Raw genomic sequence first — 72,089 nt, 5'->3', positions numbered from 1 at the left:
TTCCTAGAACAGGTGAAATAACCAGGCCCTTTGACAATGAAAAATTCAGGAGCAATCCGTTAGCACAGTGAACAGAGAATTTGCATTCATTGGGGTCACTGGCATCCTCATTGCCCTTTTTTCACTGTACCTTGGCAGAAATTCCAGGTTCAACAAGGCTGATGGTCAAATGTCCACTGCCCAGATATTTTCTTTCACTTATATTACATGGCAGAAGATTAAATTCACGTTGGTGCTGTTTTTTCCAGAAGTGAAAAATGTCATGAGAGAGATGTCACATAACAGCTCCTTAAATTAGCTATTACCCCTTCAAATTTCCTGTGCAATGAAGGTTCCTGGGCCAGTTGAGCAGGGTAGGGTGAATGTGTCAGATCACTCCTGAGTGTGTCAGACAATGCCTGAGTGTGTCAGATCACTCCTGAGTGTGTCAGACCACTCCTGGGTGTGTCAGACAATGCCTGAGTGTGTCAGGCCATTCCTGAGTGTGTCAGACCATTCCTGAGTGTGTCAGACCACTCCTGGGTGTGTCAGACCAGACCTGAGTGTGTCAGACCATTCCTGGGTGTGTCAGACCATTCCTGAGTGTGTCAGATCACTCCTGAGTGCTTCAGACCATTCCTGGGTGTGTCAGACCAGACCTGAGTGTGTCAGACCATTCCTGGGTGTGTCAGACCATTCCTGAGTGTGTCAGACCATTCCTGGGTGTGTCAGACCATTCCTGGGTGTGTCAGACCATTCCTGAGTGTGTCAGACCAGACCTGAGTGTGTCAGATCACTCCTGGGTGTGTCAGACCATTCCTGAGTGTGTCAGATCACTCCTGGGTGTGTCAGACCATTCCTGAGTGTGTCAGACCAGACCTGAGTGTGTCAGATCACTCCTGGGTGTGTCAGATCACACCTGAGTGTGTCAGACCATGCTGTCTCCAGTGTTTGGGCTGGTAGATGCAGAGGCCTGTTGCTGAAATCTATTATTGAATTTTCCACTTAGCACTGAAGATTTGCACCAATCCTGTTTGCTCTCCCCAAACCCCCTAGATTAGCCTGCTGCCATGAGCTCAGATGCAATATGAGGATGTAAAGCTGAGGAGGAAAGACTCAAGCACAGAAATGAGAAGCAGGTTGTCTTTTCTAATCTATTCCTAATTCTACTTTTTGTTCCTATTTGATTTGGTAAACCCCAAAGAAAGCTAAGCATGAAAAGAAGATAGATAGATAGATAGATAGACAGATAGATAGATAGATAGATAGATAGATAGATAGATAGATAGATAGATAGACCAAATAAACAAACAAATCCCACCCTGTTTGGTTATTTTCCTCACAACAAAAAATCTGAAATATTTAATTCTAAATGTTGGTGTATTATGATATTTCTTTTCTGCTCTCTCTGACTATTGACAAAAGCAATTCTGCATGTTGTTGGTTGAGAAAGTAATTTTCTTTGTCCTTCTGACAAAGGTGTTAGTCCTACAATGTTGGGTCAAAGGGTTGCACACTGACCTGTGAAGGGAAAAAAAAATCTCCCATAAAATTAATGTCTTTCAGAGTTACAATTATTTGCAATTATCTAATTCAGCATAAAAGGCAAACATGATGTCACAGGGCCTTTGATACTATAAAAGGTTCTTTTTGTGAAAGGCCTTTGACCCCTTCTAATCCACACACCAGGTATTGCTGATTTAATTGCCTGAAATGTAAATATAAATTGCTGAAGGTGTCTTTCTGTTAATTTTATTTACTGCAATTGTTTTTTTTAATACTTGTTTTTGCACTCTGAAGTGTTCTTGTAGTGTTTCTGTATTATTTTAATGAGCTCTGCATAGATACTTGTAGCTATATAGAAAAAGTCAGAACTATTGTGAATTTGCTCGCATTTGCACAGAAACACACACATGATGGAGGGAACAGTGCTGCCTTCACCACGTGCTCTGTGTGTATATATGCATGTGTGTTCTGCAGGAAAATGAATTATATCTTCCTGAATATGTCTCAGGGGTAAAATTTTTCATATTTAAAACATATGCAGGCTTCAAACTTTTAATCCCTGTTGAGAAAATGAGGTAGTTTGTGCTATTGGTACAATTCTTTCTCTTAGACCTTCTGTCCTTTCAGTCCTTTTAGTTCTTTGTCATCTTATTTAGTTTGGAGCCAATAACATCCCTGTATTTCCAGGCAAGTGTAGCTTTAAGAGAAATTGAAGCTGATTTTCTGTGACAAAAAATATAAAACTGAGGTAGTGAAATAACTAATTAGGGCTAAATGTGTAAAAGAGCAAAAAGAGAAAGAGAATCCTGAAAATCAGTGAACTAAAGTTTCTCAGATTTGTTTTTTTTCCAAGCAGTCCTGTGCAAGTTCCCCTGCAGCCTATGGGTGTATCTGCCCTCTGCTATAAAATGCAAGCTTTGCTGCTGTGAATATTTCCTCATCCACATCAGGATTTCTTGGTAATCCTGGTGAAATAAAACAAAGGGATACTTGCTGCAGAAGGCTTTGATGCCTATTAATTTTACATGGTGTTTTAGTGCTGCCAATTAATATGCATTCTTCTCACAGGAGTCTAAAAAATGAGCAGGGAGCAATAAGAATGATTTTACCACCCTAAAAAAACTGAGCACAGATTCACACTAAAATGACAATCTCTGTCTAAACAATGACAGGCATTGTCTTGCAATAACATCTGAAAATTGAGAAGTTGCTGGCCTGAGGTGAATCTCAGGGCAGTGAAGACAACCAACTTTCAAAACATTATTAGCTAACATCAATAACTCTATCTTATTAAAATCTCCAATGATAGCACACATGAAATCACCTTTGTTAATGGAATACAAATACAATTGCTGAAATCAGGCTGGCTCTTGCTTCAGAGCACATCAAGTAGGGGGTTTGGAAGAGGGGGCACTCAAATATTAACACTGGTCAATGACACAAGTGTTAGAAAAGAAAGGAACAGAAAGAAGGAAAAAGAAAGGGCTGGGGGAAGAAAGGAAAAAGAAAACTCCAATTAGAAGTATCCTGGGGTTATTAGAGATAACACTGCTCATATCCAATTAAGATGAAAACCATTTTACCAGTTTAATGTGCCACCTCTGGCAGTTTTGGTTTATTAGTTTTATCAGACTTCAGAACTGAAACTCACAGTGATATGTATGCTGTGTACTGGAGAGATAAATGCCAAGGCTTGGAGATTAATTAGTATAGAATAAGATGCTTGAAACGTCATCCCTGAACCATGGGCAAGCTACACTTTCTTGGGGGAAAATGCTCACTTTTGAGGCATTCCTTTCAAAGGGTTACTTTGGATATTGCAGCAGGAAATTGCCTGCCTGGAATAAGATATGTTAACCTGTTTTGCTGCCCGTACCTGCAGGTGTGCCAGGTGCACATCCAGCCCAGCCAAACCACCTCTCCCTGCTGGGGAGGAGATGCTGATCTCAGGCCAGCAGCTGAGAGCTGGGTGCTTTGGAGAGCAGACAATCTTAGAACTGGTGAAACTGAAAAGATCTGGAGTTCAACAGGTGAATCAGAGGGCTGTCTCCTCTAGGAGCTCTGGGGGATCAAGAAGGCAAAAAACAAAAAAATCAAGCACATAATTTCTTTAATATCTGGTGTTTCATCAGCCAAAATTATGAGAGAATATTTATGTTAAAGCTAGGAGGCAAAAGGCAACTCTCATACACAATATGAACCTGGACCCAAGAATAGAGATTAAATGGATGGAAAAAAAACACAGTTTGGTTATTGTGGAGGTGAAAACTCATGATTGCTTTCATAGTGAATAATCACCAGAATAATTGTGAAACCACCAGAGTAACATCTGTGCTGTACAGGCCTCTAAAGACTAAGAAGTTGGGGCAGCTTATTTTCACAAAACAAATTCTTCCTCTAAGACTACAAAACTCTCCTATAGCATTTCCACAACTTCCTCCTCTGGGTGGATCAAAAGTAGCTTTTATTAATCCCACTTCCTAACCAGGACAAAATTAGCAAGTTTGAATGAAATATGGAAATTTAGAACAGAAGTTTTTTTCCTTTTTTTTCTTTTTGTCTAACTGAATTTTAAGCCAGAGAAAGCACTGAAGATTGTTTGAGGTCTCGTTGACTTAAAATATGAAACTCAGCTCAGTTCTTAATTATATTCAAAACAAATGTCCAAAAATGTAATTATGTGAAAAGCAACTGAAGAAGTTGAGAAGCAAGTGGTCTTTTTCAGTGTCTGTTTGCAGGCACTATCATGCCCTTGATTCATTTAGGTTGCAAATCTCAATTTAACAACAAAAAGGGAGAGGAGTTTGTGGCAGTTCTCAGGAAATAACTGAGAAATGGGTTTTGGCTTCTTGATCAGGTGACTACTGTCAAAATTTTAATTGGCTTAGTAGAGGTGAGCTATAACAATGGGATTGCAATCTCTCAATAAATAATCAATTTAAATCAAGGCTGTTTATATTATGGAAAAACCTGCTCCTAAATATCAAGGAAGTCTCAGCACAGAGTTGACACAAGCAGTGTTTATGCACAAGCTGAACTATAAGAAACTTTACTGGGTTTCCAGCAGTGAAACCTTACATTTGATTAGAAGAAATCACAAGCAGTGATGTTTCTCTTAGACCATTGCAGCTTCAGAAGTAAACACCTTTACACAGGTGTATATGTATTTATATATGCAAACAGAGATTTATGTATTCTTACTACATTTCTTAATCCATGCCTCTATTTCATGTATTAATTCACACTCTACTTTAAACATTTCAAAAGAATTTTAAAAATCAACCACAGGACTAGAGACTGGGTACAGAGCAAGTCTAATCCCACTAGTGCCACCAATTTTCTCTATTAGCTGGAAAATGGAACCCAGAACAATAAAACTCAGGTAACATACAGTGATACAATCTAATGGCAACTATTACACAGTACTTTAAAAACATTTCCATTATGAGCATTGACACTATATATTTTATGAATTACTTTCTATGTTCTGGTGGTTGAAGCTCTTACATTTTCCACTTTTAGGTTACTACAGGTCCAAAGTTTGAGGAACATTTCCACGGGTGCATTTTCTTTCCTTGTTAGGAAAAAAACATACCAAAAGCTTATCATTTCACTGCATTTTTAATCAATTCATTTAATAACTTATATTGACCCTCTGATATCAAATTAACAAATTCTAGGGTCACTTTTATATATTCTTTAAATGTCTAATGAATTAATTGTGGGATTGAGCCCATCACACTTATTTTCCCCATCTTCAGCATTTGTTGCACTGTAGAACAGGCTGCCCCTTCTTCAGAGCCACATGAGAAAAAAAAAAGACCCTGAAAAATATCTCTGCTTGTTTAGTCACTGTGATTAATCTAGCTGAAGGTACATGAACAAAAAGAGAAGGGTCTTGAAGTCAAAAGGCCCACAGAGTAGCTGAATCTCTGATTGACTTCAAGCAATGTATCCAATTAATGTCCCCCTTCTGCTAAAATCCCTACAATAGTTTCCCTATTTCTCAATCTATTTCTCTCTGAAAGAGTTTCATGTCCACCCACATATAAGGCCCATAATTTGTGGCTAAATGGCAGCTGCAGCTCAGTGCTGGAGGCCTTTCCTCAAATTGGTCTTTAATTGGTATAATCAGGAGCTTGAATTATTGGTTCAACCAAAGGAAAAGTATTCATTCGAACCAACAGGATCGCTCTCTCTTTTTCTTTTAAATTAGCAATAAATTAATGACTTTTCAAGATGTTAAAGAGAAACTAAAACCTATGCACAAAAGATGGGATTCATTAATAAAAGCCAGTCGGTTTCATTCTCATTAAGGAGAAGAGCATTTAGGCAGTGACTTAAAGTCTTAAAAAAAAAATAGCTAGGGAGAAGGAGTACAGACTTGGGTGGGTACAATTGAAAATCAAGATAACTTGAACCGTGACCTGAAGAGATCATCAACCTAAGAGGACTTTGGGCTGGCTTCCTTTATCCCATACAGCCTCTTTTCTTTTGCAAATTCTGCTGAATTGTGACAGGTTTTTTTGTTTGGGTTTTTGGGGTTTTCTGGTTTGCTCCAAAATGTCAGGCTCCATCTTTTAATCCTTAAACATAGCTTGATAAATTAATTCCAGGAACTGAAAGCAGTTGACGGGCAGGAATTGGATCAGCCATTCCTATTATTCTGAAATGGACTCTGCCTCAAAAGCAAGTTCCTGTAAGGCCTCAGGTTGTGTCCTTCCCTCTGTTTATTTAGTGCCTGGTTTTAACCAAAGAACTCATCTTGGTCAAAGCCTTTGGTCTTTAAAAATCTTTATAAATATTCAATGTGTCAAAATCATCTGCTTTCCTCAGGAAGCCAGAGTATATAAGTTATAATCCCAGGATTTCTGAGAGCTGTATCCTTTTCTAATAACTGTGACTTGAGACAGTTAAAATTATAAATAAAGATACTTATAAAAGGCCCATCCCCTCCTCTAAAGATTTATAAGCAAGGCCACTCCTGGCCATTGATTTGGGAATGAAACATTCCCTAATAAATGCAAAGATATGGCTGTGGACAGCAGAACATTGGCCCTGATCTCCTTTGTCAACACCTACCTATGCAGAGAGATCAAAACTGAGCAAATGGGGGAACAGCAGCATTTCCCTTCTCCCCGTGATCAGCAGGGAGGGAGTAGTGCAGCTGCAAGCTCCCTCTCTGAAGGGCTCACAAGGAGGGATGAAATCCTTTTCAGACACTTTGTTCCAAGCAAAATCTCGAGTGTAGAAACACAAGAACTTTGTTTGACCGCACTGTAAACAGGCAAGACTTTACTATTCCATGTCCAGAATTTTGCAACATCTGAAGAATTAACAGACATCTACAGCATTAACATTTTCTGCCTCTTGACACAGTGCAGCTTCCCACACTTCCAGGTAGGTTTGGATCAAGGACGCAGAGTCAAGAGGAAATCCCCAGAAAAGGTTCCATGGACTCAAATTCACTTCCCCTCAAGTATCATCTCCTCCAAGCTAGCTAAACACAGGGCCAACTCAATTCCTTTAATGCATTTGATGAAAAGAAGGGAGCTGCCCTGTGCTCCAGTTTTGCAAAGGGATGGAAATCCTAAAATCCTGGAATGGAAAGGACCTTCAAAGGTCACCCAGTCCAACCCCTCTGCAGTGAGCACAGACCTCAACCTAGAGGCAGGGTTTGCTCTTCTCCTGTGCAGATGTGATCTTACTCCTGCCAAGAACTCTGTTACAGTAAGGAGAAGCTGAGACCTTGTGTCTGGAAGTCTTCAGCTGCTGTTGCTGCAGACTTCAGCAGTGAATTGGAGCTACCATGCGTTTGCTGATTATATGGGACAAAAGAAGCAAAATTACTATCTACAGCTGAGTCATGTGCTCTTTTAGCTTCCCCCTCTGGAAGAGCAATTTTTCAACCACTTCTTGCCAGGTCTCAATCAGAGCCCTTCTTAGCTGGAATTACAGCAAATAGGAAAATAACGGTGCTTACAGCATTTAATTATCATGGCTGAAATATTATTGTTGTCTCTCTTGGCCCTGACGTGGGGCTAGAATTCCTTAAGGTGACATTTCCAAGGCACAATGAAACATGTTTTACATGAGATTCCTTAAAACCCATCAATTATGCATGCTACAAAACTTGTTATTGTACTCCAAGGACATGATCCAAACACCAATTGTGGTTATTGGAGATCCACAGGACTTGGATCATATCCTAAATCAACTCTATGGCCAGCTATCAAAGTAATAGCTTTTTTCTTTTCATTTCTGACTAGGCTCTTTAAAGGTTGGATCTTTTTCCTTTACTGTCTTAAAAACACAAATAAAGTCTCTTACTTTATGAGTTTTTTCCCTTTTTTTCTACTGGGGTAAGTTAGCAAAATTTAATAATTTCTATAGTACAGAGTGATTGACTACATGCCAATCTACATGACTACATGTGTGTGCACCTGTGTAAGTCATCCCCAAATATGTTTGTAAGGTCTCAAAAAAATCCTATATTCTTACATTCCTCTTATCTTTTCATTAATTAAAAACAGGATACTCAGTACTTAAAATAAGTAAAAGCCAGGTTTTAAGAATATTAGCCATATGAGTAGCATGAAGCATCTTGATACACGTGCTTTTTACCCCCATGTTTTATTAGAAGTCTGTGTCCTGTTCAGAGTGAAGGGATGTTGTAATGTCCTTTCCTTCAGTGAAGTTTGACCAATGTGCTTCAGGTTTTCTCCACTCACATGTTACCACCAGAAAATTATTTACAAGCCTCTTATCAAAAGTTCTTTTGACACCTGAGAGAGTTGTGAGTTTTGTAGACACACCCCTTCCACATTTACCACTTTGTCATAAAAGTTAGAAAGACTGGCAAAAAATACCTCGTAAGGGAGAAGTTTAGTTAATGCAGTGGACTAGCCATTGCTATTTTTTTTTTCCCCTCCCCTTCCCCTCCCTTTTTAAATTTGAATATTTAACACCAAGAGAGAAACCCGTCCTGTTTTTCAGCTGGAATAACAGCAGTTTCTGTTTCTAACCTGGGAAGAATGTGATGGGGATTGAAAAGCACCCCTGTCCTATTGTTAGACTCCCCCAGCACTGATCCTTGCTTTTAACATCATAATGAAGGATGCTCTTTAGTGGATTATCTTGAGAAGGGATTAACTCCTTCAAGACTTCTTAGGAGGCAAGGTGTTTTGAGCCCTAAATACACACCAATTGCCTGCTTAACTTTTCATCTTATTTTGAAAACTGCCCAGCTGGAATTCAAATTCTTTTCCATAGAGCTGAATTTTCTTAGTAGCAAAGTTTGAGTCAGGGGCAGCAGATGCTAAAAATAAATACTGTTCATTTAATCGCGTGCAGCCAAATGTTTCGGATACTTTGCCGAGACAGGCATGGCAGGGTAAGACTCAATCAAAACTTTTGCTGCAAATTCAGCAAAGCTTTAAATTCTGTTTCTGTGGCTCAGGCACATGAAATAAGCCTCCATGGCCTAACCTCTCTTACAAGGCTTTTTTTTTAACAGGACAGAAAGACATAATATAGTCAGATAGATAGATATAGTACAGCCCATGACACTCATATAGATTTCATTTTTAATTTGTATTAATCTATTACTTCAATGAAGAATGGTTAGGACTGTACATGGATGTGCCTTGTGATATTTATGCTGTTGTCAGACATCCATGAACACTCACGGGAATGTGCACACATAGAGATACATACACATGTATAGGTACACACCCTGTATGTCACTCACAACCCTGTTAATGAACACATATATATACATATATATATTTGGGATTTGGCCACCCTGCCTTGGCCTTCAATATCATTATCAGCATTGTTTCATGACACATTTGCTGTAGAATACAAAATGCCTAGTTAAAAAAAAAAAAAAAAGCACGGGAAAGAGGACTAATTGCTCTATAATTTATAATCAAGTGACTTCTTCAACCTATGCTTTTTTATCTTAATAACCATTCATTTGTGTCTGCCTAATTCATTGGAAGCAAAATCTTGTATTTGTTCCCTCAGCCAACCTTGTCTCCATTATTAACCTGCTCCTTTGTTTCAGACTCTGCTTGGCAAGGAAGAAGGGAGAGTAGCCCTAAGTTTTTGTTTCTTTCTTTTTTTCTTGTTATTTTTTACTTTACTGAAAACTTGTGTTCTGCTAGGTTTGGAGAATTAAAAATCTTGCTTTTATTTATAAGGTATTTTTCAATTTCTCTAGGATTGGCTGAAGGGGTGGGGATTTGGAGAATATTGGTCACAGAAAGACAGAATAAACTTTTACTTTGGAGAAGTTTTTCCTCTTTTAAAGGAGGGAAGTTCTCAGCTTGCCTGTTTTTTCTCTCCCTGTTTTTTGTCCTTTCCTTCTACACCTTCTGTAGCTACAACATAGATAATTTGAAACCTCATAAACAAGGTTTTTCAACTGGATTACCCAGACTGGGACTTGAGAAAGAGTTTGCTAAAAGTGACCAAAGAGATAATTCTGAGGGCAAGTGAGTTTTCTCCAGTTTTAACAAATGGGGAAGACCCAGGTGCACTCTTATTGTGAGCTAAATGAAATACCCTCTTATTCATTTTTGTAATAATAACTGTATTCCACAGACTACGCTTTAATTGTAAATAATCCCCCACATTCTTTCAGTGTAAACTCTTTAAGGAGTCATGAATTTTATTTATACTCTCTCACTCTTTGAGAGTCTTTTGTTTATTTGCTGTTTAGTTCTTTGTGAAATAACACTCCCAGAAGAAAATCCCCCTCTCTGCTTAAGGAATTAGCCCAGAGACAAAAGCAGGGAATTCTTTAAGCCTTGTTTTGTGCTAAGAGAAATGTTTGACATTTCTGTGGAGAGGTGTTTAGTTTGGATTCATTAGGTCTTAGGGACTCTTTTCTCTTTTTTGGCCTTTCAGTTTCTGTCACTGTTTTTTTTCTGTGTTTGGTAGACTGAAGAGAATTTACCAATGTGTAATTAGGTTTCCTACATTTGAATAGCAAAATCCAGTTGTGTTTTAAATAGGCAAGCTAAGCATTCCCCTCAACCAGCAGGCCCAAACCTGAAACCTGCTTTGTGAGCGGACGAAAGGACGGCAGAAGGAAGAAAAAGGCTTCCCCAAGGTTACTTAAAGCTTGAAACAAACACCAATAAGGCTCCACTGGTGCAATGCCATTGCTTGTAGCAAAAGGGGAAGCTGTGGTCTTGGAAAACACAGTTTCCCTTAAAACTGGTCCTCACAATGGTAAAAACATGTGTGTCACATGTAACACGCTGCTGCTTCTTCCTCGAGTTTGTACAGCTGGGAATTTATCAGCACCAATTGGTATTGTGTATTACTTTTAATGGAATATAACATCTTTGTAAAAACCTTCCATCAAATTAGAATCATTAGCTCAGCAGAGTGTATTTAAACATTTTATTTAAAAGCAACAAAATAGTTGAGCCAAGGACAAAAATATGAGGCAAATGAACCTAAAGTTGCATAACACAAAGCTTTTATTTTGGTTATGGAACACAGGTAAGGCTGTTAGGAGGGAAATGGAACTGCAAATCTAAAACACTAATATAAAGCATGGGTTTGCAATAAGAGATTAAGAGGAAGCCAGCCACTGAGACAGCTGTTTTGACCATTTTGAACTGTTTGTGTAGGTACTAGCACTGGTCTGCTTTTCCTTTGAAAATGGCAGAAAGGAATGTGCTGGCAATTTCAAATTTTTTCTCCCCAGATTCTTATCGAGGTGGGAAAATCATCCAAACTAATCGTTCCTAAAACAGTTTCCATTTTCAAGCAGTCAGCAAATTTCTAGTGAATAAGGAATTTTCTTTAAAAATAAAATCCCAGCAGACTACAATTTGAAACCTTGTTCTTAGCCAAAGCTGTACTTGTAGGTAAAATCAGCCTGAAGTTTTCCATTGGGGCTGTGCAACATAGTGGAAAATCAGAAGGTTAAAGACCAAGCAGAATACAAAAAAAAATCAGCCCTAGAGTACACACACACACACACACACACACCCCATCTCTGGACATTAACATGGTTGTTTTACCAGATTTATCTTTGTACAGAAGCTTTACCTCATTTCTCAGTCTTCTTTAAATATAAAGGGCCTGCTAAAGGATATTTTTAATAATGGGTCCCCCTACTTATTTAACCATTTCATTCAACATTGCCCAGATTTATTGACTGTCAGGGCTTTCTTCCTTTTCTGTTTTCTCTGGGACTTCCATTCTGGGTGAGGAATGTCACTGTTGAAAAACAATGTTATTTAGCTGGCTTTTTAAAGCTACAATAGTTATGAACTCCAGATCATTCTTTATTTACTAACTGACTGCTGCCAAGTACACCCAATTCATCTGGTGGAACGACTTTGTGCAATAGCTGACAAATCTGGAATATTCTTCATTGGTAGATCTGGCAGGGACCACCTGTTGCGATGCCAAACGTGCGGTGTGAAACATATCTGGATGTTGACAGACTTCAGCTCCATTGCAGAGCATCACTGCTAGAACATAAAAGTTTGCTTTTCTGCCTTTCAAATATTCTGAACACCTGCTCCTCTCATTGTTTTCCCACTTATTATTGCTTTTTTATCTTTAATTCAAGTCGTAGTTGTGCTTTCTGGTGGATAGAAGAGCTCTCTGGAGTCTTTCCATCTACTTCAGTGATTTGGATGTTGGTCCCAGAGGTATAGGTTCACAGCCTTTTTAAAAAAGCTGTGTATTCTTTGCCTGTATGCACCAAAATGCCATTTCAGACACCACAGTTTCTCCTGTAACACAAGCAGGGCTGACCTACAGCCCACGACTCCTCTCCTTGAGGAGCAAAAGAAGCTGAAGGAAGCTGTTGAAAAATATCAGCCTGTTGCTGTGAGGCTGGGTCTCACCACAAATGTCTTCTTTTCCACTTAAAACTTTCAGCTGCGCACAAAGTGAGAGCCTGGGGTGTTTATTTAGGATTTTCAAACCTTTCACAGCTCTACAGCATTTGGCAGTGGCAGCCACAGCCAGTACAAGTGTTGTGCTGTTGTGCCATGTGCAGGCACAGCTAATCTGAGACCTTTTGAATGGATGGCTCAGATTTAATGCACATGCTCAGGTCTTCTGAGAGCAAGTGTGCAGGAATCTTCAAACAAGTGCTTCTCAAGAGGCTACAGCTTCCAAAAAAAGTAAGAGGATGACAAAAATGTAAGAGGATGTGGAGTTCTTTTCCCTTTTCCAACAAAAAATCTTAAAAGGGAGGCTCAGGAAGAGACATGACACATTCCCTGTGCCATACCCAGAGCTCCACAGAGAATTCAGAGGACTTATTGCATATGTTCCTGATGAAGGAACTACTATCATAGGAAAAAAACAACCTAAATATTGTTTGTTTATTTGCTTTCCTGTTCTAAGACAATTTGATGCTGAAAATATTTTGGTCCTGAAATAGGTCAAGGGCAATTCAATCCCATCCAATGCATTCTTTCCACTTCTGTAGGCTGTGCTCTATCTTATATGATCCTACAAGATCCTCCACTTTGGCTGGGAGAATAAGGAACAAGGGAAAATCTTAAGAATCTGGTCCTGATGATATAATGTCTTTATGCAAATAGGTGTGACATCAGTTAAAGACATGTCCTTAGTTCCTTGTACTAATTTTAAAAGAAAATATCTGAACAACAGATGATATTCAGTTCTTACACTGAAGGAGGCAGGGGTCTGCTTCAGAAGCTTCAATAAGTCTTAGATTAATTTTTCATTTCTCATTCTCATTTTTTTTTAAGAGAAGGCTGTAATAATTACTATTAAGGTGGGAAAAACCAAGATGTTACCTTTAAACATAAAAGAAATCATAGTTCCATTATTTTTTCCTGTATTTCCTGTGTCCCAACATTTCCTGTAAGGCAGTATCCCATTCATAACAGTGCTCATAGTAGAACTTTTAGAAAAGGTGCATAAAACCCTGGATAATTATGGAGTGAATTTCCTCCTTAACTCTATTAGTCAGTAGTTGGCTTCTATCCTGAAGCATAATTGTTTATATCCCTAATGTATGGTTTCATCCTGTGTAATGTAGCTGCGGATGGTCTCATTATCCATATAAGTGTTTAATAAATCCCTTTAATCCCGCTAAACTCATGCCTCAAAGATACTGTATTTTGTGGCAGTGAGTTCCACATGTTAATTAACTACTATAAAAGAATGATCCTAAGTGTAATTTTTGGATTTTTTTTTTTTTTCTTAGAAGGTTCACATAAATTCACGTTGGCACCAGTCTTTGCTGTTTCTTCTGTGTTGGTGACGATACCCCAGCCCATCAATCAACCAGTAAAAACTGGTGTTTTCCAAACAGTTAATTTTAACTGAGTATTTTAAAGTATTCACAGAAAATGTATGCCTGCTCTGTCTTCAGCAGGGATATCATCAGAGACCAGGTTTTTTCTTATCTGCTTGGTGTGCTGGAACTGAAGCACAACCTGTGAGCCCAGTTCAGGTGGGGTGTGGCTTCCCAGACGTGGCAGATGGTGCCCCAGGAGAGGAGACATCCTGTCTTTTTGAAGGGCAGCATCTCCCAGTTCCTTGGCAAGTTTTGTTTCCAATTTGGGATACAAGAGCTCAGCCCAGGAGACCATCCTGGACAGGCTTCTGCCCCGTAAAGGACATCTCCTGCATGACAAACCAGCACACCCTGTTCTGGCAGGGACCATTCACCTCCAAGGAGCAGCACAGTGCTCTCCATCCTCTGAAAGGAAATCACAGATCTTGAAATATAAATTATTTAAGGTCTATCAACATCATATACAGCAGATCTGACACCACTGGACAAATATTTAGGACACTGGCCAGGTTTTGGGAAGCAAAGTATTTCAGGGTGCTGGGCTCCAGTGCTGAGCCCTGCTCTGTCACTCTCCACCTCTCCCTCTTTTCCCAAAATACCATTTTCATTTCCAATCCAAGCCTTACCCCTCCCATGAAACTAAATTATTTGAAAGTCTAGATCTTTAAGGTAAGCTTTAAAAGGTGAAGGGTGTGATATCTAAAGCACTCAGAGGTACCAGAAAGAATATAGACTGATTTCTAAAAGAGGACTGCAGCCAGAAAAAAAGGCTAAAATAGTTTGGATATTTGCACAAAGAAGTAAAGATTCCTCAGAAGCTCCCAAAACATACAGATTGCTCCTTTATTGTTATTGAATGCAGTTTATTTATACCTTACATTGCAGCATGGGCCATAGCTTTTTTATGGGAAAGAATTAAATTTAATGTTATATTTTCTAACAATTTAAAATGCTGATCCTGCTTTTCTCCATATATCAGCTCTTATTACTCAATAAAATTTTGGGGTTCTGTTTCTTCTGAGGTGGACAACATAAAAAAAAAATCAAATATTTTATTTACAAGATGAACTAGAGAGGATCTCTGGGTACTGTTAACAAAACTTATCCCACTTTTCCATAATGAAAGTCGGATCTGAGGAGACTTTAAGTTTTCATTTGAGGATATTGTTTCCATTATCATTTGTTGTTTTTCTTTTGTTGCAAAATGGACTATTTTGTGAAGGTGGCTGTCACTTTTGAAATGGAAATCATGATGAATTATGGCCCATTTTCCTTACTATGCTTTATCAAGCTCATTAGAGATGATGCATGGTCTGAAGTTAAGAAACAAAAGACAAAAAGCAGCATAGGAAGTTTCTCTTTCTTGCAGATATTGCTCACATATGAAATTAAATCATCCTGTTGCACTTGTTGCACTTAATGGCCACCTCTTATGGGCATGTTGAACCCTCTCACTGCAGCTCGCCTGCATTTAGAACATAAAAACCCCTGCTGCAAAATTTTAAGGGCATAAGTTATCCCAAAACTTCTGTTCCTCATTGTCACTATCTCATTCTAGATTCATTTTGACAAGGAATGAATATGCCAAGAAGCTTTTTCATATTTTTACAATGTTAAATGCGGAGAAATGTGAATTTGTTCTGGAAAATAAGGGTTTGGAGAATGTATTTCCACTGAAATAACCGTGTAACAAAAGATGTTTCCTAAATCTCATAGATGGTGATGCATCTTATCCAACAAGCCAAGACTTTCATCCAAAACTAAACAGCTGTGGTGTAGTTTTCAGGCACTTAATATTTGCATAAACACATTTTTCCCCTTCCAACTTGAATTAATCTTTATATCAATAACAGAGCAAACCTCCAAACAATTGTTTGAAGGGAAGAACTCAGTAAGTCTTTTCAATATTGGAAGGAATTCTGCTTACATATTCTAAAGGAAATCACACTCCTGTGAAAGCTGGACACTATTTGAACTAGCTGGAAATGTTTGGTAGACATGCTGCCTTATATGGGCCCTGGTTCAGAAAAGCACTTAAGCACACGCTTAACTGTTATCACGTGTTAAAGTGCTTTTCTGGATAGGGATCCATTCCTAAATCTTAGGCAACAGGGCTAATCCAGCACTTCTGAAGAGGCCAGTGAAATGATGCACTTTGATTTCACTGGACCTTGTCTGACCACTCCACTCAATCAATAGCCTGATGCTAAAATATGATACTGGAAAAATGGGGAGTAACGTTAAATAGGAGTGTGGAAAGGCAAGTGTGCTGTCAAAGGAAGAATGGCTGTTACTGGCAATGTAACTTTTAATTTGAAAGGTAAAGCCCTTTTTATTACATCTAAAGTGCATTAATTGGTACAGTGCCCCACGACTATCTGTTGTAATTGTCCACAGGCTGACAAACTGACATTTAATCCAGGAAAAACAGGATTTAATTGCTAAAACATGCTGGAAATTGTAAAGCAAGAACATACATCTGGCAACATTGAGGTGGGGGTGTTTAGCAAGCCATCTTCCAGCTTGTTCCTAGAGTAGATGGGCTCAAAAAGACTCCTCTACCTGTGGCCTTCCCTTAAAGCTGCCAGGAGGAAGGAGAGAGTGTGTTGCACTTTTCTGCTAATTTAGGTTGCATTCACATTTTCCAAGCTCTGCTTGAAAATGAAGTGAGGGTATTGTTCTGTGCAGTTACTGCCGTGGTTTTTATTTGAATTGTACATGTGCCTTTGTAGACCTCTGGAAATGAAACATCTCAAAGTTGATGAAAATGGGGGAAAGGCCCTTGTTTGCATTGGACTTGTTAAATGTGCAAAACCAGTGTGGTCATCTCGATAGTTAAATAATGGGAGGAATTGTGTGAGGAGGGAGCCAAGAAATTTTTTTTTCTCTACTCCCACATTTAATGCAGAATCACCACGAGCCTTCAAATCCATTATGCTGCCTTGGTTTTGTCTAGACTGTGGGGTTAAGGCTTTGCAGTGCAGCCCACAGCCTGACAACACCCAGCCCTGCTTGCCAGCCCTCCCCACACCAACACTCAGGGCTCCTTCCTATAGAAACCAAGGTCCTCAGGGAGAAAGAGCCTGGCTTTTGCCCCAGCACAGATTTGGGATGCTGCCAGGGCATGCACCCGGAACCTGGATGCTGGGAAGTATCTGCAAATCTCACAATTCAGATACACCCTTAGCTCCTCGACCTGTAAAATGGGCACCCCGCCTCTCATCAGAGGTCAGCAGCTCTCATCACCTGTCAGAAGCATTGAGAGGTTTATTTAATTAATGTTTTTAATGCTGATTCAAGATGCCAGATGCTACAGTGCTGAGCTCTCTCTGTGTAGCTACATCAATAGCTAAGGAGGAGGGAAGGCACTAAAAACACGCAAAGCATTCTTAGCTCCTTGCTGATGCAAATTGCTGCAGGTAATTAAGAAAAGCACTACAAAAGAAAGCAGTAGAAGTGAAAGCTTAAACATGAAGAAATAATGACTTTTTTAGAATTTAAGTGAAAAATTAATCAACTAATAAAAAGAACTTAGCATATTATAAGCTAACTCATTCTTCTGTAATTGAAACATGTGGGTTCACCTCTAAATTGCTATGAGAAATAACCAATAATATTTCAATGGTTTTATTTCTTCAGACCTATCATGGGGTATAATCATCTTTGCATATGAAGAGTGGAACTTGCTAAATACAGATTTGGAGAATCAAGCTATCAAAGTGCCTCCTTACTCTGCTGAGAAGCAGATTTTGTCTGGGCTGGGAGGCGTCACCTGAAATGTTCAGAGCCAGAAGCTCTGCCAGCATCAGGACTCAGCTTTTCCTATTGATTGTTGCACAGCATCCTACAGACACATTTTGTAGACATAAGGGATCCCATGAGGACATACATATATATAATGTAGATAGTAAAAAATCAACAAGGAAGCACAGTGTCAGGTGAATGTCTTGCAGCACGGCATCAATGCCTCCAACTTCTCTCAAGCCCTGCTCAGCCTTCCCCTCATCACAGTGTCAGGCCTTCTTCACACAGACCAGTAAATCACCATTTTTCTCTGTAATTCTCCACTCAGGCATAGCCCTGTGCAGACTTGTGACATGTCCTAATTGTGCTGAGCGATATCACACCTTAATGACTGGCAATAACCTTTGTTTTATGTCCAGGCTGTTAATCCCTTTATAAGGGCCGTAGCAGCTGTCAGATGAGGTCAGGCATGAGTTCTGATTTTCCACTGCTGCTTTTTGAGCAATAGTTTTTAAAACTCTTGGGCAATTCTCTTTTAGCAAACAGCAAAGTCCAGATATTTCCCCACTATCACTCCATCACATAGCTGTAGAGGTAAGTAAAGAAGGAGTGTGTTTTCAGATACTAATTTAGCTTGTATAATTACACAGGATATGTTCATTACAAATCTATACACACTATAGGAATAAGGCCAGAAGGGGCTTTAAGAAGTTGTTTGTCCTGAGCAGTGCTTTGAAGCAGAAGCAGATCTGAAACATCCCTTACAAAGTTTGTTCAAGTAATTTTTATAAACCGTCAATACCCAGGGAAGCTGTGGAAAATGCAAATGTGCTCCAGTGCCATCAGAAAGCTTTAGAACTGGAATCCTCCTCTTGAAAATTGAAGACATTCCTAATTTCTTGTCCAATTCTTAGTGGACATGAATAATTGATCCCCTTCCTCTTTATAACAAACGTTTAAATATTTGAAGTCTCTTATCATGTACCTCCTCAGTCTTCTCTTTTCTAGACTAAACAAACCAAGTTCTTTCAACCTTTCCTCATAGGTCACTTTTTCTAAACCTCTCATCTTTTTGGTTGCTGTCCTGTGGACTCTCTCAGATTTGTCTGTGCCTTGAAGTGAGGGTCCCTAATGCCAGACTCAAAATTGCAGCCAAAATCTCACCAGAGGCTCAGGAATATTTGCCTCACTCCTATTTCATCCTGGGGTAGAGCAGCATCCTACTATTGACTTACAGTCTGTGGTCCAGCTCTAACCTTCCAATTTGCTTCTGCAGAACACCAGGTGAATCTTTGAATTTCCCACTTTTTGTTGTAGCACTTTTAAGATGTCTCTATTGAATTCCAGGCCACTTCTCAAATTTACTAGAATCTTTCTGGATTCTAACCCTGCTCCAGAGGCACTCGCACCCTGGCAGCTCAGTGCCACCTGCAAACTTGACAAGGCCATGTTTTATTGCACAGTCCTAGAGGCTGGTGAATGCTGAACAAACCAGGCTTAGGATAAGGCTTTGAAAGGTCCCTAACTACACGACCACCAGTTTGATAGCAAAGAATCAACACATACTCCAAGAAAGGTTTTCCAGCTAGAAAGTGGTTACACTTCCCAGCAATCAGAGCTGGGGAGGGGACGAAATATTCAGATACAGTGATGAGTAAAAGATAAAACTTTGGAGCAAGGATGCTATAAGATCTTAAAAATAGTAAATTATCTTGCATCTAAATGACTATAATATGTCTTTCTTATTGTGTCTACTGCTGCGCAAGCAAAGCTTAATGTGATGCTTAGATTACTTTAATAGCTTTTGTTAATAAGGCAGTTTTCCCTGCATTTTTTATTTCATTTTAGAGTGAAAGCAGTCCAACCAGTGCAGAGGGGATAAAATCATCTCATGGTTGTATCTCTTATGTCTTTTATGTAACTTAGATATCTGTTAAGTAGTAAATTGTGGAACATTTGTGCACGGAGCCGTGGATGGAACCTTAGAGAGTGAAGTGCTTTAGCCTGACCTGGGCTAAAGGAGGATGCTTCCCAAAAGGCAAGCTTCAGTCTAGCCTGGATTGCATGGCCTATAGCAGGGAGACCTTATTCTAGCCTTTGCTTTACAGATCCTTGTCTCATTTTATGGGGTTTTGCTGAATGTTTAATGTTCCAGACGCTAGTTACTTAAGTCTGCAAGGGAAACAGTCTGCGGCTGCTGGTTTAGATGTCAAGAGTGAAACCTGTATGAAATGAGATGATGAGCACCACTTAAAGATGCTTACAGACTTTCAGTCACATGAAAGGAAGAGTATCTTCTCCCTTCTCCTTGAAAATTCTATTCACTTGGCCCTTTCTTTCCTTGTCAGTATCAGGCTTAATAGAAGAGCTGATTTTTCACCCAACCACGGTCAATTTGTTTCAGCAGCTTTGATTACGTCCAGCAACCTTCCTGCTGGAAATTCACAGCACCCAGTGAGTTTCAGTAAAGCACACCCAGAACTGCATTTATAGCATACCACAGTTTGATTCTGGATTTAAAGCCCCAGAGGCGTTTTCAGACAGGCAAAAACAACAAGGGTTTGTTCATCTACTCGAAGTACCTGATTGAGGAAGATGTCTAGTAAAAATAACATCTGATGTTCTGCAATCATGGAGACTGGGAATTGCCTTAAGAGACAGAATTTCAGGTGTCTATGTCTAGTCTGGAAGTCAATGAAAGACCCTTTGCTGAAGCTTCCAGTAGGATGTGTATTTCCCTGTGGCTTCAGGTCACTTCTTGTCCTTGGTTTCCCTGCCTGCAAAGGGAGTCAGCAGGTGCTCACCCTTGTCCTACCTGCTTTTGGGGCTGAGGATGGGAAATGGGAACTGTTAGATAACAGACACCACATAATGGCTTAAACAAGTATAAAACCCAAGTTAGGAAAGCCACCACATAGTCACAGATACTGAGGTGGAGGTTAACTTCTTCCATCACATGGCTGTACCAGGTCATCTGAACAGAAAAGCAGGTGATCAATCCAGCCACAGGTGTATCATTAATATCAAGTGTATATTAAATTATTTATTTTCTCAGAAAAATTAAGAAATCATAGATTTGTCTGGGAAGAGAGGATAATGGGAGACATTATCAAGATAGTTTGCCATTGTTCTAATGTCTCTTTAGATAAGCAAAAGTATCTTTTCTTTATTTTCTCTTTATTACAGAAATTAAAGTCAGGCTTTCTAAAGTGGTCTGGAGTTTACAAACAAGGACTAATTGGTTAATATCCTGAAAATGTAAGCAACACTATAAAGAGGGATTGTAAGGAGCCTGAAAATGTTACCAAACAAACATCTTATATCTAAGAAGAAAAAGTAGCTGAAGCAGTGAACTTCCAGAGACATTTTCTGGGCTCCTTCTGCTTTGAGCAACACAAACACAATCTTCCTAATCCGCTGCTCCTGCTCGACATTCCAGCCTCATGCATAGCCATTGGCAAACTTGGAACGTGCATCCTGTGCATTTTTTTGGTTGAAATGCTACATCTGGCTTAGCTGGCAAGTGTTACTATGCCTCTAGAAAGTAAGCCAAAGTGAAAAAAAAAAAAAAAAAAGAAAAAAAAAGGAATCTTAACTAACTACATGCAGGAAAAGATTACTGAAATATACTGTCCTCTTTGTTTCCTGGAAAACTGAAACTCCATTTATGGCCTCTGACCTTTGGAAAGATGGCCCCAGAGGAAAACCAGCTACCTAAGAGTTAATGTATGCAGCGTACTGTAAGTATTTCATTAATTTGCTTATTAAAAACATGAAAAGCTTTTGCCTCCTTGACACCCAAACAAAAGGCAAGCAATTGGGAGACTTTTGACCCGAGCTTATCAGATGACTGGTGTAATGCTGTCAAACCTTCCCCACTGGATGTAAGTAGGGTCACATTTTAGAGGTGTTTATGACATCCTAAGGTTCATAACGCCTATCTTTGTCAACACGAGAATGATGCAGGTCAACTGGATGGGTTAATGAGGCTGAGCATGTAAGGAAAAACATACAAGAGAGATGGATGTCTAAATTAAAAATCGCGATTTAAATAACCTGCAATGCAAACATGTTCTACCAAAAGATAGAAATATCACAATTTGCTTATACTTACCATAAACTTTGGTGCCCACTGGTATAAGTAGACTTAGGAGTTGGCTATTTTCAGTTGCAAGGCAGTAGACAGCTTTGAAAACTCAAAGATAAAAGTGTTGTGATAGACTTCTTATAGTTCTCACAATTTCCTTTCATCCTTTTTGAGAGCAGCAATGTATATCATCCTCTTAAATATCTCCATAAAAAACAATTTCAGTGAAAATGAGGGGAAAAATCTGCCCAAATAGTTTCACAGTGCAGCATGATCTTTGGGAGAAGAAAAAAAAAGCTAGGTTGATCTTAAATTTTGCAACAAAAGAAACGGGCACAGGCTCAGATCATTTAAAATTCATTTAAGAATATTTGCACCAGATCCAAGGAAAAGAGAAGCGAAAAACAACTAGCACAGAAAACATTTGCAAAATCTGGAATACTTTCAAGATGTCATAGGCTACATCTACTTTCTCAAGGCAGCTGTGGCCACAGGAGCAGATCAATAGATTGGAGGGGTTGGAGCTGAGGGTTTTTATCTGCGCTCTGGGGGAGATAGAAACAGGATTCCTTTAAAGCTGATTTAGCCCAAATCCCCAAACTGAAATATCTCAGAGTGTGATTCCAAGCTTTCAGGAGGTCTAGTCATTGGTTTGGCCTCTTGTTCCTGTAATAGGAGTTGGAGAACATTTGGCGCATGCCTGGATCAAAGCCTTCAGTTCAGTTTTGTCCAAACAGAATCCAGATTATGGGCTGCAAAACCACTCTGGGAAGTGAACTACTGCACAGTAAATGGGACAGTCTGGGGGATGTGCTTCAACACAGCATCACTGCTCTGAATCACTGCACTGATGTGGATGCAGTCATAAAAGCCTCCCAAAAGGCAATTTAAAAACAAGCATCCCAGAGGAGACATTACTGGCAATTCCTGATTCAGTGATAAGCCTCTTTTTCAGGATGGAGAATTTTACTCTAATAGCTTGATCCTCTGAATGCACATATTCTAAAGCACTGGACAATGTGTCATTAGGATCTAGGCTAAGTGAAACATCTAAAGTCGTTTGACTTTTCATTCCAAATTTCAGTCCACTGGCTGTTTTGGGTTTTTTTCCCCTCTCAGTAAGCACCAGCTAAAATGCACAGGGAATAACAATATTCTTTGTGCAAACATTTTAGGGATTTTCCATGTATTCAACACAGAAGTGTTACATGTGAGTATACAGCAGAATGACATCACAATGTTTTCTCTGCTGGGAAAATGTAATGGAATAGACATACACAGGGAGTTTTCCTGTTCTTCTACATCAATGCTTCTGAACATTGATGAGAAGACCCCAGATTTTAAACTGCTAACAACACCAATATTTTGTTCAACCCAAATGTGTCTTCAACTCATTTTGACAGAGTGAGACTTTTCAGGGAGCATAAGTAAAGGGTCTAAGCTTGGAGAAAAGTAACATGAAAAACAAGATGTTGTGATAATATGATAAAACAAAGACATGTATTCCTGATATATATTTTTTTTAACATTAGAAAACACCAGTGCTTTAAGACAATTGAAACTTCAAGGAGATTATTTTAGTCACAGGTTCAATAGTGGTTGCTTGGTTGATGATTTTTTTTTTCCTCAAGATAAAGCTATTATTATGATGGCATTATTATAATGATTGTCTTAAAAGCTTTCTTATTCCCACCTAGCACTTTCACAAATTCCTTCCCTCTCCCCCTCCCCAGCATTAGGGCTTCTCGGAATTTTTAGTATTATTTCAATTATTTGTAAGAAAAACACAATGTCATTATATTCAAGTTTTGCCTTACAGAGATTTTGGGCTACAATCATTGTTTAGCTAAAGAAATGTCAAAAATAAAAAGATCACATCTTAAAAAAATAATAATGATAGCTTCTAGTTAGTCTGATTATATATATGGGAACTATTTTTCAACATCTTTTTATGGTGTCTATGTGATATCTTCTGAGATGACAATAGATCCACAGAGAGAGAAATTTAGCTTTACATTTAGGATTAGCACACACTCCTCTACCTACATTTAGAAATTCTACGAGTGTAGAAAAGCCCCAGAAAAGGACGAAGACTCTCCCCTGCTTCAGATACTCCAGATACTTCAGATACTTCAGCAGGTCCCCAAAGCCATCTGAGAGTGAAAAAATTTAAGTGTAACCCAAATCAAGAGCTGTGTTTGATGATTCTTGTGGGTCCTTTTCAAGTCAGGATATTCTGTGATACTCTGGGTTTAGAAGGACTAAAAATAAGATTTTATTTTGTCACCCTTAACTGGCTCTATGATCCCCATCTTGAGATTCATCATAAGCCTCTCTACATCTGTATTTTCTTAGCAATTACCAGCATCCCAGTGATATCTTTGGGATCACAACCACTGACTCTGATGGATCTTCACACACCAAACACATTGGTACCAGTATGCTACACTATATTACAAAGGCATACTAACAACGTTTTCTAGTCAGGAAACAGGGTCAAGTAGGTATCCATACAGATAAAACTATGTATTCATGCCTATATTAATCAATTTTTGTCTTGGTTACTGAATTTTTTTCTGTTTGACCCAAATTTTCTTTTTTTAATTTCTGTTTTGCAAAAAGCAAGTTCAAACGGGTGATTTTTAGTTATGTACTTCCTTGAATTTCACATGTGCAATTAGACATTTTCAGAGCAAAACCAAAATTATATCAAACAAATCTGAGCATCACACAAAGTGACTTAATACAGAGCAGTGGAAAGTTATGGAAATTCACAGAGTTAATGGTGAAAGAGACCATATGTCCTCTGACACCTTGACTTGATGGAATGCCTCTCCATAAATGCTTCCTTAATGCATCCCGTTGTGCCTAGGTGTGGGATGACGTATGGTCTGCCTCCGTCCTTTCATGAGCTTTCATCCCTTTCATTTACAAGCCATGTGTTCTTATATAATGAAGATTTTTCTGTTTATTATTAGAATATTAGAAAAGGGCAATTAGGGCTAATTGTTCAAAACCTTTCTTAGATGCAGTTGCAATCCTATGGGTAATATTTGGATATTGGGAACTTCGGGAGTCATTTTGTCAGAACTCTCTGTAAATCAAAATATAACTTTTGTCCTTTCCCTTTTCTGAACACCAAGGTTCAAAGCATTTGCAAAGGTGATTCCTACCCTACAACCACTTTTAAGCACCCTACTATCTGATATGTTCTGATAACAAGAGATGCACATTTCTTTATCAGGACAAAAGAATTCCTAGCAGAATTATTTTTATTGTTACAATCACTCCCAGTCAGTTCCACACCCATAGCAGCAGGGCCTTAATAGAGCAGAATACACAGGAAGACATGGTCCCTGACTCAAAATGTTTATGATCTAATTTAAGACAAGACACAACAAGTGAGTATAACAAATGTTCAACACAGGTTCCAAATGTAAACATACGGTAGATAGGAAAATGGCCATAAATTCCTCTATCAAAGATAACACCTCTCAAAGTCTCTCACACAGACTCTGTAACATGAAACATGCCAAGAGAAACAAGTAGGGAGGGGATTGCACATGTTGGTGCTGCTGCTGAGGATTCAAGTGAAAAGTAATGCAAACTTCAAACTTTTTTTTGTGTTATTTAGGAAATGCGTTCAGTCATAGGAAAATAAAATATCCACATGGCTGTGATTCAAACAGTTGGGATTTTTCTAGCGTGGACACTCCTACAGAAATATTTTCTAGCTGTTACTAAAACAATAAATAGAAAACTGTGTGTGTTTGTGGCTGTTCTCTGGTTTTGTTATCTAACATAGGAATGACATCTGGAGTGTTGGGTTTATGGTTTGTTTATTGCTTTATTGTTTTTGTTTAAAAAGGTGATCTTGTCTCCTTTGGACCTGGTAGTGACTATGAGCATAGCAGACTGTGGTCCTGTGAGCAGAGCAGGGGAGCTGGATGTATGTGGCATCCAGGGAGGGACAACCCTGAGCTTGCCTGTGTTCAGAGCTCCTTTGGGGCCATGCTCTGAGTGAGAGCCATGGGCAATTCCAGGAGCAGGCAGCTGGGCTCTCTCCATGCCAAGATTTAGCACCCAGTACATTCAGTCACTCTACAACCAGGTTCCTCTTCCAGCCAGGGCCTCTGAAAATGAACATGACACACATTAGAAACATTTCTAGCTACAGCTCGAGTCATTCACTCCAACTCAAAGGTTGCATCCTAAATTGGCCCCAGTAAACAAGAAGGTGCAGGATTTTTGCTCCAGCAGATTATTTGGGCTGTGTGATTTTGTTCAAGTGACCTTCAAAGGTCTTGGAATAGCTGGCTGTTGTGTGACTATCCATCCCTCTCCCCCTTCCCCTTGTCTAGAGAACAATCATAAGCCTCAAAATCAATAATTACAAAGTCAGCTGTACCAACAGGTAATATTCAGACTCACAGGTTCAAAATGTAAACATAATATAGGAAGCAAAGCAGCTGTAAATTTATCTCCTGAAGATAACACCTCTCAAAGTCCCCTTTGCAGTCTTAATGAAATAAAACAGACTAAGCACCAAAGGGGCTGCACAGCAATCTCAGGAGCAGGTAGGAAATATCCAGGCTGCGTGGGTTTAGCTCTGCCAACCAGCAGGTTTTCCTTGGACCTTCCCACTTCCAAATTGCCCCACATGAGCCCCAGGACATTTCCAGTGAGAGCTCACTTAGCTGAGCCCCAAGGTCCATGGTCTTTGTTGGGCTGGATATTGAGATTACAGATTCTGCAGCTTTTTTACTGCAGGGATTACTTCTGATCTTGGCTAGGACTAAATTCCCCCTCTGCTGTTTCTCAGGCTCTCTGCTGTGAGGCAATTCTCTGCTCAGCTTCTCTCACCTGCCTCTAGCAGCCTCTGCCACTCCATGTTTCATATATAGATATAAAACCCCACTGTGCAAAATACTCTATTCACCCAGGCACTTGCATGCTATTTGTTATTGATAAATATCAATATTATCATCATTAGCAGAGCAGAAAAATTACCATTATTATCTACTTAACTGGCTGCACATACAAAGGGATTTGGTTTGTTGATTTGGGTTTGTTTTGTTGTTTTTTTCTTGCTTTAAACTCTATTATGGAAAGACTGTGAAGGAAATAAGGGAAAAAAGGAGAGACCTACCATATGAAAAATTACATTCAGTATCTATAAACAGATTAAAATCACATATGGAAAAAGTAGCTTCCACAAGAGAGAATTAATGAACAAGCACAGTGGCCCAAGTATTGCCCTTAGGTGAAGTCAATGAAAAAAAGTCAGTGTGTATTTTTGGCCCATTATATCCTTCCTTACAATGTTTTCTTAATATAAATCCAAATCTAGGGACCTGATCAACTCCAAAGTTTCTCAAGTTTTCTCTTGAGCAATATGAAATCTTATGGAAAATGATTTCTAATATCACAGAAAACAGAACACGTTCAGTACAACTGGGAACACACTTATTTCACACAAATGAAAGAAATAATCCCGCTCATTCTAATTGGAGAATATTTTTCTGGGGCAGTGATTTTGTCAGCTGTAAAAATGATTAATGCTGCAATTCAGCAGGATACTTAAGCACATGTTCAGTCAATTCCTATTCAGCAAAGCATTTAAGTACTTAACTTTACTCACATGCTCAGGAATTTCAGTGTGTGCTCATGGGCTGGATTCTGGCGTGGGGAGCATCAAATGACACAGTGGCATTGAGGAGGTTTCCAGCCACTGCCCAGCAGACCTGGGGTACAACACACTGACCTTCCTCTTGCCATGGGCTGCTCTCAGTGCTCTGTTAAACGAGTTTTGACTAGGAAATGGAGCCTAAGGCAATATTTTTGTTATAAACCTAATAAATACATGGCATTTCCAACACCAGTGGCCACAGACACAGCCCAGTTCCGCTGTTCAGGGAATATTTTCATGCTCTTCTCCAAAACAGCTTCAATGTTGACGCAGAGGCAACCACACTGCACCTCCTGAACTCCCCCAGGACAGCTCAGCTCCCCACTTGCACACTCCCATCTCCTCTCCACTCCTGGGAGCTGCTGAGGTGGAAGCAGCCCTGGTTGCAGTCCCAGCAGGCAGGATGTGTCCTGGAGAGGCCGGGGGAGCAGAGCAGGTCACACGCACTGCAAGCACAGGCACAAGGAAACACGCTTCCCTCTCTAGCTCGGGGACAAGTGCAGACACATGCCTGTGGCTGCAATGACAATATGATGTAAAACAAGAGGATTTGTGCGTGCCCTGTGGGAAAACACTGTTTGAGGAGAGCACAGGGAGCAGGGAGAGCAGTAGAGCAGTTTCTGTCACTGGAGGAGAGGAATATCCCCGCTAGTGGTGAAGAAAACTGGGGGCAGAGAGAAGTATGGCCAAGCACATCATTAGGCAAAAAATCCCTCTGAACCATCCATAGGAGGCTTGAGCAGGGACAAATCTACTATTTGCCAAACTGTTTGGTGGTAGTTACCATCTTACCCAGATGTTCAGATGATCATAACATTCCCACATCTAACCAGATGGATCCAAATGTTTCACTGTATTTTTTTCCCCAGTTCCCTTAAACATGGGGGTTCAAAAACAGGTGTCCACGATGTGAAAAAAAGTCTTCAACCTTCAAGAGAAAATCAGCCAATACACAGAGGGCATCTCTGCATGAGGGGTAAAGAATCCTTTTTTTTAAAGAAAGTAGTTTTTATAAAAGCAGAAGAGAAAAGTACACGTGTTTTACCATTGGCCACCATAAAAACTTCAGCATGGGAAATCTGGAAGCAGATGATGTTTTGTTACAGGGTGGGGGTTATTTTTCCCCTGTTGTTCAGACATCTGTTGAAATCAGAGCTGGATAAATACTTTCAATTAAAGTTATACAGTCTAAGAATTTCACAACATCTTTATGAATTTTTGAGGAACAATAATTCCAAACAGTTTTTTTCTTAAATTGTGCATATCCACTTGTATAGAATTGGAAGCCATCTAATACCTTCAGACACGTATGAAAACTGGTCTTTGGTGGTGTATCTAAACATTTATCTGAGCAGAAGTTGTAGAAATCTGAAAATATACAAATATATGTCAAGCCAGCAATCAATAAGCAGCTAGAAGCTCTGAAGGCAAATTTCTTACTATTGAAACCACAACCATTTAGTGAAGATAAAACAGGACTTCTCCCACTTGATGAACTTAGAGTAGCTCACACCTTCTTTAAACAAATGCTTTTGATTTAGAATAAAATTCAGTTTGAGCTTTTTAATAAAAACAAAAAAAAATAGCACCTTTAAGTAACTAACCCACAGAAAATGCAGCATGAAATTTAGTGCAGGGGACTTTTGGCATGAAAAGCTGAGCTACATATTCAGGATGGGTGGCCCAAATACAGATGCACATAGAAATATTTGTCTTTGACATGCCTGATGGAACACCAGGAATGAACAATTTCCCAGTACCTGAGGAAAAAAAAAAAAAAAAGATATGCAAAGGGCCTGGTTTTAAGGGAGCAGCTACAGATTAATAAAGATAAATGTGTCATTATGATGGAAACGTTATGAAGTACCAAATTCTACCCTACAGATGGTCTCTCATCTAAACCATGAAGAGGCTCAGTTTTCTTTTCTTTCTCCCAACACTGAAAATAAAAATACTATTTCACAGGGGACAAAAGGGGCATAACAATATTTTTTGTTCTGTTCAAACTTTGCAAATAACTTCAGGAAGTATTTTTAACTTCAATTGCAAATAAATATTTCAATATTTTTTAATAACTTTTTTTTTTAATAATTTTGATTTTTTAAATATTTTCAATAACTATTTTTAAATAACTTATTTAGAAACCTTATATCATCAAGAAATATATCTAAAAATCTATCATGATGATGATCATATAAATCAGAAAATATTTTAAGTGTGTAAAATCAGTCTCTCTAGGACAGTTTTTCATCCTTTCCCCAAGGAAAAAAATGTAATTTGGCACAAAAAAAAATTCCTAAATATTTGCTAAAGTCAATCATTAAGCAGAAAAAAAAATAAAGTTTTATTAAACAGAGTAAGAATAAATAAAACAGGAAAAGACAGACATCTGAGGTATTTCAGATGGGATGAGATGATCAGGGAAGCAAGTACAAGCTTTTGGGTATGAGAAAGCAGTAAATGAGAGAGATGGGAAGGAGGTGTGTGGGACAAGAGTGGAGGGGATGGAGTATGATTTCCTGCAGGGGATGTGGATAAAACACAACAGAACTTCTTTGTTTCAATTTTATTTTAAAACCACCATCCTGTGTCTGGGTCACAAGTTAGCACACCCTTACAACTCAAACTGGCTCTGCAAGTTTTTCACTCCTTTCGATTGTGTTACTGTGTTGTACTTTAAAACCTGTTTTTCCTGTGGTCAACAAAAAGTCAATGAAAAAGAACAATACAGCTCCAAGTGCATTTTTGGCCTACAGTTGATAACATTGCTTGAATATATTTGCACAAAATTATTTCTGGTATAGTTCTATGGTCATACTCAGATTCAAGTTAGTGATGGGAAACTGCATCATTAAGAGGACTACTAACAGTACTCTAGTTGCACTATTATTATTATTATTATTATTATTATTATTATTATTATTATTATTATTATCATCATCATCTTTCCTAATTTTAATTTGGATTCATTTGATTCCTTTTAGAAATCAAGTCAGGTCAATTTTAAGTGTAATCAGAATCTACTTTATCCACAGATACCTGTCTGTAGTCACATAGGCAAGAGGATTGTTAAAAACAGATTTCAGCAGCAGAACAATTCCTATCAGAGATTTAGGCTGAATTAATTTTCATTTTCATGATGTTGACTGTACTTATAGCTAACTAATTTCTTAAGAAGACCAATAAGTCTTATTGTCCCGTTCCATCCTGCAGGTTGACCCAGGTGAACCAGCTTGAGGAGTTTGCACAGATTGTTTGCAGAAGTGTTTGTTTAATAGACTGATTAATATAGACAGGAACTTTCCAGAGTCCACAAAAACATGTAAGTCTATAGCAAATTCCATTAAAACTTGAGAAACTTTTCTCCTCCCCTTATCCTGGCTACCCCTGTGTGTACATCATCCATTTCCTTCTTGCCCAGTGCTGGCAGTGCCTTCCACACCCTCTCTGGCTCTGCACATTGTGACTGTGCCAAAGTTACAGGGCCTCATACAACACTTCTATTTTTAGCACTTAACTGCTCATTCTCATCATGTTTTCTGAGCAAGATAACATGTTTTTCTGGAGTTTTCACATTTGTTATTATTTCCAAGCTGATGAGCCTGGCTGGCATTGGTGGAATCACCTGTGGATAGCATGGACTGTAATTTTTGGCATTTGCTGTAACTGAGCAGTTATTTACAGATATTTTTTTCCATTATGAGCTAGCTGAGAGTACACCTGCAGCATTAGCAGATATATGGTTTACTTGCTGTGCCAGTTACAGGAGGTAGCAGTTACACAGCAAAACACAGCGGGTTCAGCTCCTCTGTACTTATTTCCCACTTATTTTCCACCAGTCCCAACTGGTGTAGTGCCCCTCTCATATTTAATATTCCTACAATGAATTCTTTTACAGTAAGTTACCCTTAAAAAGCCACTGTCAAGGATCATTGTCCTACCTCTCTATATTTATATGCACATCGAGAACTAAATAGAAAATTTTAGGTTTTTGTGTGAATTCTCAGTATATAAGGCCTGTTTGAAATACCAGGCTGACCCTAAGGGGTCCCCAAGGAGCTTCCCAAAAAGTCCCATGAGAGTCCCACCATGGCAGAGTGCCTCCAGCATGGGCAGGTCCTGCACCTCAGTGGTGGGAGCAGAGAGGAGGCTCTTTCTTTTCTATTCATCTTTTTCATGGGCTTGTTCACATCCAGCCCAGTGTACAAACAAAGCTGACTGATGCATGAACCCACTCCTATCCCCTAAGTTAGGATCAGGTCACAGAGCCCTGCAGGATTCAGCCCTCTGAGAGAATTGGTTTGCTCAATAATATTTGAATTTCTCCCTTCCCCACTCCAAAGTCTGAAGGGCCCTGTAGCCCTCCTGAACGCTCTTCCTCCTTCCTACACATTAAAACTCAGGAACCACCTCTCCTCCCTGCCCCCTCAGCTGCCACTGTCCAAAACAATCTCATGGAGGATAAATTCTTCAGCCATAGTAGACTTTCAAAAGGCCATGAAGATAAAACTTTGTAAAGAAGGAAGGAAAACCAACAATGGGGCACTGCCCTATCTAGGTTAAATACATATTTTGGTATATATACTATTTACGCAATCGAGCCTAATGGCTTCTTCAAAAGCCATTAAGGTGTATTAAGTAAATACATAATTTGGTACAGGAGCTAATTTTGAAAGCACATTATTCTGTTTACAATACATTCTTTCAGGTCTGAAATCTACTCTTCTGAAGTGCCTGAAGAGTGACTCACAAATGGATCCTTAATCCACAGCAAGGAAATCACCTCCTAAAACCAGACTGGCTGTCTTAAAGTTTACATAGATGGTTGGAAAGAGAAGAGAAAAGAATCCATATGAAATATTAACCAGCTGAGTGCTCTCCAGTGGGCTGAGTCCATGGGATAAAACACACCACCAGTGATACTCTATCCACCTAATTCACAACATGCCATCTGAAATACCACGGCATGTGAGATCCACATGTGAGGGCACACACTCAGCTACGGCAGGAGAAGGGTTAGAGGAACTCTGTCTTTCACTGTGAAGTAAAATAAATGAAATGAAAAGTGATGTTTCAGGAAAGATCTATTTTGTGTAGCACAGTACGTGAATTGATGCAATAAATGGCAACAGTAATCCCTTTTTTAGAGATTCATCCAAGCTAAGACTGCAGATCCAAATGCTCAGACTTTCCAAAAGTTTGGTTCTAGGTTTGAATTTTTCAGTTTAATCACCTGTAGCAGTAGCAAACATGATGTTTGTCTCTTATATAGAAGATTGTGTGCCAATGTTGAGACCTCTATGAACCTCCTAAGTATTTTTGAAGGGAAGACACAAATATCCTTTCTTTTTACGGTGTGCATTTTGCAGCAGGAATTCTCATTTTATGATTACAAATGCACAGCTTGGCCCAATCCCCAGCTGTGCCTAACGATTTAAATGTCAAATCAAAATAAGGATAATCCATAGGCATTTCTGAGGAAGGCTGTGGACTTCCACTGCTGGCAGCACACACGGAAGTAGATTGTAGACTGAAGAATGACTAGCTAATTTTTGTATGTAGTTTATGACTGAGGGGAGCAGTATTTGGTTTTGAAATTCATGATGTAGTCTAAGAGATATAAAACTTTAACCCAATCTGTCTGAGCACAAGTTTGGGAGGCAGAAAGTTCTTTGCTCCAAAGCCAATTATCCACAAAAATTGACCTGTCCTCTTATTCAGAGGACTCTGGCTATTTATCCTAAATCCAAGTCACATGGGAAATTGTATTAGAGGGTCTGTGGACCAAATTATCTCAATTTTGCCCTAATACCTTGTTACAGGGCATTCCTCAGAAAGGCCTTGCTAGTTAAAACAGTGTATTAAATCAGATGTGATTAAACTCAATATAAATGATAGATACTAATAAAACAGATTTCTTTGTCTGAAAAACAGGAGAAATTTAAGACAAGGAATGGGGTAGGAGGACTAGACTGAAGGAATAGTGTTAAGAAAATGAAGTCATAAAATCTTTGTCAAGCATTGCTCAACTCTTCAAACCATATGGAGCATGACTGCTGGGCTTCATATAATGCCCCAAATGTTTTTCATTTTCTATTCCACCGTTCACAGCAAAGGCACAGTGCTGTAATCCCGTCCTTCCGTTAACTACCAATTGTTTCTTTTGCCAACCTTTTTGCTTTAAAATATCATTTTTTATGAAGGATAATGTTATATAGTGGAAAACTGTAAAAATTTTATGGATAGCCTTGGTGCTGAGAAAATGCATTCTTTCAACAGTTTTATTATATATATATTTTTTTGTCCATTACACATTTACAGGGTTTTCTCCATTGTATATATGTGTGTTTTATAGTTCATTCTAGACAAAAGGCATTATGTTAACAGTCCTATCATTTAGAACTTTAATTCACTATTATCTTTTTACCTTTTCGTGGAAAGAATATTATTTTTTTTCTTTCTCCTTGGTAGTGCTCGCTGTTGTTAATAAGAGTAATGGGTAATCCTAGAAAGGGTTAGGTGTGAATAACCACTCCATGGTTCTGTGAGCCACAAGAAGGAGTGTGTAGATCCAGCTCCCAGCACATCAGAGGGGATGATTTAGTTGCAATATAAGGCTGGCTTACACGTTGTGTGCCCTCAGTCAAATGTTAGCCAGTTCCCCAGCCTCTGTGCTTCCCCGTGTCCTTTCAAGCATCTGTTAACCAGCTCTAGCTCTCCTGACATCCACTCACAGGTAAATCAGGAGGAAACGTGCTCGTAACAAAGGAATGAAATACATTTGCTTCAGCTTTAAGAGATTCCTATAAACTCTCTTTTGACATTCCTTCCTACTAACCAGCCCAGTCCTCTCTTTTAAAGATTGACATTTCTTTGCTCTACAGCAGGCCTCAAGCCTTTAAATGTCAGCCTGCTCTCCAAAGGTGCAGTTATAATCTCTGCTGGTTCACAACCACCCCACTGCAGCCCTGCCTTTCTTTGAAGCTGAGCTCTTAAGGCAGGGCTGAGCCACTGGTGCCATTTCTCTCCCTTCTGTGCTGTCCTGAGCAGCTCAGTCCCCAGGAACAAGAGCCCAGGGGGGATTTCACACTGCTATCCACAGCCCAGCCTGGAGACAGCCAGGTTAGCACAGCCAGACCAAAGCCAGAGCAGAAACTGAGACAGCAGAGGGTCAAGGATGCCAATCAGAGAGCATGACCTCCTGAAAACCTCCTGTTATCCCAGTTCTTCAGCCAAGTGGTTTTGAAACTTTTACAGTGATTAATGGGATCTAATTTGAGAAGAAATTTAAGAGCAAGGGTTTTTTTTATGCTATGGATTTTGATAGGATATGGTCCCTACACTTTCAAGCAGCTAATCACATTTGCAAGTAATTAAATACTGCAACTTGTCTTCCTTCTTTTTCACTATAAATTGATATTTGCAGCAACCCAGAACAACTGCTATAGTTATAAGGTTGGGAGATATTTTTAGCTCCATTGTTCATTGTCTTTCATACACAACACTTTATGGGCAGTCCCTGAGCATCTTCTTTCCTCCCCTAGCAGAAAGGGGTTTCAGGAAGGTTCTACCACAACTAGAATAAGTTGGACTCAAACTCAGAGGTGGAAGGGAAACACAAATCAGATTTCCTACCTAGAGGTGGCTAGATCATCAAAAAAAAAAAAAAATAATTAAAGTAAAAGTAGCAGTACATTTGGAAAAATAAAACTAAATTTCCACTCACACAAAAATTACTTGCACTACTCAAGTCAGACTCTAGTTCTGTGTTTACATCGGTGAAGTAACAGGAGTTATTAATTGTGAATACTCAAAGCAAAGTGTTCTCAAATAACCTGCAGGCCAGATCAGAAATTATTTAACTAATAATTTGAAATGATAAACAGAACCAAAAAAAAAAAAAAAAAAAAAAAGCAGAAAATTATTTGCAGACCATTCATAAACAGGAGAAAGAGATTAAATATCATATAAACAATTCATTATGGATTTTTTCATTCAGCCTATGTGTGAGCACGTGACCAGAGAAAACCAGTTATATCCATTCCCTGGATTTTTGCTTTAAATGAGCATGCTCAGTACAGGCTATTGTTTAGTTGGATTACAGAAGCATTTCATAAGAAGGGCTTCCCCATTTATCACTCAAAAAAAATTAGAATTAAAAAAAAAAAATAGAAAAAGTGAGGACAACGACCCTTCTGGAGTCTGAGTATACATATGTTCAAAGTAACTCTGCTGCATAAGCCAACAGAAAATTGGCCCCCAAAATGACTTATAAAGGGATTTTGTAAGACATGAACAGAACAGCATGGGCTCTGGCTAGGCAAAGTATTCAGAGTTGTAATAGAAAACATTTATTTGGCTACAGCTAAACATCCCAACACATGTTAGCATTTGCTGCCAATATGCTTCCTAATTAAGAACAACATAAAATCATAGGAAATCCTGTATCCCTGTCTTCATGCACTTTCCTTGTATCTTCGGTGTCCTGGCTCTGTTTCTCAAGTAAAGCCTGCACAAGAGAAAGGTTAATTCAAAAGTAATGTTTTGCCAGCCATTAACCGTGTTGTCATTAACAAGATTAATGTACATTCCACTATGCATCACCAAGTGCATTCCCCCTCCTGCCCCCACCCACCCCTTAAACAACTGCTCCTATTAAAACCTAATGAGCAGAGCACAATTTAAAGAATAGCACCATTTCTGTTGGGCAAAGTGTTGTCTGTAAACCATATAAACCTGCAGGATTATAACAGATCTAATTGAAGGGCAGCCAAAAAAAATCTGTTCTCTCTTGGACTATGAAGTCCTGGCCATGTTTATATATTTTATCACAATGAACAGATTTCAAGACGAAGGACAGACTAGTATCTGTTTTTCTTCCTAGCCCCCTCTTCCTTCAATCTCTACTCTTTCTTCATCTGAAACCATTCAGAGACTCCTGCTGTGCACAGTCCCACACCCAGGTTACCTCCAACTCATCATCCAGTGATTGCTGCACAGATAAACAGTTGACTGGATCCTTCCAAACAATCATGAGATACATTTTTTTATAAACTGCTCTTAGAGGGCTCTAATTCATCAGCATGGATGGAGACTGGACTCTCTCATCTGGCCAAATTCGCTCTGTTTTTCCCAGCGGAAGCAGCAAACAAATTGCTGGACAATTATACACAATGCTCCTCCTTAATTTTCATACTGAAAGGGCCACCAGTTTGGAGATCAAAAGATCAGCCATGAGATGCTTCCAATTTTTCATCAGAATCTTGAGAGCTCTCAGAATTATTTATTTTATTTCCAGAAAATCCATACTCTCTGCCTTGCTCTTTTCCTGCTTGGTTGCTTTACATTTCTGTTCCCTCCACAACCTCTTTTTTTTTTAAATCTATTTATTCATGTTTTTCTTGGCTCATTCTCACTTTCCATTTTTCATTATTAGTTCTTTATGATCTTCTGTTTCCTTTTTTTTTTTTTTTTTCTCTGTCGTGGCTGCTCTCCCAGTTGTTCTCCTTTGGGGCCCTGAGTTTCCCTTAGCTAATGAAACTAGAGCTGCCTACCTCCCTTGCTTTTGCAATCCAGCTGTTTCCTTTTTAAAATATAAACTCATCTTTATTCAGTGAAGTTCCTGTGCAGGGTCTGATCCTTTAAGAGGAGATTGCATTTTGTGACAGCAAGTGGGAGGGAAAAAATAAACTTTGCTGGAGGAAAAGCCCTTTGGGTAGAAATCCAACCAGCTTGCTCTTGGAAGACAGAGCCTTCTCCAGTAAAACTGGGTCATTATTTTACTTTGGCACCTGGACATTGCAAAAGTCTCCTCGTCAGTCTCCCCTCCTTTTTCCTCCTGAAACCTCCCACCTTGAAAGCTTAATGTTTCCTGGCCCCTGTGAGAGTGTAGTCCAACTAACACCACAAACCTGGATTTTATATGATTAGTCAGTGAAAACTTGCCAACTTTAGGTGCTGCCTGCCAAGTCAAGTCAATTTACTGTGATGCTTTGACTGTGCAAGTAGGCCTTAATCCCCCTTTAATCTCCAGTGTACCCTTGACATCATGGAAATTACTTACAAAGCTAATGTCATCAGATGATCCATGTTAGCTATTTCAGTGAATGTTCTTCTGCACAATAGAGCAAGTTTACCTTGCAAGACACAGGCCCCAAAATATTTTCGTTTAATAAGCCCAGCAGATATCATCTTACAAATGGGGAATGAAAACTCCTTCTTCTGCACTGTAACTCCCCAAGCCTCATGTGACTTGGAATTTACATGCTAGCCAAGCATCAGGTCAGTGTATTTTATTTCATGTCTGATTGATTGGATAAAGAGATTTGCATAGTAGCCACAACATCCATGAGTTATTAGGAAGGCAAGTTTTCCCTTTTCAACCCTGCAAGGCCCCTCTTGTGCTGAAAACATTTGTCCAACATAAAAATTTTTAAAAGAATCATTTTTGAAAGCGTGTTCAGCCATCAAGAACATAACGGAAATGGAAAAATCAGGCCATGCTGTGCATGTGGCAACCAAGGTGAAAATCAGCATGTCTGACAGCAAGGAGCCAACTCTGGTGTTATTTATTGACTTAATAATAACCAACTCCATTTATATAATCACCTTTATCTCAAAATGACCCATAGTTCCCCATGTACCCAAAAAAATGATGTGGAACCGATGTAAAGTTGTGGTTTCAGCCATGAGAGGAACAGGACACACAGCCACCTCCCGCACAGCCTGTGCTGAGGCCAGGGTTTAACACAGGAAGTGGAAGGAATGCTTGCTATATACCCTCACATCCATAGGATGAGCTCATGATTTGGAGAGGAGCAAGGTCACTGGGGTCAGCTATCTCCTGGAAAAGAAGGAAAGCCTAGAGGGCTCATTTTAAAGGTCTGCAGAGGTGAAGCTTGTCCTTATGTCAGGAGGGCAGTGCTCTGCACAGGCAGTTTGTGATTAAGGACTGACTCATTAGTGTCTTAGAGGGAAGAGGAGCACTTACAAATGCTCCTTCCTGGGTCACTCAAGAGGCTTTTAGGAGTGCCTCATCCCAGCACCAGCCTACCTCTCCCTCATTTAGGTTTGACATTGCCCTTTGAAAGCCAAGGAGATGTCTAACATTCATTTGCTTGGGAACAGGCCCAGATACTTCACTTGTGATACAAGATGAGAAAATAACACACAGCAGAACCTCTGTGACCAGACAGACACTGAGGAAAAAATTTAAAAAAATAAAAATTAAAAAATAAATAAATAAAAAAAATATATATGCATCTATCAAAATGAGAGTGCAAAAGATTATATGTGCTCTGTATCTGTGTGCAAAACTCCTTCTTCGATTGCAAAGTGCAAAATTGGATGTGCAGGACCAGTATTTATGTAGGCTCTTGGCGAATTTGAGAATAAAACACCAGTTTTCCTTCAACATATGTCTCCAGTCAACTAAAACTTTGCTCAGGAGGAGATCTCTTTTCTTCCCCAGATGTGTGACCCCTCAGACAACAAACGGTGGCTCCATGTCAAAGGACATTACAACAGTTGAGGGAGAGAGTAAGATACAAATCCAGATTCAGCCTTTACATGGTAAATAGACATCTCCATCGATGGTGCTAATCTGTGTCAGCGAGAGAAAGGGAAAGTAAAAATTAATCTGGGCAACAAAAACCAAAAGAGTGTTTAATTAGGAAGGTAACACACAGCCACCCTGTTTGAGATTTCACTAATACACTGAGCTCACAGCCTCCCAAGCTCTCACAGCAATTTTTAACTAACAGATGCAGTCAAGCTTTCCGTTTTATATTGCCCTCATAACTCATGATACACAATCTTGGGCTGCTTTCAGAAGGTCCAGCTTGCGATTTCATTCCGGAGCTGTGGCGCTGCTCTGCTGCCAGCACCTGTGCCCGACATCTGATCTTAGGGCTGGAGCACATCCTCTCCCCCCTCTTCCCTCTGCGGGACTGCCTATGCCAAGCCAGCTAAGAAGCATTCCAGCAGATTATGAAGTACAACTATCTTGGCCCTCGCTGCTCAGAAGAAACTGGACCTAGCAGGAATTTCACACGCCATTCTCATGGATCTAAAGCAAGCTACACGGGCAGGCCTGGGCCGCGGTTTCTGCCCATGTGCTCATCCGTGACCACGGGACACGCGGATCCCCAAATGCTATGATTAGGTCAAGGATAATGGCAGGGACAACTGCTGCGTTGAAACATGGGATCAATGAAATGAACACATTCTCAGAAAAGGTGGCAAAGACGTAAATGGGAGTCACTGATGCTTCCAGAGAATGGCTTGGATTACTGGATCCAAACGAGGACGGGTGTACCAAACATGAGGGAGAGAGGAAATGGGGAAACGCATCCTGTTGAGTGCTGCCTCAGGAATATTAAGGCCCCCTAAACAAAGGCCATTATCTCTGAGCCAGGCATTTGGATAGAAGGAAGTATGAGCCTAACTCTAAGCTTCCACAACTCTAATCCTCCTGGGACAGTGACAGGAATGAAACAGAAATCCCTCAACACTGTCTCTCTTTTTATAGATCCCAAAGCAATGTGACAAAGAATGGAAAAGCACTTTGGTGTCACAAAGTGCACAGGAGAGGTCACGACAGATCAAATGATTGAAAAGGAAAATATGAAATTCACTTTCTCCTGAATGTAAAAAACAGTGAAAAAAAGAAAGTTCAGCATTCTTTCTCTCAACCAAAGGATCCAAAAGGGCTTCCTTTTAGTCAGGACTTCTTTCCAGAATATTAGAATTCCCACAAAAAATCCTGCAGCTGTTTTCACAGGAATCAGTGGGAATTTCCCATCAGTTTTGAAGGTCAGAGCTCTGACTCCTGGCTGTCAGGCAGGTGAGCTAAATGGGGCTAAGGCCAGTCTCACAAGAGGTATTGAGGCACCTCACTCCTACTGAAGTGCCTAAATATCTTTGTGGATATGGCCTTTAATCTTTGCATGAGCTGTGATCCCAGCAAAGAAATCTGAGTCCTCTAGATGAAATCTTCACTTCTGCCTGATCCAGGGTAATTCCAAGGATTACTACTCAGAATATTGGGAGAATCGACTGTCATGCTGTTTCCAGGCAGACAGCACTTTAAAATACCCAGCTAACACTAGATGCACACCGAGCTCCTGTGTCAAGCTAAAGGGGAGGAATTGCAGTGAAATCCTATTAACCAAGGGCATTACAGTCATTAAGTGAAGCGCTGAATGCAATTTTGTGTTGAGGAACAAGAGGAACAAGATAAAACAGGAAACTGTATCTCATGAGGGAAGGGAGTTCCCTGTCCTCTCAGAGGTAAGCTTTGGGCTTTGGAGACATCTAGAAGCTTCAGAAGCAAGACATATAACAACTGACACATGTTATTTTTTAAATTTCTTCAGTGCAAGACTTCATGCTTGGTCTTGTTAGCAACTCTGATACTTTATGTTCCCTTGTGCCTTTTCATGCCAAGGGAACTGATAGGCTTTATAGTCCTGCAAACAGACAGCATTCCACCTGCATCCACCAAAGCATTTAAAGATTTTATTAATCTGATATCTTAATTGTTTTTGAGATTAGGAAACAGCAGGGCCTTTGTTCCGTCAATCTGAGTGCTCTCTGGAGAAGTGGCAGAGGTTGTTTGATTTTTGTATATTGAGGTTGTTGATAGGACAGGGAAAGGAACATGACTCAGTGCAGGTGATTCATAAGGATCACAGACTAGAAGCCAGCTTCTTTGGAAGCTCATGACATTTCACAGATCAGGAATAAAAATGTTCTACTGGGTTGTCCCTGCACAATAGCTCTGTGGCCACAGAGCTCCTGTTCTACCCATCTATCTGCTGTTGTCTGCCAAAAGTACAAATCATGTTTGCTCACATTCCAGGGCTGTTAAATTAGGAGCAAAGGACTTTTCCTCTTGGATTTTATGCCAAGTGAAGTAGGACATTTAGACTGATTATAGCTTTTTCCAAATGTCAAGGTAGGGTCAGAGAGGGATGAAAATGAGATTACCAGAGGGGACAAGAACACAGAGGGATCAAAAGGAGAGAAAGATATAGTGTTGGGAGGAAAATGGAAAGTGGAAAAATCAGGCTGCCAAGTCTCTACCAAAAGTCTCCACTGGGCTATTGGGGCAAGAAGACCAGACATTATTGAACAAGACAGTCTGTAGCTGCTGGGTAAACGGTGTCACCATAAATGTCCTGATGCAAGCAATAAAAAGAAAAAGGCATGGTAAAAGTGTTACACAACCTGGGCAATACCCCACTCAAATCAGAAAAGAACAGGGTGGAGATAAGGAACTCCAAAGGGAAGATCTGAGCATCTGTAAAGCATTTCATGAGACCAGCAAAGCTTGAATGAACCAGCAATGATTTAGTCTTAGGTCTGAAGGGATAGAGGTGGATCACAGTGAAGAAACAAACTTTCCATATATCACCTGGAGAGATCAAACAGTACAAGATCAGATCTGGCTGCTCTATGGACTCCACCTAATTGTGCTTTATGGACTCCACCTAAATGCATCTGCAAATTCCAGGGATTGTTCCTGCTTTTTCCATGCAGGATAGTCCAAGCTAACAGCATTTGGAGTGTCCCTTCCCATGTATGCATGAGTTTTGTTGGTAGAAATGCCCCTCAGCCGTTACCCAGCCCCACGAGTTTTACAGCAGAGCAGACACTTTATGGAGTGGCGTAGCCTGCTCACCCTGTTGACTTTCTAGTAGCAATAGATTTTTTTTTCCTTTGCTTGAGACGCCTATGAGCTTATTTACAGAGTCAATTAACAAAAGATAACCTCCCATTGTGCAATCATCAATAAATCAATTGTGTTAATACTATCTTGGAATGTCCTCCACTATTTACTTTAATATTGTTGACTGTCGGCACTTAAGAAAGGCAGCACCTTCAAGTTTCGCTTGATTATGGGCAAATGGATTTTGTAGTAGCCATTAATAAATATAAATTGTTTTGGAAAATATTTAAGTTTGTCAAATTTAACCCCTTCCTGAGCATTAAAAACTACACCTTATTGAGCATATTTGACAACTACTTCAAGAGAGTCAGTCTCAATCTCTAGGACCATACTCCTGCCCCTGTGTATTTTGGTGGCTTACCATTCTTACAGCTCCTTCTGACTGTGAAGTGTAATTATTGATATAAAAATATAAGTTAAGACTTAATTAAACCATCCAGCTCAGTAAAGTGCTTTTTTGTCATTAGGCAGATTCCCACCCCAGGTAATTTACTTATCCATAGGTGATGTGTTGCTGCATTTACTCACAGTGAGTAGCACTTTACTCCATGAGCAGTGCCATTGCTTTATCTCCACGAGGATGGACGATGCCACATCCATTAATGTTCATCAGCACAGAAGGGTCCTTTAGTCACATTGAATTGTGCTTGCTTCCACAGCAGGATGATTTATATCTACAGGGCTGCTCAGCATGAGCAAGGACAGTGGAATGCTTCCATAAATAGAAAATATATAGGCACAAGAATGGGGCAGGGTCATGTTAAGGAAATCCGATGCCCTCTGCTCATTCTGAAAGGACCTCCACCCAAAGCTGCAACAAAAATGGTTTTTTTGGGGCAGAATACAAAGAGTGGCAAAGGGGTAGTTTAGGTTTTGTTGCAGGCTGTTTGCAGTCTCAAGCAGAGAAAAAACATGGGTTTTGGTAGGCACATATTTCAGGTTTTTCTTTGCACCCCTAACATACTAAGGAAGAGGGTGTTTTCACAATATGACTCCAAGGCAGCCTTAAAGAAGTTCTGCTTTTACAGAGGACTAATACAGAATCCAGAAAGTTGCTTTAAAAGAGACAATGAACATGGTTAGTGTAATTCTTATGCCATATTACCTTTGAGGTAAGAAATCAATTATTTCTCTTATTCGCCTATTGCTCCACAAGCCAGTAGCCTTGGCAGTAAATTGAATATTTGCCACAGACAACATCTTCCTTGTCAAGCATGTATCTCCATTCTTCCCTTGATGATGATTGGCGACTTTAAAACTCACATGACTTCTAGGTAATAAATGAAAACTGTCATTGTTCTGTTGGGAATTTTTTTTTCCCCCTTTCCTCCGCTTTGACCTCATCGTGATGTATTGTCTACTTTAGGGTATTTGGAAAAGTATGGGAAATACTAAGCAAGGACTTTTAAAGAAAAAACAGACCTCTAATTAGATGCCTCTAAGAGACCCTGCAATGACCCTGTTTAGACAGACATTAATGGATGGGCCTAACTTCAGACATCATCCATGTCTGAAGTGCTGTCCTGGTCAAAACAGACCCAACAGAGGCTCTTTGCTGGTGCCCAAGTGCTGCCAATCTCATTTCATCTTCACCGTGGGCTGCACGTCCCTGATGTGCCCATTGTGTGACAATTGTGTGAATGCACACCCAGCCTGGCCATTGAACAGTCTGAAAACCAACCTTACTGAGGGCTCAAAGAGACTCAGCTGCTCTCAGTCAGGTTAACCTGCCCAAATATTGGGTGTAGATGTGAATTAAATTGCAAGAGTGTGTAACTAAGACCAGAGCTACCTTCTATCAGCAGCTTGTGGCTAAATTGATCATGTAACCACTCCTGTAACTATCTGCACACCTCTGCAGCTTAAACATTTGATATTCATCCACTCCTTTTGTCAATCAGGAAGAAAATTTCTTTAAGTAGTTTTGTTCAGAGAACACCTTTGACTCAAACCCCACACTAGACAGTTCCAGAACTTCAGGAGATTTCAGTTCTTATAACTCAGTATAACTTCAAAACCCAAACTGCATTTCACTGCTCAAATGCTTTTTGAATTGCTCATCTGGGATATAAATCAGAATTAGGTTTCTGGAAGAAAGAAAATATTTTGTGTTTTTAGAGGCCTGTAGTGGAGCTGGAACTGAACCAGCTGACTATGGGGAGGCATGAGCAGAACATGACAGAGGACTGAGAACTTGCTGACAGGGCAGTTTCTTTGAAGAAAGGGGCTGTGAGAGGAAGGGGTTGCAGAGCAGAATGAAATGCACCATGTGGAAAAAAGAAATTCTACAGTTTAGCTGTCCTGCAGTTCAGCCATCATCACGTGTAGGTGAAAAATGCAGTCATACCGTGCAACATCCTTGGTTAACCTCTTAGATGAAGAAAATCATATACACCAAATGTGGTGCCTTCCTCTGCTTCTATGGCTGCATATTTACTTACTGGTTAAGGGAGACACAAACTCTGGAAAAATAAGTTAGAGAAGGGTGTTCCCTGATGGATCATAGCTTTCAGAACAAGAGAAAGTGGTTTGGATATGTTTTGCTCTTAGTTCTGTAGTGGCTGCATTTGACTCTCTGTATTCATTTATTATAAAACCAAATTAAATAAAGAAATTAAGGAAATAATAAGGCCTAATCAAAAATAAGGGAATATGATGCAGATAAAATGTTTCTTTTAACTATGGAATTAAGAATAGGAGTTAAGAGATATAAAAGGGCATGTAAAATGTGTGTAACTTCCATCATTTAGCATCAGGGAGGCCCAAGCCCATGCCCACTGATTACTCTGGTAGGTTATGTTGTTAATTTTCCTTGCTGGGTGAATTAATCCCAAGGTTTTTGAAAGTCTAAGGCAGCATTGCCCACACATGAGGAAGCCACTGCAGCAGAAACATCTCCTTTATATCACTAGGAAGTACTTTGAATTATACCATTAGTAAGTGCTTCTGATCATGTATCTCCTCTGCTGCAGTCCTTATGGTATCAAGCACTCCGTTGGCTCTCCAAAAATAAATAACAAAGCAGTGCCTATCCCTGCAGTATGGATTTATGCTCCTGCCTTCTGAGGCCACACAAAAATAAAGCAGGAAAGTAATAATCACATGGAAATTATTCTTGTGCTTTCTCACATACACACACATCTATACAAGTATATAACAAAATCATGCCCTAACCACTCACCTTGTCAGTATATAAGCATTTAAAATATCTCCCACCTGCACTGCACAGAACACATGGCTGAATAACCTGCTCTCACACTGAACTGGAGGGAGGAATGAGCGATACATTATAAATAAAATAGTCATGGAAGCAGTCGGTTTTAATTTCTCCCTATTATCTCTAGATCTGCAACCAGACATTCAGAAGGTGATGGGCTGTGTGAGAAAACCCTTGCCCCTTTTACTCACTCACCCAGGTGATCCCCATCCACTTGGGTACAAAATAAGTAATGCAAGCAGAATCTGTATTTAAATAATTGTGGCATAATAGAGGGAGTAAAGGCTAAGAAGGAGCTGTTCTGGTCCATTGGGTAAATATTATGATCTTTATAGTGGAAAATAAATGCCCAGCTATCTACGAAACCAATAGAGCTGTTCCTGTCTATCAAATTATACCTTGTGTTTTTAAAAAACAATTTTAAATGGAGTTGCTCTGATCTATAGAGCACATTATATGGTTCGGAAAGACTCTGAATACATATTTATCTGGAAAATTTAAACAGCTCCCTATAAATAATAAGCATTGGGGGGGTGGGGGGGGGGTGGAAACCCTGATTAAATATTTCATTGCTTTGAACATAAAAGCAGATGAAGAGACAACATCCCTTCCCACAGGAATATAATATTTGATCCTTGTCTCACAAGCTAAGTTGTGTTGAGTTAGGTCAGTCTTAGCTGAGACACCTCCAAGGAGGAGGTTTGCTATTGCTTTGGCTATTGCAAAGAATGGTGCTGACAATTCCAGCCCATGCCCTGTCCTCTGAGTCAGCTCTGGGCTCCTTTTCTGGCCTGAGGATGCTGAGGTGCTCTGAGTTGTTGTCTCTCAACGGTGCCTGAAGGAAAAGCCTCCCCTGCACAACCATTAACAGCTCATTAAAGTTTCCACAGCGAGCTTGGCGAGGCCGGGGTGCCAAAGCCAATGTTCTGAAGAAGTTCCAGCAGAAATAATTAAATTCCCGCTCAGGCCTCCCTGCGGTTCCAATCGGATGCGGAATGGTTCCTCACGCTGTCCCCTGGTGTGCAGTGTCACTGTGCACCATTAGACAGCTGTTGTGCTTGAACCTGGGGATAACTCCCTATCAGCGGTGGGTGACGCTAATTCCGTGCAACACTCACCCAACTCACGAGGCTTTTGGTGACTTAATTAAGGCGCTGGTTAAAAACAGTCTCGAGAAAGTATAGGATATTTTTCCCCCCACCCTTTTAGTCATATATATATACATATTTAACAAATAAACCACGTGGTTATCACAACAAAAAGCAGGAGCACAGCGTGGATTAATGGCTGCAGCACCACTTGTCCCTATCTCCGGGCTAAGATGGATTTGACCAAGTCCTGCCCCTCAGTCCTTCACGCTAATAATGCACATTTTCAAGAATATTTTTCTTTGTTTCCACAGTGCTGTAACTCCAGGTCAAAATGTCAGAAGAGCTTGATATTCTTGCCTTTTTTCAGGTTTTGTCATACCGTTATTTAAACATAGGTTTTTGGATTTAATTTGACAATCTTTATGTAGTTGCTGGCATGGTAATTGAGTCTACTTGTCTTTTTCAGGACACCAGAAGATCTAACTAAGTCAGAATGTCTCAGTTACAGTCCAGATTTCTATTTATTACCTACCTCACCGAGAAAGACAAGGTGAGTTATCATTCAGTACAGAAAACCTGAAAGGCATTTATATGCTTGAAGTACTGTATAACCACCCTGTACAGAAGCACAGGGCTTAAGTAAATGTGTTACAGCACAGACAATACCCTTTGAAACAATACTATTGAGCCCAAATTGTCTCTGTAACCGAGGGTACAAATCTAGAAAGCTTACCTCCCAGCCAGGACCAAAACAAACCCTTCAGAGGTTACTGATACAATGGCTTATGACAGATGGCTCCTCAGCCTTACAACTCACATGCTGTACAATAAATTCAACATAAAGTGACAGTCACAGCAAGTGTTCAAGGCTGTAAGTAAAAAAAAAAAAAAATAATAAAAGAAACCTAATTTTTACTGAAGTTAGAACTCCAATGAATGAGAAAATGTGAACATATACCTATGTATATATCAAAGCTGCAATCTCTGTAAATGCCATCACCATTACTTATGGCTGGGATGATGCTAATATTTGAAAATATTTCAATAGGAAGCCAATTTCCAACCTGCATATTGTAATCACAAAGACAATATTTCAAGGCTTTTCTTAGGAAAGGGTGTTAGCAGACCAAGAAAAAAGAAACCTACCTGTTCCACTTATCTCTGCAGCAGATTGGATAAGCCATCCTAAACCTACATCAGTCTGGGTGGGAAGTGCCCTCATATTCTTTTTCATCCTGGGCTACTGCTTGTCTTTTTAAATTAGGCACATTTAGTGGGAAAAATATGCATAGAACTTGCTATCATGGGTAAAAATTTACCACTTTCAGGTTTAATCCAATTCTGTTGCTCGTGTAGCCTTTAGCTAATAGCAGAACACATGGAAGAGACATCTTACTTGTGTTCAGATTAATACTGAAATTATGAGGGAAAAAAACACAAAGATTTACCTACAATAATACTTTTAGTGAAGCATTTTATTATGTCTGCATGCCAGACCTATGCTTTCTCCTGTTGTAATGTATTTAAAACAAAACTACAAGCAACAAATTTAAGACTTTTCTTTTTCTCTCACTTTTTTTTACTTTTGCCATTTGACTGAAAAACCCTTATACAGATGTATGTGAATTATAAGTAGTATTTAAATTTTGGTCTTCACATCAGAACAACTTTAGGTAGATAAGCTATGAAGAGTATTTTTTAGGTTATTAAAAAATGTTGACATTTACTGGCCATGTGCCTGGCATGTAGTTGCAAAGGTCATCAATGAGTAAACAGACATTAATGGTTAGCTGGATAACTGGTACATAAACAGGTCATATTAATAATTAACAGAGGGGAAAACTGGCAGTTTATAGCAAGCTAAGGAAAATAGCTAATAGAAATAACTTTGGAAAGGGCAAGGACCAATACTTTAAAAGCATCAGAAAATCAAACCTAGAGGAGCCTGAATTTTAAGACATTCATTTCTCATTTTTTCTACTCACTCTCATCTTATGAACAAATTATTTTTTAATTCATGGAGAGCAAATTTATTTGAATCACTGAAAAAAGTACTGCACAGCTGTTCATTCTGCAATTGATTCTCAGACTGATGCTGTCCTGTTGACAACCCTGCAGCATATAAAATATTTAAAGAATTTTTTTCATCCCCAAACATATCACTAGTCCCTTTGTTCATTACAAGGAAGATATTAAAATATATGAATATTTGGATTTAACATTCCATCAGCAATTACTAGATGTGCTTATTAATTCTAAGTATATTCTAACTATAATTTAAATTGCCAATGGTAAAAATTTTACCAACACCTTTTTTTTTTCCTGAAATATAAATTCTCATCATGTCTCCCCCACATCCTAAAAACTGAGATTTTTTTTTTTTTCTCGATTCCTCCTGGCTTGTCAGCCCAGCAGCAGTTTTCTTAAGCAGTTCTATCTGTTTATTCCAGATGAATATCAAACTCACCATGAAGCCAGGCCTCACTCTTAGGCCCACAATTAGTCCTACTTGACTTGGCTCTAAATAGGCCCCTGGTTGTTCAGGTTGGGAAATAAAGGCAGCCAGATCTGAGACTGATCACATCTCTCCTGCCATGTTTTCATCGTGCAGACCTCAGTGGACATGAATCTTTTGGCTTACACCTTTAATTGTTATTTTAACTAAAAATTTTACTGAATGTATAGGACTTTCTGGTAGAAGGGAGTGGATCCAGTTTTTCACACAGTAATCATCATGGTTCTCAAACTATGGGAAAATGTAGGAAAATATTTCCGTGGATAAATATTGCAATTTTCTAGTGTTTAAAAAAATGCTGGGTTTGAATATTAAGCAAAGTAGTGCTGTATGAACATTGAGTAAAACTAATCATCTAAAATGTAGAGTCAAAAAACAGAGGGCATTTTAGGCCTGCCAAAAGAAAAGTAGATGGAATATTTTGTGGTGCAGCTGAAAGGGTTTCTGGTTATGGACTTGGAGAGCCCAGAGTCTGCTGTGGGCCTGTAGATGTAACACACAATTCATTCTATGCTGGCAGGAGAAGAGCCTTTCTTCCTGACTTCTACCAAAATGCAATTTATTAAAGTTTTCTTAATGATATACAGAAGTTACCCTCTCTGTGTGCCAGCATGTGCTGAAGTATTTATGTTTTTATAGAGTTTATAGACATTCTCAGGCTAAAAATGCAGCTCAGACTAATAACTTGGCTGAAGAACTGAGAATTAATATTTCTATCTGCTCATGAACATGTGACCATTTTATTTTGTGGTTCCTGTTCTCTGTTTGTCAAATGAAATCTAACTCATGATTCTGAAAACTAGTTAGTGATAGGGAGATATTAATTAATAGGTGTTTTACCCACCAATTAAAATAAAATATTTTAAATATTTTAAAAATGTTTCTTGTTACAGCAGAATAAGAGTAGGGCAGCTGTAGATGTTTTTACCTTTGATGTTTTTAACATTCCTCACCTTTTGGCATCCTGTTTGGTGTCAGAGAAACACAGACTGGTTTGGTTTGGAAGGGAGCACAGAGATTATCTGATTCCAGCCCTCTGCCATGGCCAGGGACACCAGGTTACTCAGAGCCCCATCCCAGGGCCCTGGCCAGGAACATTTCCAGGGATGGGGTATTCTCTGGGCAGACTGTGCCAGTGTCTCATTACTTTCATAAGGGAGAATTTTTTTCCTAATATGCAATCTAAGCCAGCCCTCTTTGAGATTAAAGCCTTTGTGCTATCACTGCATGCCCTTGTATGACCTGAGCTTCAATTCCCACCTAAAATACTTCCCTCCCTCCCTTCATTCATCCCATGAACTGGTTCTATCCAAAGACCAGTACAAGTCTAGAGCTACTAAAGACCTCTAGACTTAATCTAGACTGGAAAGTACATCTTCACACAGCAGAAATCTCTGTGAAGGATGAAGGTCTGTCCGTTTGGTGTGGGTGTCTGATTTGTTAACTGCTTGTTTCTGTGGCTCAGGAGACTCATGACTGCAAAAGGTCAATAGTTATTGATGTTCATTGCAACAAAATTCTGTTTAATGTTTTTAGAAATAGACCATCTTCTATTTGTTCAAATTCCTTATTCAATACAGCTAAGGTTCTCTAAGACATTTAATGGCTACACTTTAGTATACAACCTACTCTTATTCTTGGACATCTGTATTTCTTCACCTTCTTCTTCCTCTACATGTATCTTTTCCTCATAAATTTACCTTAAAAAAATATATCTATAATTAACTCTGCCATTTTTTAATCCTTTTCATGCCACTAAAATATATACTGGTGAACTTTACAGTCTGAGTCAAAAGGGCATTTTGGCAAAAGAGTATTGCAGCTGAGTTGCCTGAAACATCTTAGAAGACAGTGTCCACAGGGATCAGGGGAGCTGAGTAAAATACTGACAGATGTAAATAACAGTGTCACATTTTGGGATGAAAACCAGTTCATGGCTGTGCTCATTAAGAGCAATTTCTGTGTCTCTGCAAGGCTCCACGGAAATGGGGAGGTCTGCACCCCAGGCAGCAGATACTGCAGCGGCAGAGAGAGGAGACTCGCTCTGCACCACTAATCCAGTTAATCCCGGTGATTTCAGGGTTCCCTCTGCAGCAATGCAGGGAGAAATGTGCCTGGGAGGAAGAGATGAGCCTGAAAGAGATAGTGGGCAAGGGCAAAGCAGCAGATTCCCCCTGGTCCTCCCATTTTTCCAAGGGAGAGTGGGTGAGCCAGGGTCTCTCTGGCCATCGGGCCACAGTGGCTAACACGAAGTGACACTTTCGTCCCCTGAAAATTTTACTGCTCAGTGGAAGTAACGAAGCTGGTGGACACAATTTTCCCCATGGCCCTAATTTGGCAGCCCTGCCTGTGCTAAGCCCAGTGAGGAGATCCAAAAGAGAGGCTGTCTGGAGGATGGGAGGAAGGAGCACACGCACAGGTTCTGCTCCACCATCCAAACTCCATCAGCAGGGCAGGAAAATGCAGTGTGAGCTGGAAATGGCTGTAGAAAAATGTGTCTGGGATTTAAAGGGAAAAAAATAAAAATAAAAATAAACACACTGAGAAAATAAACTGAGAAATAAAACTCTGAAAACCATTAAAAAACGTGGTTTAAACTTAAGAATAAATGCAATGGCATAGTCACATTCTTTAAAAGCTTTGTTCTGCTCAGAACAGCTTTGTTATTAGTGATTCTTAATGCATGAGATAGTGGTTTGGAATAAATCTTTAAGTAATTCAAAACAAGGACTCTTCAGTAAATAGTTGAAATTAAAGGGGGAGTTAGAGTCATCTGGTTTCCATTAGGATGATAAAATAGTTCACTTGAAACCTTTTACAAGATGCTTTGTTACTGGGAGGTGTCTGTGCATCTCACTCCATCACTAGCCATTTGACACAACATAAAAGGCTTCAAAAGCCATGCTAGGCTTCTTAATCAAAAACTAATTGTAATAGATATTGGGGAGTGTTAACACTGTGACCGCTAGGTTGTATCTTCAGTATATAAGCAGGAGTGAACATTAAACACAACCCTGAGTTGATAGGGCTTATCAGAATTTCAGAGTTAAGTGCTAAGTACTGCAGCCCGGTATCTGCGCGCCGTTGCTTTGTACCACTTTTGGAGTTAATTGCGCTGTAGGACTTCATCTTCCCAACACAATTTATAGCACTGGCAGAGAAATTGGAAGCCCGCTGAAGAAACTGCTGCAGTTTACAGGAGTTCTGTGAAACCACAGGGGAAAAAATTGTGGTTTCTACTTCAGCATCTAAGAAGGGTTCCCTTCGCACCCTTCCCCAGTTCGCCCCATAATAAAAATGAATTGTTTCTCCCTCTTGAAGCTTTACTTGCTGCTAGTGCTGTAGCAGAGGAATTACAGCACCAGCTCCCCAAAACAATGCCCTAAAATTATCACTGAATTGTCATACGTGCATGCTTTACATTCCCATATGTCTTATTATGATTGTTGACATGAATATTCACGGTGCTCATGGAAGCAGCTTTATTGATTTTGCTGATACAGTGGGCTCAGTTACCAATTTTAACTTAATTCATGCGTTTTTCCAGATAAAAGATGACCTTAATATTTACACACAATTGCACCATAATAAACCCAGGCCAAATCCTCTCCTGTTATGAACTGTTGAAAATGAGAGCTGCATTTTTTTTAAGCAAGGGGCTCAGAACCAGGCTGTTGTACAGTGAGGAATCAGAGATATGGCAATTTACCCCAGCTGAGAATGTAGCCCACAGTGTAAAATTCCTTGTTCAGTGCAATAAAGTGCATTAAAGAGACTGCTATGTTATTTCTCATGAGTTCATTATAACCTGTATGCTACCAAAATCTCCAGACAGCTGCGTTCTTTTTTACTCCAATTTCAAACAATATAATTAAAAAAGCATTTGATGAAATGTAGACACTTTTACCATTTACACTGGAACGCTGGCACCATCCGAAATCAGCCAGTCTGTAAATACCAGATTAGGATCTGTGTAGTCAAGGTTTTTATTCTAGGAAAGCTTACTCAAAAGATAGTCTCAACCTTTCTTGGTGAAGAATCAGCTTTATTTGTAAAACCCATAATTATCTCAAATGTTCCGAGAAGCTGAGAGAGCTGCAAATGGTAAAGCAAAACATAAGGAAACAGTTTTGGGCATTTAAGTGAAGGCAAATAAGGATGATGTACTTTTTCCCTATTAGTTTACTATATAAATGAGAAGACATTACAGAGTGAAATTTAATTAAAGTAATTGACCAAATTGCATTTTGTAGTAGTTATTGTTGTTAGCAGCACTGACTCCTCTGTCAAAAGGATTTGCTGAAGATTATTTCTAAGGGGTATTTATTATGAATATTAATCTCTCCAGTAAGTACCATCAACATATTAAAATTCATTTGAAGCACTTTATGGAAGACTGCAAACAGAAATGACTGGTGAAAAACAAGGTGTCTAATCATGTTAGCCTGGTTCACACATGGTTAAACCAGAAGTAGAACAGAGAAAGGAAATATAATAAAATGTATATTGGTTATATTATGATGAAAATGTGCTTAAAGGGTGCCTGATTTTCAAAGATACACAGCTGCACTACCAGGAATGCTGATGACTCTGCTGTTTAGGGCAGTTTTTTAAATAGTCTTGCACTGTCTCACTGGGAAAGTCTCATTCTCAGCCAGTGTGTTAATTTCTGTTTGATCTTTATAAAATTTAATTTTTAATTTAATAATTAAATAAATTTAATAAATATCATTTTTAAATCTTAATTTTCTGTTTGATCTGCCTGTTTTCAGGAAGTATATATTTAAAAAAGGCTATAACTCCTTTGGTTATGGAGAACTTGGTTCACAGGTGCCACCCACAGTACTGATACCAACAGTCAGCTTGGGTTTGGTGTTCCATGCCCCAAATGGCTTTGGTCAAGCCCCTCTCCTCAGCAGGGGGAAAGACACAACTTTTAATTATGCTTTATTATTTAACATGAAGGGCTGCACAGTTTCAGCAGTTAGATGATGCAGTTTCTTCTCTTCAGTGCTGCTCGGTGTTCTTGATGTGAAAAAGAGAAAGTAGGTACTAGCACTGAAAAAAAGCACAAAGGGATTAAAACTAGGAAATCTTGACCTTCTCTTTTCAATTTTCCATGTTCTGGAGACAGGGTCTGAGGACTGATGGGTGTATGCTGGAGGAAAAATGTGTTCATGAGGTTGCCAGGGTTGCAAGTTGCAGGTTGGATCAGTCTCTATCCTACTCAGACTTGCCTCATCCTTCCTCTCCTTCACTCCTTTCCTTTGGACATTTTTTTCTTCTCTGTCAACAAGGTCATCTGCAACTTTCACACCACCTGTGTTTAAAATAAGCACCTGGCATGAAATGAGCACTAAGTATACGCAAGTTGGGCATCCCAAGTCGTGTTGCTGTTCCGGATGTCAGATTTGCTTGTCCTTTTAATAAAGGCTCAGATCCACATCTTCTTAGTGCTCTGCCTCTGTTCTGCCAGGAGGCATTCCTTTCCCTTCCTTACGAAACAGGCTGAACATTTTCCCCATGTAAACATCGTTCCACATCTGTTCATGCTGAAGAACATCAGAGCACCACTTCCCAGAAACCATTCTGGCTATGTGTGACCAAATGTACCGCAGAGGAGCCAGCACGAGGTCAGGAATTTCCTCAAAGCTGAGGCTGGGAAGACTCATTTCACCACAATGCCACAGCTACTAGGATAACTTTTTTGTAGGTTTTATTCACCTAGTAGCACCAGTCAGTGTGGCTGTGGCTGCACAATCCCTCTGCATAGACCAGGGTTGTGGAGGCCACTAAAACACCGACCTGAAAGTAAAAACCCCAAAGTAACTCTGATCCTGACTAGAGTGGAAAAGAGAAACCATTTCAATTGCTGAATATGACAAAAATCCTTAAGGGAGTCCGCTGATTACACTACTGAGATTTGTGTGAACTAACTAGGGTAAATAATTAGTCTATATTTTAATTAATATATCAGTGCCTGCTAGCACAATATAGTTAAATTTGTGCCACTATTAGAGATGAATGAAAGAAAATTGTCCTATTTGTGGTGAAATTATAATCATAACCTTTCCAAGGAAAGGAGAAAGCAAGAAAAATCCTGCAACTCTTTTTGTGCTGAAGGAAGTCAAGAGGTGCCTTTAGCTCACCAAGTGCCCATGTGCCTCTTCTCTAGGTAGCAAACCTGAAAATGGCAAAAGTGTCTCTGGTGAACAGGGAAATGAGCCACACACACATATATATATATATATATGTGACACAGATCACAAAATGAGGGCTAAAAATACAGCTCAATTATTCAAAGTATATAATTTTTTTTCCAAGCTTGACCTTGTTATTATATTGAAGCACCTGTGTCACTCGAAAGGCGCCCTTCTCTCACAAACAAGAAAAATTATCTATGCATTGCAATGCAGGCTTTTCCCAAAAACTTGCTCCTCAAATAATATTGCAGGCTTTGCCCAAAATTTTGCTCCATGGATAATGTTGCAGTTTTGGGTAACAGAAAGCTCCCTCCCCATGGAGTGTTATCAGTGTTTTTGCACAACTAAATATGATCAAGACACAGAGTGGGTCTTTTTTCCTGCCTCCACAAATCAGACTTTCTTCCTTATTGCCAGAGGAGGCAGCTCTTTACCATCTTTCCATCAGGAGCAAGGATGGAGAGATAATAATTTAATAGAACAAGGGGTAATGGTTTTAAGCTGAAAAAGGGAAGATTTAGGTTGGACATTAGGAAAAAATTCCTTTCTGTGAGGACGTTGATGCCCTGGCACAGGTTACCCAGAGAAGCTGTGGATCCCCTATCCCTGGAAGTGCTCAAGGCCAGGCTGGGCAGGCTTTGGAGCAGCCTAGGGTAGTGGGTGGCATCTCTGCCCAGGGCAGGAGGTGGAACAAGATGATCTTTAAGGTCCCTTCCAACCCAAACCATTCTTTGACTCAATGATTTTAAGATTATTAATCCTTTGGACTTCTCTGTATAAGAAACGGTCTTTGCAACAGCAAAATGGGGCTGTGTGTCCAGGGCAAGGCTGGCACCCAGAGCTCTTGACATTCCATTGGAAACCCTTTATCTTGAGGATCTGCAGGATCCCAGGGATGTGGAGGGATGGTGGCTATTTCCTAGCCACTGCTCTGATGGCGCCTAAAGACCATTCTGGCCCACCCCAGGCCTCCAGAGGTGTCAGGGAGGTGCACTGATGGGTGAGCCTGACACAAGGAACCAGCAGCAAAGAGCCCAGCTCTGCAAAGGAGTCCTCCCTGTGCTGGCTTTGCAGGAGGAGAGGCTTTCTGAGCCTACATTTCCCAAGGTGGCAGCTGATCTCCGCTCAGTGGCAGCCAGCGCGAAACACGAGGGCTTGATTTTCAGAAGGTGGGAGGCTTAACACTCGCTGAAAATAAGACCCATGTAAGTTGTAAAGACAGCAGTCACCTTGAAAGATTTAGGCCTCACTGTCTGGTTAGTTGTTTGTTCCCCTCACTCTGCCACATTTACCAACCCCCCTGACAATTCCTTCCCTTTCAAAAAGATGTTTGTTTTTGGTCTCCTCGTGAGAGTTAAGGTATCACATTGGTTAATATTATTGTTCCTCCAAACTTTCCCCACTTTTGGCCCACACAAGGCTGAGGATAACCCCTTCCCTGCTGCCCCAGCACCACTTATCAAAAACACAGAGTGAAGGAGGCACCACACAATTCAGGTTTAACATTAATCTTCCCACCACCCTCTCATTACTTTGCCAATAAGCTGATCTCCCTCACACCACATTTCGATATATTTGACATCTGTCATAAAACTCAGGTCACACATATCTGTCTTCTGGTAAAATGAGTCATCCTACAGAGATCCATACTACACTGTTCAGGTCTCACCAGAAATAATTATTGATATATTGTCAACACATCCAGCCTACAGTATTAACAGGAGTCATAAATTACCAGTGCTTTTTCTGCCCGCTACCTAGCAGGGAAATGAGGGGACATAGAGCAGGAAAACAGATACATGGCAGCTGGGCAATGGATCCAGGCATGGCCTCTCTCTGTTTCCTAGAAGATTTGCAAAATATAAATATATTTAAGCAAGTAAATTGTTTCAGAAATCATTCATAACTAGTAATTACTTTCCCTTTTTTTGGTGCTTTTAGGTAATCATGTAGGTCCTGATCTCTCATCAAACCAACCAGCCACAAACTCCCTAAAACTTGTAGCTGATAAACAGTAGTTATTTAGGGAAAATTGTTACAGACAGATAAAAGCTGAACTATTCTCTATATGACAGTACAATGTCATTGACTACATTGAGGAGAAAAAAATTAACCTGTTCTTGGCACTTGCTGTGCAAGGCAAAGGCAAATTTTTTGTTTCATCACATAGATGAGGTGAACCTCAGCTGATTTCATTAACAGCTTAGGTATTAGGTTATTTTTCTGCTCTTTTTAACTGCAAGCTCACACAGCTAAAGGTGAAAGAAGAGATACTCCAGCCAGAGATGGAAGCGAGGAAAAGCCTTTCCCACAAACAGTATCTGCTGCAGAACAGCCACTGGGTTAAAACACTGCTGTATTTCCCTTTTGGGGTTGCTTCAGTGGGTTCCCATCTTCTTGCAATTTAGGGTACCAGGGGCTCCCTAAACTGGACAAAAAAAGTCCATGTTTCTGTGAGGGAGGCACAAGGTCAAGGTGGTTCCAACATCCTCCTGCGGGCCCAGAGAGAGGAGCACAAGCTCTGCTTTGAAGGCAGGAGCTGTAGGTGGAAGCGGGAAGCTGGTGATAGACATCACATGATGTTCTGCTCCATCGGCTGTAGAACAAGGCCATTAGCTGCTGTGATTAAGGTGTGCTGGGCTGCAGCCAGACAGGCTCTGACCTTCACCTTTGGCAGGTGAATACCCTGGTTTGCAGCACCCTTCCTGTGCTCTCAGGAGCAGGGGCTGTGACTGCCTAGCTAGAGACCAGAGAGAGCCACCTTGGGGAGGTCCTCCCTGGGAAGGACATGTATTTTGTACCAGCAAACCTCCAAAGGCTGCTGTGTTAGAGGCAGACTGCAATTACTGAGGACCAGGGAGTGCAAGCCCACCAAATACCACATGCACACTGTGGATAAGCTGTGGGAGAATATTTTCCTTCTTGCAAAAATTTAGCACAAATCCCAATCCCCGGCTTCAGTGTCAAAACCTCAAATCTTTTTGTGCAACTTTCCTTTGTTTTTTTGTAAGACCCCAGCTGGGATGACACTGAGAGTGAGTTACCCAAGTAAGGGGGTTCTGCACATCACAGTAACACTCCACAGGCCCAACAGCTGCTAAAATGTCACCTCAGTATTTTATGTTTTTAGCCTTTCCATATATACAGGAGCACTGAGAGCACCTCACACTAATTAATAAGCTGCTCTGTATCTTTGTGCATTACCTTTCTTTTCCCCCTTTGATTCACATGCAAATTATTTTTAGAAAAGGGAAAAAGGTTTTGGGAAGGTGGAGGGGGGAGTTGGTTTAGGAAAAAGCAATGAATGAGGTCTGGCACTGCTCATCTGCTCTGTTCAGTGCCTCAGCAGTGTATTAGGTTTGTGGGAATGTGGAGGAGGGAGAAAATGTAAAGAGTCCCTTCACTCCTATCACCTCCTTCACCCCAAAACCTCCCAGGTCCTCAGCAAGGACCAACTCCCTTCCTCCTTCCCCCTCAAAAAGCCCTGTGGTTTTACTCACAAAATCCTGGAATGAATCTTTGAAGTGTGCTCTTCCCACTTTCCATCATTTCTGTAAGGGAAAGCCGATGTTCCAAGGCAGTTTGTTTTCCTGGAGTACCTATGGGTGGCACATACGCTGTGGGCACCCTCTGATGGCACAGGCACCTCAGATATCTGGTTCAGGTGTCGGGTTCTTGGGCAATTCTGGGCCAAGAAAAGTGACCTGCAGAGATCATTTTAAATCCTGCTAATTACAGTATCCCTGAATCTGCTCTAGTTTTTTTCCAGGTTGACTTTAGCAAAGATAGGAGTGCAGAAAGGCACTCTTGCTTTTCTTTTTGGGCACTGAGCTCTGACACACCAGAGGATGTCGTCTTTCATTATTAACTTTGGCAGCATTTAAATTAAGTAATATCTTGACAGGGGAAAGGAAGGGAATGAAGGGCCCTGGGAATATTTTTTTTTCTCCTGTTTAATTGTACTGCATTTGATGTGTTCCAAAAAACACTAGGAAAGCTGCTCTACAGAGACCAGAAAAAAAAAAGTTTATAAACCCCCACCAGTTGAGGTAGTTTGGCAGCACACAGAAGGATGGAGAATTATCATCTGTCCAGGGAAATCCATCCCCCACTCCTCCCAACCCTCTTTCAGCTGGTGCACGCAAGATGTTCCTGCTCACTTCATCTTCAAACATTTAAACACTTTGAGGACCACACACCTACAGTGCGTTATTTGCAGGGCTTTGAGAGCCGAAATCCAGCGTGTGTGTGTATCTGTGGGTGGGAATGGCTGGATAATGTTACCCTGATAGCTGATGATAATATTTCTACCAATTGTTAAGCTTCCTAAGTCTCCACTTTGCAAATGCTTCAGCGGATCGGTTTCTGAAAAGCCCAGCTCTCCTTGCCTAGGGAAAAGGACAAGTCAATAATGTGTTTGTGCAGATTATCTTGGAGGCTCTGATTTACTCCAGAGGAAAAAAGTCTCCCTTACACAAATGCACCTTTCTAAACACTTCAGGGGTCGCATGGTTCACTGCAGGATTGTGTCAGTGCAGCCATAAAATAAGGCGGCCGTTCAAGCTGTCTCGGGCTGGCAGAGCAGCAGGTCCTGCAGAAACACACATGTGCTGGGGCTCTGCTCCTCAAAAGTGGCTCCCTGCTCATGAGCTCTCTGCTTTGGGTCCAAACATTAGGAAAATGCGTGAGGGACAAAGGAGTGTGTTCCTTCAGTGTTTCAGGGGGGAAAAAGCGTGGGAGGAGGGATAATTTTGTTGAGTCAAATTCCTAATTCCCTTAAGACCTGTAAAGTCAGCGGGAGTTGCTTCACTTCATCTTAACATGCAAAGAGGGGTGAAGTTAGAACAAAGGAAGGTAGAAACAAATAAATATGCTGTTTTATATAAAATGAGTTTAAGGAAAACCGAAAGGACCAGCAACGTTCTCAGTGTAAGGACAAAGACAAAAGCAAACTACAATTCTGCATAAGAAACTTTTATCTCATAATTGTTATTCAGGTCCTGGCTTCCAAGAAGTCCTCTGCTCATCTTTGTTCCATTTCCTCTGCTGTGGTGACCCTTCTGGGCTGTGCATACCTCACACAAAGCATAATATCTTCTGGGACTTGGTTAAAATACAATTTAAGACTGACTTCAAGCCCAGTTCTGACTTTATCACACCTTTGCTTCATATTTTCCGTCAGTGCCTCCTCTTCATCCATTGCATTACGGCACAAAATTCTTTTAATCAAAGGTATTTACAAGTTAAATCCTCCATAACACTTTTTCTCAGCTGTTTTTGTCCACAAAAATCAAACTTGACTGTCCACTTCTTTCCCAAGCATTTGCTGTCTCTAAATTTCTCGTATTCTACAAATTAACAATTCCTTCTGGGGAAGGGATTCATATTCTACCATTCTAAATTTACCTTAGTTATAAGACTGAGCAGTTTCACACCTCAAGTTCTGCCCAAATTTTTTGTTTATTCTTGAGGCAGAGAATATATTTTTAAGAGAGTTCCATGGGAGGCAGTTTACATATGTAAACCTGATTGTTAGAGTGTTTAAATCTGCCATAGAGGACCAAAAATGCCATGGATTCACAACTCAAAATGAGTTGAAAAATCACAGTTTAGATAGTTGTAGATTTCCTGGTACTAAAAGGTTCTGACTTTAATAAAACCATCTGGATTCTCCTGTAAAATACACAGTAAAAGCTATGCTGTTCCCTTCACAATATTAGACTCCCACACTCTTATCCTGAGAGCTCCCAGGCTCTCTCTTTCTTCTGGAGAGCACTGAAGAAATAGATTATACAAAAAGTCTGTCTGTGCACAAGGGGAAAAACCCAGCAGCAGGGCTAAGCTGAGCAATAGCAATGAATCACTCGTTTCATTCGGAAAGCAGAGAGCTCGAGTTTTGTTTATCTTTTGTGTGGACAAGTTCCCTGGTCTGGGTCCCTATCTTTTTTGAAAGCCCCATCCCCCATCAGGCCCCAGCTGACAGCCTCATTGTCCCCATGGCTGTCGTGGGAAGTCATGATAGATGGATGCACCCCGACCCTTTTAGGAGGTGTGTGTTCATGTTGTGCTCAGAGACCTTTTTTTGATCAATAGTCATTCTGAACCTTTTCACTCCTGGAGACAGACAAATACATTTATGTTTATAATATATGTATTTATAAATAAGTGGCTGGAGAATTGTTCAGATGAGCAAAGCTACTTCAAGAGGTTTCAGAGTTCTGGAACCCAAAGCAGTGATATTCATGAGTAAATGTGGTCATTTGCAGTATTTGCAGTATATCTTTTCAATATTTTTGTCAAAGGAAGAGCAGCCAGAATACTTTCATTGTGGGGAGTGCAGAGACTTGGAATAACTAGGGTTTGATACTAGCCATATTGCACTTCACTTTTCCTCAGCACAGAATGCCAGCTTGTTTCTTCAAATTAAGACAATATGCTTATAGTGATGAACCTTATTGGCCATCTATCTTCCTTTTGTAATCTGGCTCTCATCAAGCTGAAATGAAGCCATTTCTTCTGACTGTGGCTGATTAAACACAGAGTAAACCTAGATCTCTGAGGAGGCTCTAATGATTCTCCACAGGCCTAGTGTCAGCCCAGCACCTGCAGCATTCAGCTTCCCCATTTCCATCATAAAATGAAGCATCTGTTACAGAGAAGTGTTATCTTTTTATCATCGATGGTATCTTTCTGTTTGAATTCACCTACCCCATTTGGTATAAATTACAGCCATTTCATATGTAATGAATGGTCACACAGGATGCACTCTGGTTATTGGGGGTTAAAAGGGCACAAAATCCTTTTACTAAACCTTTATTTAACTTGGTGAAAGTTAAGACTACATGGCTTGTGTAAAACCTTCTTTCTTACAACAAAGAGGAGGAAATACTTACCACAGCTTAATGCTGAAGCATTTTGATATTGCTTATCTAAATACTGCCTTTGAGTTTTTTTGGAAGTGATTCCTGAAGAAACATTATTAGTTGCAGGGAAGAGAAACATGTTCATGCCAAAGACATTTCTGTCTCAGTAACTTGATTAACTATAAGCCTGAGATTTAAAAGTAGACAAGATTTGTTTGCTAGAAAGGGTAGTTGCCAGCTTGGAACCTGCTGCAAGTCCCACAGAAGTCAATTGGCGTATTTTCAATTATTTCAACAGCACTTGTTTGGATCAGGCCAAAGATCAGGTGGATGTTTACTTTTTGTGTGGTCCACATGCTCCTCTATGTTTTACCGTCTCCAGTTTTCCATCTGAGCTGAAAGAGGCAACTTCATCCTAGAAACAATTTATTTTCCTCTGAGGGTGATTTGGGACACAACTTGGCCAAGAATTTTGCTGTTTCCAGCCTACAACATGGATTGTCTGGACAACTTCACATCTCAGAAAAGGAAGGAAAAACTTCCCAAGACTCTAACTCGGAAGTGAAACTTTGCTCACTGAAGCAGTAATATAATTGATGGTAAAAGCAGTTGTAAAACTGCTGAATAATTCCACTTATTAACATGTAGCTACAGAATGCAGGGGTGAGGACAACAACTGCTCCATGGCCTTCCTGGTCACATGAACCTGAAAGACTTTTATAACATAGCAACCACTTTGATAACATCTGAAGATTGCAAATAAGAGATGGCTTGCTGTGTTTGATGTAAGTAGAGATAAGGTCTTCAGTGAGCCAAAGAGCAGCACAGAGAGACTCCAAAGCAGCTCGTTCAGGTACTGGTGTGAGACTATTTGAAATATCAGCACCAGCTATTTCTTGGCAAATTCTTGGTGTGTTGAACCATTCAGGTGTTACATAGATCTGGGACAGGAAAGGCAGTTACAGTCCAAAACTTTTATTCCACTCATTGGCCTATGCCACAGTCTGAACTGGGTGTGCCACCACCGAGGGCACTGTGATCTACAGCCCAGCATAGCCCAAAGCAGCACTGACAATGTTCTGTTGAATTAGAGATGTCAAACAATCAAAAAGGAAATCATAATCACCAAAAAATAACATAGCTGCAGCCCCTCTGGTGGATCATTTGCTTAGCTGTTTTCCATACTTCTCTACAGGTGAAATACTTTTACAGCATAAAGTTAACTTAAAATAATGTGCTTTATTGTCATGTTTAAACTTTTCAACTACCTGTTATCTCCAAAGCCAGGAATTGCTTAATGGACTCATTATCAGGGGGTGGGGGGAAATCATCCTTGTGAAAATAATGAAGAATGAACAATTTTGTACCAACATGCATTTTCATGATAGCCTTGCTAACCTGAATTATGTGGCGACTTTTTGTTGATCCATTCTGTAGCAAGCGAAATCATATTGTCCTACCACAAGAACACACTTGTTATTCAAAATAATTAAGATGTGAGTCATCTTAGTATCAAAGTTGGCATTAGTGATATATGGGGCTGATGACTGATGAGTCCAATGAGTGTTTGACTCATGTAGACTTAAAATATGCAGCTGAAAAGCTCAGTTAATTCAGAAGAGACACACCATAGCCGTGATAGCATCTTGTAAAAGCAAGATCCAAGACAAGTAGAAATGCAGTAACACTAGTGATGAAAACAGCTGGGGTCTTTGGATTTCTCAGAACAGATGAAAAACGGAAGAACTTTTCATTAAAAATTTCCAAACTTCATTGTTTTCCCCTTGACAAGGTACAAAACATAACAATTTTTTTTTTTCTACTTTTTACATGATATTTTCTCGAGCACTGGAATTATTTTTGTTGCCTGTCCATTTCCTTTCATTTTTCCTTTCTGTTGCTTTAGTTGAATATGTGAATAGTATCCAAAATTTCAGTTTGGTTTGGAAAAGTTATAGCACAGAAGAAAAATTAAACTATTTTAACCACTTTAGAGAGTTTCAGTTTTCCTTTGTTTTCCTCTGTAAGTTCTCCAGAATTAACAATTTGTCAGAATTAGTCTGAAAATAGGAAAAATAAGGAGAAGAAGGATGAGGAGTACAAAAAGAGGGAAAAAAAAAAATAAGGAAAAAATCCAAACTACTACTTATTCTCTTAGAGGGGAAAAAAAAAAGGAAAAAAATGGGAAATAGGTGTTTAATATTTGTTTCAAACAAAAGAAATGGGAAAATATGAAAAGAAGCTTTTGTTTTATTCTTTTCTTGTGGATGCCAACCATTTCCCTGTCAACAACTGTGTGATTGACTCATACAGTGAACATGTGGCAACTATTTTCAGCTGTATTTAGCCAAGTCTGCTGCTGTGTTTCAGTCATAATGAGGGCTTCCAATGCCCAATAGTCGCTTTTGCAGCTTTACTATGGGATCTAATGAAAGCCATTGCACCTAAAAGCCTTTGACTTAGTTTAAAAAGTAGCAATGTTTGCACCTAAATATGATTTAGGATAGTATCAAGGGATAAATCAGTGTCTGGTACAATTAATTTTGAAGGGCAGCTCTTGTAAGGCCTTCCACTTGGTAGCCCAGTCAAGGTGTCCCAAAATCAACCACCTTCAAAACTGCTTCACGCAGCTGTAAAACTAATAAAGGCTTGTACTTCAGCAGCTGGACACCCTGGGGCAAACAGAAAGCCATCAGAGCCAGAAACTCCAGTTGGTGTTTTCTTCCTCCATGGGACAGCTCTGGGTGAGGCGAGGGTGTTCCCCACCTTTGTGTTAGATCCAAACCTCAGGGAGTTAACAGGCTGTAAAGTAGTGGAGACCACAGCTTTTAACTGCAGACTGTAAAACTTAGAGGATCTTGTTTCTACCTGACACCTCACAGAGAAATCTGGTTTGTGATGAGTCAAAAATAAACATTTGAAAACAGGGAGAAGAATACATGAATATCTCCCCGACAATGGCAAATACCAAGGTGCCTAATCACAAGCTTCATGTTAAAGGATTTGAAATCTCTGGAACCAGTCTCAGGTTTACAATTAAGCATTAGTAGTACAGTGCTCCTCTAGAAAAAAATTTGACGGTCCCACTCCTCTTATTCTCTTTTAAAATGATGCTCTCTTACATTTAAAACGTTCAAGTGACACAACTATATTTGTGATCAAGTGTCTTCTTGCCGTAAGATTTTTTCTTCACTGATTCAAATGCTGTAATATATATAGCTCATATTCAATGGTGTCTGTAGAGGCTCCATTAATGGACTGAGACTATTCAACACTTTATTCCAAGCCATCAAATCATTCTGTAGTTTTTCTGGGGGGAGGAAAATTACCTAACCTAGAATTAAATATCAGAGGTGGACATCAACTTACGTGATTGTGAAGAACAATATGTGAAAAATGTCGTGATCATGGCAGATGAAGAAACTTTGAGATTAAATTGGTCTTTCACAGAAATATCAGTTTTCTTCATCAACAACAATGTATCTGGACAATGCATCAGCGTCGCTGGCTTTCACCATTTTTAAAGGCCTTTAATACTCATTACTGCCCAGTGAACAAAAGCTTTTCTTGTGAGGAGTCTGAAAAGGTTGATTATATGTACATTACAGCTGAAAATGGATCAGAGGAGTAGTAAGTTATGAAAGTACGAACACAAGAGAATAAAACCATTCACTGGGCTTGAATTACTTTAGTTTATCTTCTTAGGCTGAATTGTGGCTGTGGTCTTTTGCAACTCAAATAAAAAGCATAGATCAAGATGAGATAAAGATAACAGAGTATTGCCAGCATTAGGCAATAAAATCAGTAGCTGGAATGGAAGAAAACTTTGATAACCACAGAGAAAATTTTTAAAAGTTATAGTAAAAGAGGCAAAAGTCCTTTGTAGCTACTGCAGTTGAGCAAATTCGGCACTGAGACAATAAAAAGATACAAACATCTGCTCTTGCATTTCTTCATGAAGATATTTGGAACTGAAATTATTCTGACCAGCTGAAGGGACTGTCTCTGATGTTCCAGTTAAACATTGTTTGAAAGCAGCTAAAAGTTGAGAGTGGTAACAACTTTCATGTTAGGGCCCACACAGGGTGGTAATTGAGATTCAAAATTTATTCAAAGTTCTGTTTTACACTGGGTAAAAAGAAACAATTATTTTCAAAAAAGCAGTTTGGTTCTCAAACTGATTGTCCAAGGTGTTTTAAAATCATGTTTATTTCCATATCTTAAAAAGAAAATTAAGTTTTAGTTGCTTTATGCTTTTTTTATCATGAAGGAGTCAACAAAGCCCTCACTGGAAGAATTTGTGTGGGTAACAAGAGCTCACACCTCAGGAGGAACACAGCCTGGTCTCCAAGGTTGAGCAGAGTTTGCAGATTGAGCAGTCAGGAAAAAAAATCTCATAAATATCTTTCAAAAATCTGCTCTAACAGTCACAAAATAATCCATGGAAGCCCCATTGTTATTCCTGTGCAACAAAGCACAAACTTTTTAAAACAAAAGATCCTAAATTAAATTTTAGCCACTGCATTAAAGGGTCATTTCCAAAAGATGAAAGTACATTCTGTGGCAGTGTAAAAGGATAATAGAGGGCAAAAAAGAATTACAACACACTAGTACTGCGGAAAAAAGAGCGTGAGTTTTGATATCCATGAAATGTTAGATTTTCCGCTATTCACAAGGCTCTGCATTCTTAATATCTGTAAAGAATGGTCATCTCACTTGCTAAAATATAACCCAAATGCTCAAGCCACAAGACTAAAATACTCTAAAGTAGCCACTCCATCCAGCTGATTCTGCCATTTAGCACTTCTCCTGTAACACCAGTGGTGTAACCTTAGTCCCCAAAAATTGGAGGGCGAGTTATGCCATTGACCTCAGTCTGATCTGGCTCTAGGACGAGCAGCTGTGCAGTCCCTTGAGTCTATGAGCCATGGAGAAACTCCAGGGCTCTGGAAGGGGAAAACAGCCCCAGATGCCTCAGCTGAAAGGGAAGGTCAGAGCTATAACCTCTCCCTGCAGCTGCCAAGAGCCTAAAGCAGCGGGGCCAGGTTTTCAGAGAATCACTGAATGGTTTGGGTTGGAAGGGCCCTTAAAGATCATCTTGTTCCACCCTCTGCCATGGGCAGGGACACCTTCCATGAGTCCAGGTTGCTCAAAGCCCTGTCCAACGTGTCCTTGAATACTTTGATGGACCTGTTCCACCCTCACAGTAAAGAATTTCTTCTGTATATCTAATCTAACCCTGCCTCTTTCCGTTTAAAGCCATTACCCTTCATCCTGTCACTCCATGCTCTCGTCAAAAGTCCCTTTCAGCTCCCTTGGAGCCCCTTTATGCACTGAAAGGTGCTGTGAGATCTCCCAGAGCCTTCTTCTCTCCAGGCTGAACAACCCCAGCTCTCTCAGCCTGTCTCCATAGCAGAGGTGCTCCAGCTCCTGGATCACCTTCATGGCCTCCTCTGGACTCACTCCAACAGGTCTAAATCCTTCTTATCCTGGGGGTCTCAGAGCTGGGTGCAGAGCTCCTGGTGGAGTCTCACAAGAGTTCACCCTGGCATACAAAAATGAAGAATCCCAAATCCGTGCCCACCTGGTGACACTCTGGAAGGTGCTGGTGCAGCTTCATGTGGAACAGTCAAGGTCAGCCGCTGGGGTTTGGTGCTGATGTGTGTTCATCATGGTGAGAAATTCACCTGGCCACATCTTCAGACACATTGCTCAGACACCAGACTGCCTTGTAGTAAATCCTGGGGGACAGGGGAGACCCCTTGTGCTGTCTCTCCACATGCCACACGCTCCAGCGTGCCCGTCCACACACGCCCCTGTACGGACACTTGCACGCAACAACTGTCTTCAGCCAGGGAGAAAAACTCGCTAATTAATGTTTGTTAAAATTAATATTTTTGCCAGTCAGAATTAGTCACACTTGAAGCATCTTGAGCTTCCAGTAGGCTGTCTTAATTAAAGTTTTATCTGCCACTTAATGGAAGAATTATTACCAATTTTGATCACTCTTTTTTTCTTTCAGATAATAGCAGTGCTGTATCAGACTTCCCCTCCCTGTATACAAAGCAAAATTTCTTTCAGATTTCAAAGGCAGGCTGATTTATTTTGCAATATTCTACTGCATCCTGGGGTGTTTTGGATCCAGTGCTCTCACCCCACAGTGCAGAAACCACGCAAACAGGTGTTCCCACAAAAGGAAAGGACACTCTCCGTGAGAGATATTTTTATGGAAAGCAATATCATTTGCACAGCTTTGTTTTCAACTGCTTCAGACATTTCCAACAGCAAAAAGCCATCCAAGTACTGCTTCTAGTGACAACTGAAGGTTCTTTCTTTTTTTAATCAAATAATAATTCAGCAACATTGATTTCCCTAATGTACGGTCTATTGCCCTCTTGCAAGTCTGGAATAATGGCACCGTCATGAATGGAATTCAATCTGGAGTCATTCAGGAGCAGCTGAGATCCAAATTCCCCAGTCAGTAACATTTTGTTCCAGATTGCAAAACTTCTTGTTAGAACACAGACATTCTTTTTATGAGAAGAGTTTAAATGAGTTGTTAGTGACGCCTTCACAGAGAGAGATGGAGAATTTATTTGTACTTCGTAAAGAAGCTCTTCCTCTCTTTAAAAGCACCAGTTGTTTTAATTTAAGCTATTATTAAAGGTTTCTTGCCCTGAGTCTGGTGTTGGATGTACAACTGTACAACATCTCTTTATCAGTGTAGGAATTCAATAGCATAAAGACCATGCACTGGAGTGAGACAGATCCTCACACTGCTCCCCTCAGATTGCCAGAATTAATCCAGATTTACACGCCACTCATCCGTGAGGGGTGGTTAGCGCCTAATTCTCTCCTCAAAACCATGGAGCAGCAGGGAAGACAAGACACTCTATGTATTTTAATTGTAAATAATGGATTGGTAAACCAAAATCTCCCTTTTTCAGTCACAGAGCTAGATCAAGTGACAATATGTCCTAGAAACTGCAGCGTCACCAGCACAGTGGCCTAAGTTAGGAATGCTTTGGTGGCACTTCTAAGTATTTCTTTTTCTCTTAAAAAAAAAAAATAGCAGCCAAACTTCCCCTTGTGCCACGCTGACGTCAGGAAACACAGAAATCTACAGAATTCTCTTTAAAGTATTTTGGCCGCATGCAGCGGAGCTTAAATAGGATCAGCTCTTTCCTGACAGGTCACAGTATGCTGACTAAGTTTAGTTACACTTTATGATTTCAAAGGCTTCTCCCCAAAAGATACTCCCCTCTCTCCTCTGTTGTTTTTTTTTAACAGAGCAATGATCAAAGTGCTTTTCAAAATGCTATTCATGACTACTTTGAGCTAAAAAATGAAACCTAAAGTGATTCCAAGGAGCATTTCATTTTAATTTAAGTGATGCATAAATTTTGCACGACTGCTCAGCTTCCTCCATTCAACCACTATAGATAATAAAGAGTTATTTAAAATATGTGGGATATGCGAATAGTTCTAGTAGTGTGAAATGATGCCATGTACATGCCAAAAGCTGAAGAGATGCCCAAGAACTTTGAAACACACAAGAACTTTAAACCAGTGCAAGGGTGCTGGGTACTAGGAAGAATTAACGCAACAAGATACAAGTGAAACAGAGTAATCACCTTTGATTTAACTGCTATCATTTTATTCAAACTTTGACTTATATGGAGCAAAGTTTTAAAGACTGAAGAGCTTTATTATTGCAACTGAAAGGGAGAAAGAGGAATATTTCTGCCACTTGCAGATAATGTAGCATGTATGTAAGCATTTAACATGAAATGCAGCCTTGTGCAGAACTTCAGCAGAGATGAGAAGCCCTTTAGTCTCCATAGCAAGTTCATATTTTTGTGGCGTTATCTAAAATACCCACTCAATGCAAACTCCATACTTACCTTGGGAGGAAAAGCCAAGCTCTTTCTGCCAGGATTTAAACACACTGTTCCTGGGAAATGTATGTTTTCCATGCTCAGACTGCCAAATATCCTGCACCAGCACTCATTACATGGTCCAGTGAGAGTTAAGGGCAATCTACTTCCCCCAAAAAACAGACCTTTTGCTCATTTCACCATTTTTTTCTGAAATACAGGGCTTCTCCAGGGGACCAGCTTCAGCTTCTAAGTAGGTAGTATATAATGACATAATATTCTAGGCACAGGGTCTGCAAAGGTACACCCATCCCACGTGAAAGGCTGTTACCAAAAAACATTGCCATCCCTTTGGTATCCTTGGGAAAAAATGAAGGGGAAAAACAGATTAAGTGTTAGAGCAGAGAAGGGGGAGCCACTGGCATTTGTGCTGCTGATTCTCCCCAGTTTGGGGGCTGAGAAGTTAATGCATTCAGCTCATCTTGAACGCCAGCCTTGCCTCACTTTATTCATACAACTTAACTCCAGCTGCCTCCTCCTCATCCCTCCTGCCTCGCCTCATGCTTCTCAAAAGGCATTTCTCTGCATGGCACATCAGAAACTAAAAATCTAAGTTGCTATCTTACTTCCAAACCAAGCTGTTGTCAGCATTAAACCTACACAATGCATTACAATATAATCCATTTACAGGGTGTCTTATCATGCAAATAACTCAAGGTGCCTCACAATAAAATAAAAAGGACGAGAGGAATAAACCTCAGCCATTGGAACACACAAAAAGAAAACCTTGAAATTTACTTTTAAACACACTAATGGCTCTTTTCTCCCAGTGAGGCATGAAGAGGGACAGGGCGAAGGATTTGACCAAGGAATTCCTATTAGCATTTGATGTGACTTAAATGTGTAAATCCATCCCAAGGTTACTGGGAGACTGGACTCCTTAAAAGGAGAAACTTCTTTATACCTTGAAGAGAGAAGATTCATAAAGGCACAAATGTTAGAGGAAAGCTTGGTCACCAAAAGATCATCTTGTTGGCCTAGATCTAAAGAGGTGTAAGGCCTGAATTATCTGATTCAGGGCACAAACCGTGAAAGTTCCCCAAAGCACAGAAGAAAGAAAAGTGTTTAAGAGTAAGAACAGCTTTGGCCAGAGCTTACTTCTGACTCATTTCCAAAAAGGATCCTTAAAGTTAATGTTCCATTATCAGTGTAGAAATAGCAAATAAAAAGTGCTTTTTTCCCTTCCTATTTAATTTGTTTGTGTTTTCTGTAGTTTTTCCTTAGACATATAAATTGCTCTTTGAGAGAGATGGATTGGCAGTTCCCCCTCTCCTCTGCTTGAAGCGTGAAGCAGATTGACTGTCCCAGGAGCAGAGCAGAGGAGGAACAGGCACCAAATCACACTTTGAATTACTGTTCTCCTCTCTCCCAGATCATGTCACAGCCCACATTATTCCCCTGGTCAAGACAAGTGAACTTTACCAAAGTGACAACCAGAGGATCAGACAAAACAAATCATGAAATGGTTTGGGTTGGAAGGGGCCTTAAAGCCCACCTCTCTGCAACCCCTGCCATGGGCAGGGACAAATCCCACCAGACCAGGATGCTTAGAGCCCCATCCAACCTGGTCTTGGACACTTCCAGGGATGGGGAGTCCACAACCCCTCTGGGCACCTTGTGCCAGTGCCTCACCCCACTCACAGGGAAGAATTCCTTCCTAATATCTGATCTGAACCATCCCTCCTTCCTAGACACTCCGTGCCTCGTATTTCACCCAGAAATAAAACCATTGTAGGACAGTCACAATTTGAGTCACTGTTCCTGCTCCTTAGAGCCCAAAGTTTAATATTGCAAAAATGCCAGATTCTGGAGATAAAAAGGCAGCACTAGGGACAAACATGTGGAGGTGCCAGCTCTTACAGCACATTCAAGGTGTTGTCTTTATTTTCTCTTCACCATTTTTCAGCTGTACCTGCAGGTTCAAATTAAAAATATTTGGTGGGTGTTCAGCTTTGGGGCATTCAGGAAGGGAATAAGGAGGACTAGAGCACCTCAACCATCAGGAGATAATGGAAAGCATAGAATTCAGCATATCATGGACATCTTGGCACAGTTTTTCCAGCTCCCAAAAAAGAAAAAATCTCCACAACCCAAATATAACCAGCATCCAAAGTATATTGTAGTTTTTTAATTAGTGGGCATTAACACAGCATCCAAGCCACAGTTCAGCTAGCATCCATCTATCCCATTCTAATTTCACTGAGGAATGTATAA

The sequence above is a fragment of the Pseudopodoces humilis genome, chromosome 16 (genome assembly GCF_049639895.1).
Source record: "Pseudopodoces humilis isolate 2021_Gansu_Grassland_sample_001 chromosome 16, ASM4963989v1, whole genome shotgun sequence".
Classification (NCBI taxonomy): domain Eukaryota; kingdom Metazoa; phylum Chordata; class Aves; order Passeriformes; family Paridae; genus Pseudopodoces; species Pseudopodoces humilis.
The sequence above is the reverse complement of the archived record's forward strand: the minus strand, read 5'-3'. Positions refer to the sequence as shown.